The sequence below is a fragment of the Pipra filicauda genome, unplaced genomic scaffold (genome assembly GCF_003945595.2).
Source record: "Pipra filicauda isolate LSUMZ 115617 unplaced genomic scaffold, ASM394559v2 scaffold265_size1292809_pilon, whole genome shotgun sequence".
NCBI lineage: Eukaryota > Metazoa > Chordata > Aves > Passeriformes > Pipridae > Pipra > Pipra filicauda.
Genome location: NW_024104382.1, coordinates 331,729 through 392,676, shown reverse-complemented (window position 1 = coordinate 392,676; position 60,948 = coordinate 331,729). Strand labels below are relative to the sequence as shown.

The 60,948-nt window shown below is 44.3% G+C and overlaps 1 long non-coding RNA gene across 1 annotated transcript; it reads right to left on the bottom strand.

Annotated features, from left to right (window-relative positions):
* Nucleotides 1–1,418: 1,418 nt before the first annotated feature.
* On the bottom strand, nt 1,419–38,423 carry LOC120323448. The gene is made up of 3 exons (XR_005563885.1): nt 38,096–38,423; nt 16,483–16,619; nt 1,419–1,521 (listed from the first exon to the last, which is right to left on the bottom strand). It is a non-coding gene; the product is annotated as an uncharacterized LOC120323448 (long non-coding RNA).
* Nucleotides 38,424–60,948: the final 22,525 nt, after the last annotated feature.

The window sequence follows — 60,948 nt, the reverse complement described above, 5'->3', positions numbered from 1 at the left end:
AAAAGGATGAAAACACCTCAGGAAGAAGTTGCTGCCTTTCCAGAGCAGCTCTGGTGTGATAAAGGAACCACCACCATCCACCCAAGCACTGAGACATCTGAGACATTTGACGTGTCAGGGTCAGGTGAGGGAGCAGAGGAGAGCAGTGAGACACCCAGATGAGACAAACAGAGAAGCTGACCCTTAATCCAACCTCTTACAAAAAAAAAAAAAAATATTGAAGATTCTCTGTTTTTATTTTGGCTTGTATTTATCAGACAGGGGTCAGGGCACCATGCAGCACACATTTGAGTGTGGCAGCACGGACTGGAGAGCAGAAATGCTGCTGCACAGAGATCAGCTGTGTTCCCCCTGAAACACAACTGCCATTTCCTTTTCCATCTCTCACTTCCCTAAATAAAAAGCATTAAACTATCCTTTTTGTTCAACACCTTTATATCAGATATTTATATCAGCTGATTAATGGGAAATATTCAGGTTTTACACTGTTAGTGCCTCAGTAAGTTCATGCAAGGTACCCAGAGACATTTAATCATTGAGTTTGTCTTTATTTAATAGAGGTTGTTTAATAGAGTCTGCAAATCTGCTAAACCCACAGTGGCTCAGCACGTAATAAACCACAAGGGATCTTGGGGGTTTTCATGCCAATTATGCGTCGATAGCCCTGGATTTGGAGATCCTTCACATCTCAAGAGCTTGGTTTTGGCTCTGCTAGTGAGTAATGGCATTAACACACCTCCCTCTGCCTCCCCAGTAAATCAAATGGGGCACAAGCAATCACAGGCTGGTAGAGATCCAAACATTCCCAAATGTCAGCGGTGCTTCTATGCTTGAATTTAATTCAATCCTGCTCTTAACAAGAAAAGAGAGGATATTAACACAGCACTGCTGGATTTGGGCATGATAGCAGGTGGAGAAGGATGGAGACCTTTCTGAGGACAGTAGGAGAAGGTCAAGCACCCGGATTAGGCACGTGCTGATCGCAGAAGATCATTCACTGTGAGGGTGATCCCAGCTCTGCCCCCGGGATGTGGTCAGAGAAGGGATGAACACTCTTGCTGGCAGTGGATGTGGAGTTGTGAATTGTGGGAGTTTGTCAGGCTGTGACCCCCTGCTGAACAGCAAACCTGGAGGCAGGGTCAGGAGTGTGCCCTGTGAGGTGACTTTAGCACTGCCAGCTCTGTCTGCATAGTAAGAGTTCTCATTATAATCATTGTTTACAACCCCCCCAACGCAGCTCACCTGAGGGGCACAGGAAAAAGCTTTGAAAGACAACAATTGCAGCTTATTTGCAGTTGCTCCATTGGCTCGTAGCGCTCTCCAGATGCAGGTTAAAGCAGCAGTAAAGGAAGTAAAAGCGTTTTTAAAATCCACTTTTAGAGCTGTGCGTTGGTGACACGCATTTAAATCATCTGCATGCCATCAAGCATGGGTTCAAATTTAAATGTCACTGCAGAAGCTCTTCCTCTTACCCCTTCACAAAGTCATTTGTCATCTCCCAGTTCGTGGCGGTGAAAGGAACTGAAAAGAAAATTAGGCAAACAAATAAAAATCTATGTTTATAATGCATAATGCAACCCTGGAAACCTCTTACTGTAAGGTTTTTTTAAAATATCATTCAAGAAGAAAGGGGAAGGGAAGGAAAACAAAACTCCTGTTAAAGGAAACAATAGACAAAGAAAAAGTCTTTATCTTTGCTTAAGTGTTAGAAATAATAATCCAATTAAATAATCCTTATGGATGATCATCTGGCTGTCAAAGTGAACATTTACCTTACTGTTTATTACCAACAATGCTGTGATAAATTTAAATAAATATTGGGGGGGGGGGGGCTGGAATTAAGTGGTGGGGTCTTTTTCCCAGTCTTTAATTCTAAACTCATGACAGCACCCTCATTTCCCAGATCACTGAAACGTCTTTCTTCTTCTTTTTTTTTTTTTTAATGGCAATTAGATAAAGTGTCTTACATATTTTTTTCCCAAGAATTTCCAGTTTATGCTTCCCCAAGTTATAGCATTCATCTGAATATGAAAACCTTTATCACTCTAATGATTCTTCAGACCAGCAATCTTATTTCTGTGTTAGACAAAATATCATGAACAAAATCAATGAGTAATATAATATGGTTTCCATAGCTGAAGACACTATTAAACCATTATTTCAGTTTTACACTGCAGTGGAAACTATAGAACAGACACATGAGTACAGATTATATGATATCAATGATAAAAATTATTATCTTCAGTCACAGGGCCAAATGTTTGACTTCTGAGACACAAAACATTGCTCCTGATGCCAGAATGTAACCTGCCTTTTCACCTTTAGGGCAAAAATATTTCAACTCAATTTTAAGATTGGTTGATGGTAGACAAGAGATTTCTCATTACAGTCATTTAATATCCAATATGTGTTTGTTTTATCAGAGTTTTGAATTTTTCCCCAAAAAAGCACAGCTTTCTGCAGTCTTGTGACTGAGATGAGAATCACTATTGTGCTATAAAAATAATCGAGGCTGTAACTTGGACCCAGATGTTAGAGGAAGTGTTTTGAAAATATACATCTCAGGTTATAATACCAAAACAAGCATTAAAAAGACTCGGTGTTCTTTCCAAAAGTCTCATCATTTAATGCCAAATCCAGGCTTTGAGGACAACTTGAGTAATAGAGGTACTCGCAAAATCTATAAACTTCATTAATATTAGTTATGAGATTGAATTCCCCAAGTCTCTCAAACTGGGAGATTTTTCTTTTTCTGTGGACGTTATCAGGCTTTTGCACAAAATAAAGCTTGTGAGTGCATCACCAGAATGAGTCTCAAAGTCAACACCAGTACTGGAAAGGGGACCTGGAGAATCCCCTCTGCCACCCAAATCCTGCCGCTGGCACAAAGGCAGGACCATGAGAGCTGTGAGCTCCCTGGCTTTGCCCCAGTTTCACCAGTTGTGAAGCTTCACCAAACACTTGGGTTTAGTGGAGTTGTGATCCTAATTCAGCCATTCTCGTTAGGATGTGCCAGCAGCTCGACCCAGAGCTGATTATCTCACTGCACAGCCTGCAGGGCTGGGCTGGACCAAGAGCATCTGAGCCCACTGACCTCTGTCCTGCTTTGCTTTGATACTCACAGAATGACAGGAAGATTTGGGTTGGAAGGGACCTTAAAGACCATCTCGTTCCAACCCCTTGCCATGGGCAGGGACACCTTCCACTAGCCCAGGTTGCTCCAAGCCCCATCCAACCTCGCCTTGGACACTTCCAGGGATGGGGCAGCCACAGTTTCTCTGGGCAACCTGTGCCAGGGCCTCCCCACCCTCACAGGGAAGGATTTTTTCCTAATATCTGATGTAAACTTCCTCTCTGTCAGTTTGAAGCCATTCCCCCTTGATCTGTCACTCCAGGCCCTTGTCCAAAGTCTCTCTCCATCTTTTTTTTTGCTCCTTCAGGCACTGGAAGGCCACAATTAGATCACCCCGAAGCTTCTCTTCTCCAGGCTGAACAATCCCAATTTTCTCAGCCTTTCCTCAGAGCAGAGCTGCTCCAGCCCTCACATTATCTTGGTGCCCTCCTCTGGACTCGCTCCAACAAGAAAGGACTTCCAAGGTCAACAAGTCCAACTTTTGACCAAGTACCACCACACCCACTAAACCCTGCAGAGAAGGGCCACATCTACTTGGGTTTTTTTGAAGGCTGCAGTCTGTTCCAATACTTGACCACTCTCTCAGTGAAGAAACCTTCCCCAATATCCAGCCTGAACCTCCCCTGGTGCATCGTGAGACCAATTCCCCTTGTCCTAAAGGGATCAGTAGCTCCAGTGTAGCTGCTACTTTGGGTCCCTTCTATGAGAGGTGGGTCAAAGAGGCACTGTGTCTGTCCCCAGAAATGTCTGCAGAAGTCTATTCAGGTAAATTTCTTTAAAATTTGTTTAATTTGTTCAAGGCAGCTCTCAGGCTTTTAAGTCAATGACTTAACTTTAAACGCTTAAATTAAGAAATCAGTTGTTTAACTTTCAGTTACCCAATTGGCACATCTGTCTTTTACCTTTTTTCAACAGTTAAAGTTAGAAAACTGCAACAGAATAGCAAACAGAACTGAATAGCAAACACAGGGAAATATTTTTCCACAGTTTACAAGTTAAAAAGTCTCCTAAGGAACCCAAATGGTTGTGTAAACATGTTGGTTAGATAAAGAATAAGGGTTTAGGTGTCTGCAATCAGTTGAAATCCTTCAGAGTTAATTTGGCATTCATGGAAGCAGAAGATTGTTTGGTCTTGATGAAAGAATAGTATGAACTGGTCCCATCCAGCATTCCCAACAGAGCTGGAGGAATAATCTGCTCTGTGAATTTGGCCTCTTGTTCTGTTCTCCAGTTATCCTCAGGCAGATGGTGATTTTGTTGTATTATTGGCTATTGGAATTATTTACTGAATAACCTCAGTAAACAATTCTCGCTTGATAGATTGGCAGTGAGCGGCTTCCTTGGGATCTTCAGTGCTTGCTCTGCTTCAATAAGATGGAAAGACCACCTGGAATCACTGTGGTCTCTACTAGGATGAGCAGATTCCTTAAAAACAGGTTTCCAAAGGAAAAAAGACTGTGATTTCAGTTTCAACATTCCCTTTCTAGGAATATTTCCATAAGCTGAGCTGTTTTCCATGGGCATTCCAACACCCAGGATTAGCCCAGGTACACAAATTAGCACCAGATCTCCCAACCCAGCCACAGACCTGGTCCCTCAGGTCTCTTTGTTGACTTCCCTGCCCAGACCTGAGGCTTTCAGCTCTTCCATCACATGACAGACACTCATGAGCACAATGGACAGTCTGGAGGAAATTTAAAGCAGCCTGTGACTGCCTACTCAGTCCTTTAAAATATTTGATCATCCATTAAAATAAAAGCTTTTCAGAGAAAAATGACAATAGAAATAATAATCTAATGCATACAAGCTGGCTTCTCCCCATCCTTCATCTCCTTCAGGCCCTCCCCAGCCTCTCTGGTGACCCCTCATCTCTCCACAGTTCTCCTGCTCCCCCATCTCTTCCTTCTGCTGGGAGAGGCTTTTAGATGCTGAGTATTCCTTTGACTTCCAGGTTCCCCACTCCAGAAAAAAAACATTTGCCACCTATCCCTTAGCAGAATTAAAAGACAGATGCAGGTCCTTGAATGGGGAAGGTTGTCCTTTGTCTGTCAAAGAGATGGATGAATGGATAATACCAGAGGAGCTGTTTAGCTTCATGCTTGAATTCCACAGCATCTGAGCATCACTGAGATATCATAAATACTCTAGTACTCCAAGATAGTCCAAATCAATAAAGGCACAGGGAAATTCCCACTGGGTATCACAGCTCATGTAATAAATGTATTTGTCTAACCAGGCAACTTAAAATATATATATTACATTTCTGGTTTGAGAGATTATTCACCTAAACTAGAACACTTTACTGATCACAAGGATTCTTTAAAAAATGTGCACACCTATTTATAAAACATATTTTGCCGTTTGATTTCATACTGTATAAGTTGCCCAGTGCCTGACAATGACTTGTGAGCCTACTCCACTTTTCCAGATATGGATTTCCACCAGGCAGAAATAAAGTAGGAAATTACTTTTCTTATTTTATGGGCCATGAGAAAAATCACCGATCTCAGGACTTAAATGCTGGCCAGCAAAGCAAATGACCATTCAGAGGAGAATTATAGAAGCATAAGAAATTGCCAATAAATAACACACCGCTGTTGAAGGCACAGGGTGAGCTACCAAGCATATCAGAGGGAAAACCAACATTCTTAATGCTGAGATCCTAAACAACCCTGGCAGCAGCTCCCAAGAGGACAAAACCATATATTCCAGTGACTCTGAAAAGGGCATTGGGTTTTCTTAATGAACAGACTGGAAATCAGCATCTGTACATGAATGCAGAAATATATATATAAAGCCAGGAGCTGAGGCTCGTGACGTGCTGGTTGAGCTTTGAAGTAATGTTGAGCTGAACTAGTTGAATTAGTGAAAATTCAGGGGGTTGTAGCTCAGGGTTCGTAGAATCATAGAATTATTTGGCTTGGAAGGGACCTTAAAGATCATCTTGTTCCCTGGGCAGGGACACCTTCCACTAGCCCAGCTTGCTCAGAGCCCCTCCAGCCTGGCGTTGTGCTGTTTAAATGTGGATGTTAAAACTGAGAAAGACCAAGTTACTTTTTTAGGGAGGCTGGGCTTGGAGCTGCAAAGGCCTGGACATGTGTGGAGACCCACCAGCACGTTTTTATGACCAGGCTGTGCAATGGCTTTTTGAGAATAATGCTGCTGTTGAACAGGAGCTTTTCCCAGCATTACACTCCCCTGCTTTTGCCTGGTGTAACAAGCCACAGAGGAAGCTGGAGTGTATTTATGGAAGAAGGACTTGGGAGTTGAGATCTTCTCTCATTTGGAGGCTACAGGGAAGTGTAGAAAGGCAGGAATTCACACCCAGCAGTCTGAGATGACTAGCTGGTCTAATTTGACTTTCTCTGTAATTAAAGGAGAAGCTCAGCCTGCTCTGAACAGCATTTCAACCAGGAGCCTAATTTAGCTGTTCCAAGTCCCACTCTGGGAGCTCTTCCTGCTCCCCATTGATTACAGAGGGAAGCAGAGAGGATCAGGTATATAAGTGAATTGATTAAATTACCTGTCTGCAATTGTGTGGCACAAATACCCTGCAAAGTGCCCTAGAACAGAAAAATTAGCACAATTTCCAGGGCTATGTAAAAGACCTTCAGCTGTATCTGACAAGAATGGAGCAATCTTTCCAACTGCTTCTGGTTTTTGGTAGCTGCTGCTGCTGCTAAAAATCCACCACACAACGTATTGTTCAGGTGCTCTAGGATGGCTTAACAAAATAAAGCAAAATAAAAAGTCACAATTAACACCAAAATCCTGGATACATCTTTTTTTTTTCCTAGAATTCAAATTGGAGCACAGGTATGACAGAGCAGCACAGCAGATGTGCTGAAAGGGAGAACTTCTCGTGGCAAGTGTAGGTGTTTGCAATGGAAAATCTGGACTTAGGAAAATAATTTTACAACAATATTGGAGGATGAAGTTCTCTTTATGAGATAAAAAAGAAACAAAGAGTAAATAGATATGATTCAAAATAAAAATAAAAACCATAATGATTAAGTTTTCAACTTCTGCCACAGCCTGACAACAGATCTGACAAGTTAACACAGGGGCTGGGGGAAAAAAAATTAAAAAAAATAAATCAAAACCCCCAAAAATGCACAAACACAAAACAATCAAACAAAAAAACCCCTACAAAACCAAAAACAAGCAAAAAAAACCCCAAACAACAGAAAGCACCTTTTATTTTTTTCTATTAAAAAGGGGGTGAAAAACTAGTTTTGAAATCACTGAAAAGTTTCCTGTTGACTTCAGTGCTACTGGCTCATGAAAAGCCTTTGGCTGAGAGGTTTTGGATGTCACTTCATGATCATAAAGTTTATCAGTCCTTCAGGTGATATAAAATGGAAACATAATTTCTGCCATAGATCAGTTTGACTCTTTGTTCTGCAGCACTTTGGTGTAACTACTGCTTAGGAACAGGGTCTGTCCTAAGTTCAGCTTGATGTGTTCCCATAAAGAAAAATCCTAAATTCACATGCATTTAGGGACACACAGAGATTCTTTATACTTGATGTTTTCACTGTTTGGGCTGATTGAGCTCCCCTGGCACTGTGCCCTAGAAAAGCTCTCCCAAGACGGGTTTGCTTTCATGGCTCTTCTGCTCTCCGTGTTTCATCCCTGTAGAGCTGTAGCTTACAGAGGCTCATTTTGTAAAATCTCTCTCTGTTGACTTCTGTGACCACCATGTTGTCCCTGTTCAGTGGAGCAAAAGCATTTTCCTCCCATCTCCCAGTCCTGCAAGTCCTGTTACTGGAAATGAAGTTTCGATGTCTAAGGCACTGGAGCAGCTGCTCCTGCCTATGGAAGATGGAAGCACCAAACTGTTAAATTAACAGCTGCAAACAGCTCATGGAATTGGGCTGAAAGCTGTCTCCAAATCATTCCTTCTGAGCGAAGCAGCCCCCAGGCAGCCCAGGGCAGAGCCACTCAGGGCACAAAGCAAACAGCCTGGCCAGGCTGCAGTTCCACACACCAGCTCCACCTCCGAGACCAATCCGTTGGGATGAAGCAGTCAGAGAGAGCAAAATAATCTTGCAACTGATGGAGAAACCTTAAAAAAACATTGTGGAACGGAGGGTTTTTTTTTTAAACCCCACGTTGCTGCTCAGCTGGCAGTGGTTTTTTTCTGGACTGTTTCACCCATCCCTACATGATGATATAAAAGTCAGCGCTTCATTGAACTTCCTAATAGCCAGGACATATTTCCTTCACAACCCCAGTGCTCCCTCTCGCTAGGAGCTTTCTCCTAAGCAGCATGACACAACATATTGTAAAGGGAAAATGATAATTAGAAGGAACATTCGAGCAGAGGAAGTTGTCTGGAAAAACGCTTTAGTTAAATGAAGCGGTGAAGATTGTTTTTAACTTAATCTGTTAAACACACGGATCTATCCCGGCGCAGGAATGTCTGCTCAGTGCAGGCTTGCTGGCCATGGGTGGAGGACAAACCTGGGCAAGGAGGAGCAGGGAATTCTTGGTTTGATTTTATGGAGGTTACACGAAGGTGCAGAGAGATGAAAAGCACATGAAGTGCTGGGTTCAGAGTGAAGGGCTGCAGGAGGCACCGGTGTGACCCAGCTCTGTCACACTCTGTGGGTGCCCTGGCTGCCCCTTCCCCCAGCTCAGGAACATTACACAGCTTTGCCCCATATTCCCAGGGAAAATCTGCGTCAACACTGGGAACCAAATGCAGTTTGGGTGCTTGAATCTCGCTTTCAACACAGAACCATTCTTCACACAGTGTTGAAACCATTGGTACTTTCAGACAAGTGTGTGTTAGGAATGGATGATAAAGACCTGTCTGACCAAATTACAAACACTGGAGAGAGAAATAAAGAGAAAACATTGTCCTGAGGGACATGGAAAAACAAACAAACAAACAAATGAAAATCCATTGCCCTGAAAGCCAATTTTTGTTTGAGGCTTTGACTAGTGGATGGGGTGGTGGGAGATAATGGCAATGTGAAACATCCAATTTTTTTAATTAACCAGGCCACTGCAGCACTAATATCTCCTCCACTCAGAAATGTTTTGCTTTTGCATAAAAGAGGGAACTATACTTTTATTTTGGACCCAATTAATTTGAGCGTGGAGGAGATGAGAAAAGAATTTCATTTCTGGAAGAATAAAGATCCATTTTCCTTTGGAGAAATTCACTCTTCCAACAGTGATGGATCTCTAAAAGCTACAGGGATACCAAAAGCAGTCCCAAGTGAAAGGGGGTTGCACAGTGCAGGCAAAGGGGTCAAAATTGTTTAATAGAAGTGGTTTGTCAGGTAAATCTCCATCCTGTAATTGTTCTGAAATGACCGAGATGGTTCTCTGTGTGGAGATCTAGGAATGAGATAATGAACTGGGAAGTAGTGGATGATCATGGCATAAGGAAGAAAGCAGGAGATGCTGGAATTGCCATGGGACTATGTGGGAAAGAGGTTTTCCTCCTGCCTGTAGCTCTGCCCAAGCTTGCAGGTGTAGTGCAGAACAAGATCAATCCAGCAGCTCCAAAACTGAGATTTCTTTTCTCTTTTCTGTTAATACAGAAAAGATTTGTGCTCATACAGTAAGGTTTCTTTTCTGGTAACCTTCTACTTTTCTCTTTCAGCCCTTGGTTTCCTTTTGTCTTGAGACACGGGGAGAAGAATTTGAAAGCAGAGCTGGGTGCCAGCTCTTTGCTGGCTGCTCAGGGCAGAGCAGCTCAGCTCATTTGTGCTCAGGCTCCCGGGTCAGGCTGGGACAAGGCAGCTGTGGGGCAGAGTTACAACCATTTTCTCCTCACACTGTTATTCAAAAAGCTTTTAGAGTAACATGACAACTGCCAGCACGGATAAGGATCGGTGACTGTTTCACCAAGTGACTCACCTCAGGAAATGATCAAACGAGACTTCACGGGAAAAATGTGAAAACCTGCCACCCAGAAAAATAATTTAAGAAACCCCCAGTATGATAGAAAAAAAAAATCTAAAGAGGAGCCATGAAACTTAATACATTCAGAAGCTTCCCTCTTGATTAACTATTACAATTTTAGATATTTTAATGGTCCCCTTTGAATCCAGCTAAAAGTGATGTACTTCCATACAGGAGAGGAAATGAATCTGGCACTCCTGGCCAAGCCTCACCCTCTGAATTCTTCCACCCATTGCTCAGATAAATTGCCTTGTCCAAGATGTTGGAGACTGGGTATTGTTAGTGCAATGTCTGCTCTTCATATCTGCATAAATCTCTATTCCTTCCACCCTGGAAAAGAAACCAATTCCTTGTGGCCAAAAGAGAAGACAAGAGGATAATCCAACCCCGTGAAGATGGGCCCTGATTAATTCACCAGTCTTCCTGGATGGAAATACTAGAGGTGATCCTGCATTAGGGGGAAGAGAGTCATGGGAGGTAATATTCTTCAGCAGAATCTCTGTAGCAGAGTATCAGCACAAATGATACATTTCTCCTTGTTGGATTTTATGTTCCCAGTAAATTTTGTGCAGGTGGAAAATGCCACCTTCATAGCCCTGGAGACCCAGACACTGTTGCAGAGGTTATTTCTTTTCCTGACATCACCTATAAACAAGTATGTTTCTCTTTTCTTTTTTTTTCCCCCTATCCTTTTACAAGATTTTCCATCACAATGGGGTCCAAATTCACTCTTTATGCAGGCAAAACATGTTCAGGCATGACAGGGAGAAATACTGCAACTACTCAGTGACGAACTCCCAGTACCTTTAGTCATGCCATAATTTCACAGTTGTGCTCCAAGTGTAGCCACTTCCTTGGGCTTAAGTGTCATAGAACATTAATATCAGAGTTAAAACAAAATAAAAAACTCCCTCCAAATGGAGTATTTGGATGCTGAAGGTTGGTTAACTTTGGTATGGATATAAACTCCTTTGTTTGTCTTTCCAAATTATCATCTGTTCCTAAGGAGAAAGGGTAATTTTTGATCATTCAGGTCTTAAACCCTCAGCTCATGGATAATCTGTCTGTGGAGCTCCTTGTTACAAGACACTCCTGAAGCACATGGAAATTGCTGTTTTGAAATATCTGATGTGAAACAAGACAATTTTTTTGATTTTTATTGTTCTTCTCGTGTTTGAACCTAAAGATCAGAACAACAGTTGACATCCATGTGAATCCTCTGATATCACAAATATTCAAAATTGGCTTTTTTGTTGTTGTTGTTGGTTTTTTTTTTTTTCACTTTTGGACTGGTAAATTGGCTTGTGGCATCCTGATGGTTTCCTGTGGCAGGAAAACATCCATGAAAATGGCAAAAGTGCCAGCAGCAGAGAGTTCAAGCTCTGGCACCTGATTGTGCTTTTGATTTGCAAGTCCCTGCAGCCCATTTCAGAACTATGTACCAGCCAGCTTTTCTTATTTGTTTCTCTGTTCTTGAACTTTACCCACTGCTATCAGTATCACTCTTGAGAGCTCAGAAAATTCAACATATTAGTTTTTTTTCTAGAAGAATCTGTTGCAAGAGGTGCTGTAACAGCACCCCCTGCCCACCCCTCATTTTTAAGGACAGTTCATCAGCCAGGGTGAGTAAAACACAGTCCTGAAAATGCATCTGGCCCTGTGGATACCAGACATTATCTGAAGGCTGAAAAAAGTCCATTTTCTGCATCAATGGCAAAAAAATAGGGCATGGAACGGTCGCTGACTTTAATAGGAGCAGGACAGGCTGAAGCTTAAAAGGAATCTGCTCCAGATGACCAGTCTGAGCTTATGATTTATTATCACTCTTGCCACAGCAGTGTTGTAGTAGATACCACATTTGGGTGAAAGTCTATATGGGCTGTCAGAGCTGTTGCTTGTGTGCTTTCTCTCCTGTAATAGGACTAAACACTCTGACACCTTCTACCCAGGAATATTTACTGCCACAGCCGTGGAGAACTATCAAATTAAATTTTCCAACCAAGGCAAGTTTCCCCCAGTCCTGTTAGAGCATTACAGATTTACTCAGTGACAGGTAAGGAACTCCAGGCCATCAGCATTTGTCGTGAGCTTTGATTTCTGGGTAAAAAAGTTCAAAATAAAATCCAAGTTCAATAACTGCTCCCGTTGCAAAACGTGTGTCACCCACAAAGATCCGTCACATCCAGCCAAGTGCTCTCATTTACAATTTGTCTGCAGGTGGCAAACTAAACCCAGGAAATAAGTACACTGTAACAGAAAAGTTAAATGTTAAACAGAAATTAAAAGCTAAACGAGCATTTTCACATCAGAGGAACTTTGACTGTGCTCCACTGTACAGAAAAACTTCCAGAGCACTTCAGCCCATGCCAAAAAGATCCTTTCCAGCTGATGTAAAATACCATCCTCCCCTTCCAGATGCTTTCCCCCCTACTTTACCTCCACGATTACAGTGTAAGCAACTCTGTCATTGTCTTTATTTCTCCCTCCTACTCCTTGAAAATTGGGAATGGCAGACACAAAACCAATTATTGGTGTGTTGTATCAAGATGTGCTTTCCTGGAGACATTGCTCATCTTTAAATTTAAAGGGCAGTGAGTAATCTCTTCCATTATTTCTCTTTCATTAGGGAAATAATTGTCTGTGCTGGCCAACTTGTGGAAGTATAATACAGCAAAGAGCAAGTAGGAATGTGAACAAATAGGATGAGTCAATATTGCTTTTGTGAAGAAAATTGTAACCAGAAATCTCCTGGAGTTCTTTGAGGGTGTTTATGAGCTTGTAAACAAAAAGGATTGGTCAACATATCATAGTTGTATTTCCAAAAGACTTCCATTAAACTTCTTCACTAAGTGCCTTAAAGAAGAGAGTCCACCATGGGATAAAAGAACTGCTTCTTTTGTGGATTAACAATAGGTTATAATATAAGGAACAAAAGGTAAGGGTGGTTTTTATTGGTTTTCAACAAGGTTGTAAAAGGATGTCTCTTAGAACTGCTTATATTCAATAGCCCTACATAACCTGAAAATGGGGGTGAACATGGAAAATTGCTGAGGATAGAAATGTGTTTGCAATAAACAAACTGGAAACTTCTTTCAAAGAAGTGTAAAAAGCTTCCAGGACATCTAAAAATGGTAGAAGAAATACATTGGGAGAGAATTTGTGACTGGATACATTATAGGAGTTAAGTAGATGGTGATGATTCAACAATGGTGGATGAAGAAGGGCAAAAGGTGAGATAAACCTATGAAATTATGAGCTGCTCGGAGAAGATGAACATGGAGAGATTATTCAGTTTCTTTCAATATAAAGACAAAGATGTATATAATGAAAAAAGTTGGCAACAGGGTTAAAACAAATTAAAAAAATATATATTTTTTTTCAGCTCAAAATAAAGAATTGGTTTGAGGAGCTCATTGCCCCAGGATATTTCAGTGGCTGAAACTGTGAACAGACTGGAAAAAGATGCATTGAGATAAGTTGCTGTTGCTGCACAAAGCTAATACATGAATTACACCTGATCAAGCCCAGGAAGCTCTGAACTCCAGAAGCTGGGAAAATCAGCAATTTATAATTACCTTTTCTCTTGTGGATGCCATCCCGGTGAACCTGCTACCAGCTACTGTCAGGAACAAGACAGGGAGTTACCTGAGTCTTTGATCCAGCATAGTACAGCAGTTCTTTCATTTCTATGGGAGTAATTCCATGGCAGGACCACCACCTGCACCTGCTTGGAGTGCCTGGAGGGGAGCTGGATCTGCATACGGGCAGGAGGCTACAATAATTCTGGATTTTATAGCCATTTATGCCTCCAATTGCTTGCATTTTGTCTTCAATATACCTTGCTCAGTATCAGAATGGCATTACCTGTTTGCAGTGATGTGACATAACACCATACAAAAATGATATAATGTATAAAACCAAGTTTTGCTCATCTTAATACAGCCATTGGAGCGAGCTGATGGCTGTTCTTGGCTGAAAGGACATGGCCATGGTGGAGCCAAACTCAGGGTGGGAAATCAGGGATGCTTATCAGCATGGGGGCTAAAAACTGTGATGAAGAAAGAGTTGATGCACTGTGACCACGAGCCTCAAATCTGCCCTCTTTTCCTTTGCTGATAGAGTAAGAGGATTAGGAGTTTTTTGGAAGGTGCCTGGCCGTGAAGGACGTCCAGAAAACATCCTGCTCCTGCTCCTGTTCAAAGACCACGGGAGTCAAAGGGGCCCTTTCCTGCAGCATTTTGTGTTTGAGATTCAGTTCCTGAAAAGATTATCCACGGCAGACAAGTGGCAGGGGAGCAGTGCTTCCTCAGCCACTGATGGCAGATCCAAATCAGCTGCTCAGACAGCAAAGACAAGAACAGTTTGCCAATCTCTAGGCCTGGCTCAGCTCAGTGTGCCCAGAGACGTGTCCTGCCCTCCTCCCCATCGCCCCTCAGAGCTGCTGAACTGACCAAACTCAGTCCCGTTCCTCAAAGCTTCCCTGTGAGTGTGGTATCTGCTGCAAACCAATCCCCTGAGAGTTGTCACTTGCACATTATTAACAACCAGAGATACCACCTCTGTGTGTGTTAACTCTCAGCTCCGTCCCATAAGAGGCTGCTTTTCCAGTTATTTGGGAGTGTGTGGGTTGCCTTGTCACGTTGGTTGGGTAATGAAAGGGTACAGAAAACAGCCTGAGACCTGGTGCCAGAGACATGTAATTATTGCTGATTTCAAGAGAGCTTGTAAGCTGGGGTTTCTTTATTATTATTTGTGCTATGACAATTGTATCTGAATGTTTACCTTTTAGCCTTATCCCTGATTTAACAAGCTAAAAAGATGGATGCACCAGCAGGGTTTCCAAGGGGAAAAGAGTGTAATAGAGCTTTTAATCCTCTTTGCTGCTGTGTGAATGTTTCTGAAAGCACGGCCTACAGGTGCTTGCATTTTACCTGAGAGACTGTTTAGGATTGTTTCTGTCCTGTATTTTTTACCAGGGCTTAATATCACGTAATAAACACATCATGGCACAAGGCTATGTGGTGACACGGCCCCTTTCACACCCCAGATCAAATTCCATGTTAATGGATAACACTGCTAATGCAGTAACACACACCTTTACATTCCAAACATATCTCCACTTTCATTTAGCTTTAGCAAAACACGGGGTCAGATAATTCTGCAGCCAGCCAGGAGCATTCCAAGTATCAGAGGCCATGTGTTTTCTACCAGAGAATTGACATCCTTATGGTGGGTTGGAGTGAGAGCCAACTTCTCTGCCAGGAATTATTAGAAACAAGATGCCAGTGTTGCTCTACATTGGAACATTAAAAATCACAGCAATTTCTACAACACAGAGAATACTCTGTGCATCTACTTAGAGGGGAGAGCACTAAGTGAAGTTTTGAGCTTCATCCCTTCATCCCCATCAGCCTGACAGTGGATTTGCAAGGCTCACATCAAACATTCCCGGAGTCCTGCCAACATCCATCACCTCAGGTTAGAGCAGAATGAAACCCAAAGATGAACCTGTGACTTCCTTTTTCTTTTGTGAATCTCCTGTATCCTGAGGCACAACAAATTATCAAACACACAAAAATACCTGGGCACAATTCAGCCTGATTTCAGTCCTCCTCAGCAGCAAGCACTGCTTTGTTGGGCCATGGTTTGGGTGCATGTGCAGCATCTGAGGTGAGGTGATATTTTAGCTACCTCATTTCAGATTAACAGAACTTGGAGGCACAATTCAATCCTTTGTGACAGTTTCAATGCAAGATTCTCCCCACTCCTCCCTCTCCCCATAACACACTCTGGTGAGTTGTTGGTAAGGGACTATAGTCAGATAAAATGTTGATGTTTAGATGAGTTTACTCACTTTTCCTCCATTGTTTTTAGGAAAAAACCCAACCAAACCAAAACAAAATCATAAGCAAGGGAACAACACCAACACACACACACACTTTTTTTTTTTTTCTACTTTTTTTTACGCACCTGGTACCAGGAAATTTCTAGGATAAAGTTAACTTCCACTACCTGAAAATCTACAGAAATTCTGGGGGAAGCACTGCGTGTTTTTGCATTCAGCCATCACTTGAATGGACTGTAGTGCACCTGTAAATTGTTGCTAGTTTCTAGGGATGGATTCCAGGTACACACTTGGTTATCTACAACTGCATTGAGGAAGGGTGTGTTGAAAAGCCAGCCACCGTGCTTATAAACTGAAGATGGATTGTGGAGGCACAGCACATATTTAATTTGCAGGAAAATACATGTGAGCAAAGATCTGAGCGCTCAGGTTTTGTCTCTGAAAAGCAGAGGCTGCTGCAATCACCGTTCGGTTGGGAACAAAGTGGGGAAGAAGTTGAGAGAAAAAAAGCAGATTCCGTGACTAAACTACGGTGCAAATGAGCTGTGAACCATCGGGAGTGAGAATCTGGCACTTGCCTCACCTTTTCCGTGCTGCTTCCTCTCCTGCTGCTTGAAGATAGCCAAGAGCTTCCTTTTTAATCAAGGACCATTGGAAAGTACCAGCGGGCTCCCACTCACGGCGCTTTGATTGGCTGCCAACCGCAGTGACAATTGCATCCTGTAATCAAAATAGCAATCATTAATAGCACAATTATCCCCCCCTCTCACACGCACATGCCCTCCCGTGCCGGGAGGGACGGCTCTGAAATGCAGACTGCAAACAATGCACCCTGCAAACAATGCACCCTGCAAATAATGCAGTCTGTAAACAATGCACATTGCAAACAATGCACATTGCAAACAATGCACCCTGCAAACAACACACCCTGCAAACAACACACTCTGCACACACCCGGCTGGGGGGCAGGTGCCCATTCCAGCTCGCTCTGGGTGAATCCTTTTTCAGAGGCTCCAGGAAGAAAGGTGTTGGTGGCAGAGTCTGAGTTCAAGGGACTGACTGGAAATCCAAAAGAATTGAGATGGGAACCCAGGTTGGTGCAACTGTCATTTTTTCTCAGTGCCCCTTCCCCCTCACCCCATCCCTGCCCCTTGAACAGCCTATGAGAAATAAAAATACTTTTTTTATATAAATAGGCATATCGTGAAGTTGTAAGATATCCAAGTTCCAAGACCTGAACTTGGGTATCAGGGTGTCTTTCACCGAGATAAGGGAAATGAGAAAATTCTTAAAAATTAAATCTTTTAGGGTCATTTTGTACATGAGGTTCCTTTTCTCTTTGGGCTAAGAACAAAGGAAGATCCATCACCTCTGACAGGAGATGGCTTGCAGCCAACTGGGAAAATGGAAAAGCCCCTTTTCAGAGAAAATAAACCTTTTTAGGTAAAGCTGAATACATTAAAACTTATCTGAAAAGGGTGGGATTTTGTGAAACTATAAAATGTATGGCATTTAAACCAAAGGTGTCTTTTTCCCCGGAAACTCGGTGAGAGAAAGACCCAATGTGTTGAATAAATTCTTCCTTGTTGCTTTGTTCCCTAAGTTTATGCTGTCTTTCTAAATTTAAAGAGGGGCATATTTCCCACAATCCCCCACCAGGTTCTGTCTGAGCTGTTTGCATCCAGCTGGGAATTTCCTTGCCTCAGGTTCCCTTCCCCATCACTGACCGTGTGCTGTGGCCATGGGGGAAGATGGATTTTGGGGGGGGTCTGACCTTCTGACTCTTGGAGCACAGCTGGGGCAGTTTATTCTGAAGACACCCAACCCTGCTGCCAGATTTCCTTATGTTTTCCCATCCTCACTTGCTTTCAGGTCCCTTGTAGATGTCTCATTACTGCACAGGCTCTTCCCTATCCACACCCAGCACATGGACAGGGTCTCTTCTCCCACTCTGGGCCCTGTGCTGTCTCCTTTGGACATCCACCTTCATCAGTGGCTCAGAATATTCTGTAGCACATCTGCCTTTTCCCTTTCTTTTGAGTGTGAAATAAATCTCCACAGAAACATATCCGGATGAAAGATGAATTCTTTTGAACCTTAACACTTGCAAATCAGGAAAAAAAATATAGATGCTGAAGCTAAATGCCATCTTCAAACTCGATTTCTTGTTAGAGCTGGGTGGACAATGAACTTCACAGAAGACAGGAGAACAAAACTAAAAGTGATGTGAAATCTCTATGTACTTTAAGTTGTGTTTGATGAAATAAAAATGAAAACTTCTCTTTACCAGACAGTATCTGGTATTCCTTTAGAAATTTGGTTTCATTTCACTCCCTGGTTATTCAAAAAATATTCACGACGGAGGTTAATTTTTAAAGGTTGCTATTTTAGAACAGAGAGGTTGCAAAGTGGTGTTCTGAAATGCCAAAAAAAAAAAAGGTAATGGCAGTCTCAAAATCCACACTTTATTCCTTCCCACCAAAAGTATGCACTGAGTTAAAGACTATTTTGTGTATAATTTTCATCTCTCTAATTTTCGGTTTGTTTATTTTTTCATATTTACTCCTTGCAAACAACCATCCATTCCTTATACTTACACTGTCTTTTCTGCCTTTATAAACACCCTTAACCATCCTTGAGGGAATCAAAATCTGGAGGACTCCAGCTTAGAACAATTGACATATCTCTCTGTAATTTGAGATCAGAGCTGTTTATGGAGTAGTGAAGATCCAGCTAGCAAATGATGCCTATTTCCAGCATGGATAATGTGCAAGGTTCTTTCTTTCCCTTCTCACTTGATTTCCAGGTTTTTACAGGTGAAAGAAACTCTTCCATAAGTAATCAGTATGAGATAGAAAAACAAGCCCCTCACATTGGGAAAAGTATTTCCTTGTCAGCCTGCATCAGACTGACTTATTAGCAAGTCATTAGCAACAAGTAAATCTCCAGAGTTTGGAATTTCTCTCCATTCATTCCAGATAAATATTTAAATGTGTTTGTCTTTATTACATTTCTCTGGGCTTATTCTAATGTATTTGGCCTGGAAATCAGACTGAGGGTTTTGGAGTCTGGAACAGCTTGACAGAGCCCACAGCTGAAAGCAGAATAAATTAGTGGTGCCTGGTGATTGTACTGGATAGCTTGACAAGGCATGGTGTTGGAAAAATCCATCAGATTTAGGACCTACTGTGGAAGAAAGTAGAAATGTAGACTCTTAGAACCACTGAATAGAAGGGACATTAAAGCCCATCTCGTTCCACCCCCTGCCATGGGCAGGGACACCTTCCACCAGCCCAGGTTGTTCCAAGACCCATCCAACCTGGCCTTGGACACTTCCAGGGATGGGGCAGCCACAGCTTCTCTGGGCAACTTGTGAGGCCTCCCCACCCTCACAGGGAAGAATTCCTTCCTAATATCTCATGTAAACTCTCTCTCTGTCAGTTTGAAGCCATTCCCACTTGTCCTGTCACTCCAGGCCCTTGTCTTAAGTCCCTCTCCAACTTTCTTGTAGAAGGATAAGAGCTCATTTGTACTGACAGGAACTGCACAGACACACATTTTGTCCAATTACTGGTTTCCTCAAGGCTCACTTGCACCCCACAGCCATTTAAAGCCACGTCCAGGGTTGTTTGTATGGCCAGGCAGAGGTACAGCAGTGACATGAAGAATCACACACCTGAACCACAACAGCCAGGCTGGTCCTGTGCTGTGGGACCTGCACCCCTCCTGCTGCTCCTCTAGGCAGCCCTTTCATCCAGGTGATGGTGCTTGTGCTTCAAGTGAGAGCAAGGGCAGGAAAATCTAACCCAACTTTTCAAGCCTAGTAAATAGTTCAGGCCACTTTTGAGAGTCTCTTTTGTTACAGCTTGTTCAGCTGCCTCTAGAGCCCTGCAGCAGAAAGGAGGACTTACGGCTTAAGAAGAGAAAAGGTCTTTCCCTGCTTGATTCTATTAATAAGTGCATCTATTTCCAGGCAGACACACTTTTTATTGGTAACAACTCGTTCTGACCTATATCAGGGACTTCAGCCAAGGATGGCTATCAACCAGGATGCATACCAACCCTCAAAGAGCAAAACAGCTCCCTAAGCCACAATTTTCCAGCAGCTGGACTGTTGGAAGGAAGGCCAAGATCTTCACAAAAGCAAATACTGCCTTACAGAAGCTTTGCCTTGAGGGGAAACTTGCACTGCTGCGAGCCACTCCAGCCACTGGGCTCAAGGCAATTCCCAGTGGAAGGAAAAAAAAAGATAAATAAAAATTGGCTGGCTCCCGTGCTACACAAAGAGACACAAAAGCACAAACATGTGCAGCACCGCCTGTTCTAAAAGTGCATTATTATTAAGTGGAAACAGCAGCCAGATCCATCATGTTCAGCATGCCCCACATCACTGCTCCACTAAACACCACAGATTATTTCCCTGTAATTGCCTTCCTGAGCTGTCTAGCAGCCTCGATTCATTTCCATTAAGGCTCGGGAGGATGAGATCATTTAGTATTTCCACATCCCCCCTTTTCTTTTTTCCCCCCCTGTTTTTGTAAATTCGGCAATTACGTGCTCGCTGCCACCCCCTCAGTCGCTGAAGGTAAAATTTAGCACCTGGGATCGCAGGGGAGCAGCTGAAACAATAGTGAAGTAACGACTGCAATTTTCACCATGTCTGCTTTCCTCCTTAACTTGAGAGGGAAAGATATTTATGCCCCGCAAAATTCGACAGACAACAGCTTCCCTTCAGTCCCACCCCTTCACTTTGCACAGAAGGACTCGGTGGAGCAGACACCAAAAGTGAAAAGAAAGCAGAAGAAAGCCCTGTGGCCTGGTACCATCCAAGAGCTGACACCAAACTGATAAGTCATCTGCTGATTTTTCACCTTTGGTAGCTGCAGAGTGTTAATTAAAACTATTCTGGATGTAGATTAAGTTTCTGCACTCGGAAGTTATCATCAACGCCTCACCTGCCTTGAATGAGAACTGCACATCCTGTGACAAATGGAGTGAAGGTTTTGCCTGGTTTCACTAAGTGTCTGCAGCTTCCTTTGGAGGATTTATTCCTCAGCAAAGTCTGTGTCATCTCCTGTGCTGCCACTGAGCACAGAGTGGGGTCTCCTCCAGTGTGGCACAGCCTCCACCTGCTCACAGCAACAGAAACACTCGGGCGGGTTCGGGCGAGATGGGATTTGATGCCAGGATCATCTCCTCACAGAAAAATACATATTAAGTGAACAATCCTTCCATCAGACACATTCAAATCCTTGAACTTCTGCCAGTCTGAAAGGACTGCTAATGTCTCTATTACAGTTTCAGAGCTGGCTTTGTCTCACCCATGCTCTGCTTTTGAGGGCAGGATCCAAAATGCCGTGTTGCCGCTTCAGTTCTTTTTCCTAATTTTCTGCACGAGTTTTTTAATTCTAATTTTTTTTCCCCTTCTGATTACTGGTAATCTTATAAGGAGCTATCAGATATTTCAAATCTTTCCTGTTCTGGTAATTACTACACTTTGATGCAGGAATCTTTTGATGTTGCTACAACCTCATTTTTTCCATTAATTTCCCGTGTCACTGCTGTCAGAGTCTGACCTGATCTGACCCCGTGTTCCCCCAAAACGGGGGAACACGCCGTGTTCTGACTTCCAGACAGGAGCCCAGGAAGGTTTAGACAAGGCTTTTCATCCTCATTCCATGGCTCAGCTATGTAAGTTCCAGGTAAAACTTGGACCCACACAGCCTGTGCTGTGCCACACCGTTTACCAGCTGATCAGATTGAGAAGTGAAAGCTCACTTAGAAGGCCTGCTGAGGCAGCTCAGAGAACTTTGCATAATTCAGAGAATCCCAGTCAGTGCAGAAATGTGTATTTCACATTGACAGCTCCACGGGGACACGGAAAGCAAGGATTTATACACTACTGGTGTGTAAAACAGCACAGAATAGGAAATATGGTTAGCAAGGGGGACACCTCGTGAAGTATAGTGATCCTGTGTTATCTTCCCAGTCCTGATCTCCTAAAGCAGCTCTGGGGCTTTTTTGTGGCATTTAGTGCAACACTACTGGGCTGCCCCTCAGCCCTGCTGGGCCACAGAGGTTGTGAGCATCACCCAGGGCCCTGCTCTTCCCCTGCCTGCACTGACAGCAGCTCATCCCAGAGAGGGAAAAGCAGGTGAAACAGGGAGCAAGGGGGATCCTAAGAACAGGAAAGGATTCTTCACAATTTGCTTCCAAAAATAATTGAGTAAAAATAAATGGCCTAACACAGACTTATGCAACACTTGGCCAGCTCCTAATTTTGACTCCAGTGGCATGTAATGATTTACACCAGTTGGGTGTCTATCACTACATACATATATTAAGATCTGACAGACTTACCAGCTTGTCAGTGCTAAAATACTCTGGGCATGAGGAGGAATTCAGATATAATAAAACATTGAATTAAGCTGCCTCAAACTGCCTCTCTGAACCTCCTGAGTGGAAAGCCACGTTCCAAGCACAGAGCTGCACATTATTTGGGGAGCAGCACAAGATGTCCTTGTGGTCAGATCACTAGTAATGGTGTGAGGGATTTATTTAATCCAGGTCTTTTTATTGAGGAGAAAGGGACTACCTTCTCTCCTGAGGGAGAGGCATCATCCTCTGAACTCAAGGAAGAAAGGAAAGGAAAGAAGGGACATCATTTCCCATGGACAGGCACGAAGGAGACAGCAAGACAGAGACAGGAGAAGGCACATTGATGTTAATCCAGACATCCACTAACGAGAGAAAAGCAAGAATTGCTTCATATAGGGTTAAACAGACTCAGGAGCTGCAGGAGACTAAAAAGCTGGAAAGGGTTGCCTGTGCCTCAAGCCCCATGGACACGAGGGAGAGTTTAAACGTGACCAGCAAGTCTCTGAGCCAGCAGTGCTGCTCAGGGTCAGCCAAAGAGCTCCAAGAGCCACAAATGAGCTTCCTCCCCCTGGGGAACCTGAGGGCTTGTGAAGTTACTTCAAATGTTTGGCTGCAGATAGCTCCTGTCAGCACAGGCTGAGGTGGGAATATCAGCTTAAATGTCTTCCCTGCCCAGGTCAGAACACAGAGTCGTCCAGGCCTAAGGATGGAAATGGGAGCAGAAGAAGGGGAAAGTGCACCCTGCTTCCCTGAGCCTCTCAGCCACACAGTCTCTCACTCCTCCAGGGCACTGGGTGTTGGCACCCTTGTCTGACCCTCCAAACTATTCCATCCACCCTTCCCCACAGCTCATGAAATTCTGGGATGTGCTCCTGGAGGGAGCTTCTCTGCAGCCCTCTGCCTTGGTGCTGCACCACGGCTCCCACAGGACCACAGTCCCAAACTCGGTGTCAGTCTGACTCATCCCATGACTAACAAGAAGGATGCATTTCCACTGCAAAAACCTTTTATTTATTTTTTTTTTTAAGGCAATCAATAAGCCCCTGATTACAATGTTCCCTTCCTTGCCCTTGTTCAGATCCGTGTCAGCCCAATAACGTCACCGAGCGGAACAGCTGAAAGTTTTACTAGTCCTTCAGGGCTATTATGCCAAATGAGGAATTGCTACATATCCACTCACAAACATCTGCTAATGTTTAATTTTTTATGTAAAATGCTCTGGAAATAAAGATGCAATACGCTGAGCAGCTGTTAATGCTCTGGTTTGCCTGTGCACTGGCTGCAGTGTGGAGGGCAATGCTTGTCTCCAGCATCACCACTGCCACTCTGGACTGAGCACAGCAGCACGGGCTGAGGGCTCAATTAAAGCCTTGTTCGTATCAGCTCAGGGTCCTGGAGCTTGGGCTCCCATTGCAGAGAAAATTCAAACTAGAATCTGCAGTCAAAAAGAAGGAAAAAACCCCTCACTTCTGAGCAGGGAATGCTTTCCCCCCCCCTTCTTTTGTTTCTGCACATCAAAAAAAGTTGGAGTTTGTTGCCCATATCACAGGAAGCCAAAGTGGTTTTTCTGCTTACCCACACGATGTCTGATTTCTTCTGGTTCACTTCACAGCTTTTTAGGTGGGGGTCAAGGGCTGAATGAAGCTGGACCTTGCCAGTGGTCTCCAGGCACAGTGGATTTTCACCTATTCCTCCAACAGCACATGTGAAATCAAACCATCAAAGGGATGAGAAGCAAACTACAGGCCTCAAGAGGTTAGAGAAGTGGAATTAGTCCCCCTTTGAAACATGGAGGCCGTAGCAAATGAGAATAGATGGGGTTTGATGTCAGGAGGAGAAGCTGGCAGTCGAGCTCAGGCTCTGATAGCTCCTTCTCCGAACCTGGCTCAGCCTGGCTTTCATCTCCCAGGGTCTGGAACAGCTCTGTGCTTCAAAAAAAGCCTTTGAGGGATCTCTCTGTTGAAAAGGGAAAGGAAAGAGAGAAATTCGCATCAACAAGTCCAGCAGTGCTCAGCCTGTGAACTGATACCACCCAAAACCTGCCATGTTTGCTCAGGGAATCCATGTATTAGAGCTGGAATCAGGAAACTCAGACTCGAGAAAAGGCTGCTGATGCCCTTTCACTGAGAAGTGACTCCTCTTACTCTTCTCTTGACACTATTTGAGCATACCCAATCTCAAAGTACTTGGCAAACAGATTAATTAAGCCTCCAGTAAATAAACCTGTAGGGAAGGTTTATCAAACCAGGGCACAGAGCCATGAAGTGATTTATGCAAGGCTGTGGCTGAGGCTGGTCCCCAAATCCGTTCCCTGTGCACCACTAGACAGTGCTTTTCTTCACAAGCACTGCCACCACATCTTCCTTTTGTACCACAAAGCTCAGCCAGCCCATAAAACCGAATAAAACAGGTCACTTAACACACAAGCACTCTGGACAACTTCCTGCTGGGTTTCTTCAGCTAAGAGAGCAGAGTTTGGCTTTGATGCCTCAGGGCAAATGTCTTTGAGCTTGTGCATGTGCGTGTGCGTGACACCGGATAAATGTGATCAGATTTGGTGCGACAAAACTATCAGGGGAACATTTGCATTGCCATTTCTGCAGGAGGCTGCACGATGGAAAGCAGAGGGAGAACATGTTCGGGGTGTCAGGCAGCAGCATGGTGCATTAATAGGAAGAGACATGTGAGCCAGAGAGTAATCATGTTCATTAACAGAGACATCCCAAACTAACGGGGACAGGGCCTTCTCACCAAGGGCAACTCGTGTGTCTGGAGCTCCTCCACTGCTGTGGTGAGGCTTGGGGCAGCTGGGACGTCGTGGATTTGTCCTGACATCCTCCCTTTCCTGTGCAGTGCCCTCATCTCTGCCTCACCAAGCACCAAGGTACTGCTGCCACAGAGAGCCAGCCTGGGTGCAGGAGGCTGCAGGACACCACAGTGCGTCATGGAAAACCTTTTCCTTCCCTGTGCCCACTCTGGACCAGGACAGCAGCAAAGGATCTGCAGCCTCTTTATTCCCTGAGCAGTTCAAAATGCACCTGGAAGTCAGAAAAAGAGATTTAAGCCCCTTGTGAACAGACACTCGCTGAGATCAAGGGTGATTATTTTAGGATGTGATATGCTTTAATGGTTCTAGAAAATTTTAAGTGTATTGCCTTTTTCCTTCCCCTTTTGCACCCAATTATCTGACTGGGGAGAGTGGCTGATATTATACCCGAGAGACTTTCTGAATGGAGAGAAAAGCTGGAGAATTAATTCATTCTGCACATCTGTACACTGGCTAGTTCGTGGTGTAAGGGCTCTCTTTAAGGCAAAACTGTCAGACCTTGAAACCTGAGCATTTTGTATAAGCATGTGTTAGAGGCTTCTTCATCTTCAACCAGCTTTTCCTTTTTATTTATTCCTGTAAATGCAGTGGGCTTTGGCAGGGAGAACTGCACGGGTGGGACTGAGTAACGGCTCTCAGGGTTTCTGTAAATTAAGAACACCCAACTTGACAATGCACACGTCGTCTTTATCAATCCCTCCCCCAGCCCGTGCCAAGCGCTCCCGCAATAAACTTCCTCCCCGTTTCACACCTAATCATGTGTAGCATAAATCCCCCAGATCAGAGGCTGCTCACAGGGCTGAGGAAGGATCAGCCCGGGGTGTTTATCCTCGCATGTGATCAAGCTGAGACAACTATTCTCCCCTGCTCCACCGCACCAAAGGAACTTCTAGGAGGTGAATAATCGGGGCTTGGCTTATTTTCTAATTCAGATGCAAAGCGCCTGGCCATCCCCATTTGCTATGCTGCCCACCACCTCTCCTCTTTCTGCTTCCCTTGTAAACAAGCTGCAGGTGAATAGTGCCGCTCAGCACTTTTCACACTTTATCCCGCTATTTTTAAGTACAGCACAAATGTGATTAGCACATCAGCCTGATTATCTCCAAAAGGATTCCAGAAGAAGACCGCCAGACAGCTTCGAGTCTTCGGAAATCCTATTAAGGTTAAAGAAAGCGTTCACAGGAGCGAGTGGTGATGCTGTAGTTGAGGAGAGGTGTGGAAAGGGAAAGGCTGCACCATCACACTCTGCCTCTTCGTGTCACCCCAACAGCACAAGTTATCACAGGGAATTGTTAAATCTGCCCTTTCCTGGATGACAAAGGTAAATATTGTACTAGAAACTCACCGAAGTGCCCCCTCTTGGCCTCTTGTGCCACATTTTGTCCTTTGCTCATAAATTACATTTTTCACATGTTGCTGACTTCCTTTCTGCTCTTGTGGATGCTTATCCAGCTTTTCAGACAGGTGATTGCCCAGGCAGAGCCAGTGCTCTCAGGCAGGCTGGACAAATGGGCAGGCACACGTGTGTCTTGTGAGAGCACACTAATGCTTTCAGAGGCATTTGGGTTTGTAGAGGCCTCTTTTTTTTTGGATTTAGTGGGCTGGCTCTGCAAACACAGCACAGCATCTGCATTTCCATCTGGGAAACAGGGAAGAAATCTGGACAGACATACGGCAGTCACTGTTTTTTAGGTTTCCAACATTGATGGATAAGCATCTGAATTTTCAGCAGTGGTCCTCTTAGCTCAAAGAGTCAACTGAGTTTGCTCTTTGTTCAGTAAAAGAAGTATTTCAGACCAATACCCCACTGATGAAGAGTCAGAGCTCCTGTATGTGTGGAAGAGCTGCACTCCCTGTTGGGGGGCCACACACTGCTCGTGAGACTCACTGGGCTGCCTTGATTCAGCTGTGTAAGATCCTGGGGCAAGACATTCAGCATGAAAACTATGAGTGCTTTAGTCATGCTTGGGGCTGAAAAACCAGCCCCAAGTGCTGGCAGAGGTGTGAAAATAAGGATGTTCCCTGTACTACATAACCAAGATCTATTTTCAAACCAGTTCCCCTTTGCAGACCTTAAAAAAAGTGTGTTGCTTGTCCTTTTCTTGCTCCATCTGCTTTTCATATGCCTTTTCTTCATAAGACAAGGTTAATCCATCTTGCTGTTAGCCAAGCATGGCTATATAGACACATATATATCTGTAGAGACACCTACATATACACACACATCTATATCTGTGCACCCTCGTGCAGTTTTTTCACATCCTTGCAATCTCCTGGAAAATTCCCCATCAGACATTAAAAGGCAGAAATCTCCTGGAAGGCTAATAAATCATTTTAAGGATGATGTTTGTAGGGGAAGACATTTTGGAGATGATAAAAAGAAGCCCATTTTCAAAATGTCAATGAACCCACAGAAATGGTGAGTGGCTTTTCAGGTGTCTGCCCACTTATTAGAGATGTGCAAAGTCAGGTACCTAAAATATTCAGCTAGAAAAAGTTAGAGTATAAATGACTGTAGCCTTTCCAAGCCTATAAAAAGGGAAGTAAGGATCAGAAATTACTTGGGGGGGGGGGAAGGAAATGAGTCTCCCACGAGCCTATTTTTCAGAAACCAGAGTTCAGCTTGTTCCTGAGAAAGGCAGGAGAGGTAAATTGCTAATGAGAAATTCTCTTTGAATACACAGGACAATGTTACTGGGCAGGTAGACAACAGGAGGAGCAAACACCAGCTCTGTGTGCTGCTCAGGAAGGTGTTTGTATCAATTTCTGCATATCCATATATTTCTGTCACATGAACTAATACTTGGGAGGAAAGTCACCCAAATCAAGGGCTCAGTGTGTCTGTTGGGACTTGCCAAATCCCAACATCTCTCATATGCTTGTGCATGGGGGACATGAGAAATGCTGAGTGTAAACACAAATGTAATATTTAATTGCAGAAATGAGATGAGATGATTAGTGTAGTGGACAATACATTCATTATATTCCTGCTTTTCAGTAGCACAGGGAATAGGATGCCCATTTCCCTCCTCACCCTCACAATCACTGGGCATTTTACAATAACATCCTACCTCATTGGGGTTTTTTTGTGACTGGCAGAGTAACCATTTGGAAGTGAAACTCCTGCAATCTCTCATTAAAGAAGATGGGAACCCCAGAAGGTAGTGGTATATATGGCATTTTAATGAAACCTTAGACACAAAGTGATAGCCACACTATTGTGTATTAGAAAGCTCTGAAGGATGCTCAGCCAACTTGATGCCTCGATGGCATGAGCATTCAAATACTTTTTATGGGGAAGGAGATGTGGGCTAATGGAAGAGCTAACAGGCCATGTTGCTGGGAGCTGAGGGATTGATTTTTAAAGCAGAGTGGTGTCTGATAGTTTTAGTTCCTAAAAACGTGGCTTAGTTCTGTAAGACAATTGAAATATTCCCAGTTATTTTCCAATATGCCCAGGACCTGATTCTTCTCCCACGTGCAGTATTGCTTTCAGTGAGTTTATGCCTCATATCAATGCAAATGAAGAGAAATACCAGCTGCATATTTCTGTATACGAGCCTCCCTTCCACAAAGTGTTTAAGAACAATTTAAAATCAATCCCCATTCAGCAAAGACTGATGCGGATCTTGGGCTTTCAGTAAAGAAACATGCTTAAAAGCTTTGCTTAATAAGAATAAACTACAAGTCAGGGCTTTAGGTTAGAGCCTGCACCTTTCCTGGTGAACCTTGCTACAGAGGAAAGTCATTATTTCAGAAAGAAGGTATCAGTGGTGTGAAGCCAGGCTTATCTTGAGCCTGCAGGGAAGTTTATTACTTGGCTGCAGCATCTCAGCCGGAAAATATTTGATATTGATACCCATCCACCAAATGCAAAAAGAAAGAATAAAAAAAAAAGAAGGAAAGCTGACAACAGAAAAACTAAACACCTAAATGGACTAAATGGCCTTTTAATGTCCTTTTTAACACAAACTGTTTATGATTCCATAATTCTGTGAGTATTAGGTTGGATTTTCAGCATTTCCCTACTTATATCTGTAAAATCTGAAGGTTTGTCTGTTCTCTGAGGGGCCAGAAGGAGTGCACTCATATAGTGCACCACAGGCAGAGTGAGCTCCTCCAGTAACCCCCCCTACAAGCACACCCAGTTTTTGAACAGCCAAAATATTCTGGTGAGTTTTACAGATGCAGTTCAAAAAGCCAGCTGGAAACCCTTTTTCACCGTGTTTCCCATTAGGTGCGTGTTGACTGTCATTAAAATAATTTATATTTTGCAAGGGCAGTTTGCACAGCTCTTCCTTCCACGCGGGGCCACGAACTGCAGCAGCAATTAGTGAGAGAGATGAGTGATAGAAGTTATGGTTTCCGAAGGTCAGAGACAGGTTTTCTTGCTCACAGCAGCTGCATAAAGTTAGAATGAGAGAGAAAGTTGGGGCTGTTCAACCTGCAGAAGAAAAGGTTGTGTGGAGACCTCATAGGAGCCTTCCAGGACCTGAAGGGGCCTACAAGGAATCTAGAACAGTAGTGACAGGACAAGGGGGAATGGATTTAAACTGACAGAGAGGAGATTTTTATTGGATATTGGGAAGAAATCCTTCCCAGTGAGGGTGGGGAGGCCCTGGCACAGGTTGCCCAGAGAAGCTGTGGCTGCCCCTGGGTCCCTGGAAGTGTCCAAGGCCAGGTTGGACAGGGCTTGGAGCAACCTGTCCTGGTGGGAGGTGTCCCTGCCTGTGGCTGGGGGCTGAAAAGAAGTGGTCTTTAAGGTCCCTTCCAACCCAAGCCATTCTATGTTTCTATGAATAAATCCACCCCCTGATATGTTATCTTAGCCTGATGTGAGTGTAGCAGCAAAAAAGCTCTGCTACTGTACTCCTCTCCCCCTTGTTCTGCAGCAGAGAAAATCGGTGCAAAAAAAAGTCTCCGGCTTTTCTCGTGTTCTCATTTATTTTTATTTGGACCGAAGTTTTCCCCATTTAAATCTCAATTTCCTCTCTCCTCCTGCAATTGGGGTCACCACGGCGGGGGTGAAGGCAGCGTGTATCTGCTCACACACACCAGCCACCAGCCCAGCAGAAATAAAAGCAAGCACTCCCCGCACAACTGTAATTGTTAGTGCCGAAATGCACCGACCTAAATGGATTTTCACCTTGGGAGTTTGGGCTGAATTGAGCCTAAACAGAGGTGAAATTCCCCAGGCATATGGCGAGTCCCCTGGCTGGCGTAGTCGGAGCCCTGCAGCACTTCATCAGGCCTCGGGAGCCTCCCATTAGCTCCACAGAGAGCCGGGATCAGGGAGAGGAGAACAGCTGTAAGTGTCTCTTAATGCCAGTGGGGAGCTGGAGAGGCTGAACTGCTGCATGTATAATAGAACAGCAACAGGAACACAGCTCCGCTGAATTAGTTCAGACCACCGAGCTCTGTTTGTTTCAATTATCCCTGGTACAGTCAAGTCCCCTGAAAGACTCCATTAGCTCCCAACTTGTTCTTTTACACACAGGCACCTTTTCTAATACCTTTTGCTTTAATGAAGCTGCTTTTTTTTATAGCTCACACCGGAGCAGATACCAAAAAAGAGAGTGGGAGCACTTAAAAATAAATGGGTCAAATGTGTCCCTGGTGTAACGCAATGGGATGTATTGATGGTTTGTTTAGATCTAAGCTGCTTGGGAAAGTGAAACAGTGGAAAAAAAGGGAAAAGAACAAAGATCTGAAACTAAATAAAGACGTGCCTTGTCTCTCTCTCTTCCCCTGGTTTCCTTTCAACAGGTCAGTACATGGTGTTTCCACTTTGTAGTGAGGCTTTGTGGATAACTAGTCACATCTATCATTTACTACCTGCTAATGTTATTTACAAAACCCCTTCCAGGGAAATGGTAAAATTCCTGCCTGGTGCCTCCATTCATGCCTACACTTAAGTAGTTGGGGAAAAAAACTAGTCTCCAAAGGGGAGCATAGTTTTCTGTTTCTTTTCCATGGCTGTTGCTATCACATAGAGAGAAGTTTGAACTCGTTTAAAATGCCCAGGATTGCAGCTCAATTAAAGTTAAAAAAAACATCAAATAATGGCTCCGAGGCAGAGTTCAAATGTTCTGGCCCCTTTGTGCTTTTGGTTGTTTGCCCTGGGGAGGATGGACCTCTGAGAGGAGCCCATAGAGCAGCAGAACAGGGATGGTGCTGCGGGACTGTGGCTCAGGGACTCTGAAGGCAGCACCAGCATCCCAGCAATCTTGGCTCCTGCCAGCACTAACAGGCAAGAAAGAGAGGGTTCTCACTGAAATTGGATGGGAGTTCTTTTCTTTTAAGGTCCTGCATCTCATTATACACAATCTGCTTGCAAGCCCACTGCCAGCTCTGCTCGCTGATTTTCTGCTCAGAAATGCTCTCGTATTTTTCTCCACGCTCATTTTCCAGCCCTCTTGTTAGGCTCTATTTTGCAAGGTCAAAAGGCCCTTGGCTCTCAAGAGTCCTCTCCATGTAGACATTCTTAAAATCAATGATAAAATCTCCTCTCCTTCTTTTAATAAGATAATGAATGGAGTTCTCAGTGCTTCAGGTCATGTAACTCGTTTCCCATCCCCTGAGTCATTTCCATTGCCTTCCTTTGAGGTCTGTGTAAGATCGTCTCACCACTCCTGAAGAGGCAGTATCAGAAGTGGGTGCAAGTCTCCAGCATCCATCACTCAGTCCTGAGGACAGAGGTGACGTTATTCCCCTAATTCCACTTGATTCTTCCCATGTACACACAGGGTTGTCTTTCTTCTGCAGAGCTGAGAGTTCCCTTTGTGACTGTTGCCACAAGTCCATCCCAGAGTTGTCAAGTTCCAAGACAAAATCTCCCATTCTGTGTCATTAGCAATTTTCTGTTCCCTCAGCAATTTTCCTTCCTGAGTGCACCAGCTGACTGTATTCGATTACAAGTGTTGTGACTGTCCCTCTTCCCTCGGTGCTGGTGAGGTCACACCTCACATCCTGGGCTCAGTTTTGGGCCACTCACTGCAAGAAAGACATTGAAGTTCTGGAGTGTGTCCAGAGAAGGGAAGGGAGCTGGGGAAGGGTCTGGAGCACAGGTCTGATGAGGAGCAGCTGAGAGAGCTGGAGTGGCTCAGCCTGGAGAAAAGGAGGCTCAGAGGGGACCTTCTCACTCTCTACAATCACCTGAAAGGCCAGATGGGGATCGGCCTCTTCTCCCAGGTAACAAGCAACAAGACCAGGGGAAATGGCCTCAGGTTGCACCAGAGGAAGTTTAGATTGGATATGAGGGAAAATTTCTTGACAGAAAGACTTGTCAAGCACTGGAAAACACTGCCCAGGACAATAGTGGAATCACAGTCTCTGGCGATTTTTAGAAGACGTGTAGATGTGGCACCTGGGGGCATGGGTTAGTGGTGGCCTTGGCAGTGCTGGGTTAATGGTTGGACAGGGCTTTTCCAGCCTAAATGGTTCTGTGATTCTAGGACTTTACAACCCATGTGAATGCCACTGCTTTGCCAGGGAGACGTTTTGCTGCCCTCGGGGCTCTCCCTGCACCACATCGAGCCTGTGGGCAGCAGGTGATGAACCACCACAGTTTAGAGCTCAGACTGTTTAGGAAAACCAGAATTGTTAGCAAGTTTTCTCCCCACAGATTGTTACTGCACAAACAGCTGAGACCTTCCCAGGAACCAGCAGCCTGGGAAAGGTGTGAGCAGCTGGAGCTGTCACAGGTATCTCACACCAAGCCTTCCCTGCTGCTCATCCAGCACAAGGGGCACGAGTTTTCCAGAGGCTCTGAAGGCAGAGCAAAGAGCAGCTCAGTGTTAGGGGTGGGTGTGCATGAAAGCTGAAAGCAGAGAGCTCATGGCTATTATTGATCTCTCCTTTCTGACTCAAAGGTGAGGAGCCTTTAGTGCACAGGGCCCTCAGTGGCTCGAGGGCTGGAGGAAGGGGAAAGTGCACCATAACCCAATACAAACACACATACAGCAAGTCTGAAGGGGATTTTAGCAAACATTTCCCTTTCTCAGAGATCTTTTTTAAAGAGAATTGAAGAATAATCTTGTCCTTCAGTGGAGATCTATTCCACTGAATAGACTATTTTTTACAATAGCCGATGCCCCTGCCAGCCCACAGGAAATCAAACTGACTGATTAGAAGAGTCTAAAAACTGTTACTGGAAGTGAAAAAGGACGTGGAGCAAGGACAGCTATTTTTAAGCTGTGCAGCAGTGGTGCCTGCTGATTCAACAGCACCAAAGTTATAATTTCTTGTTGAACATACAGTTACTTTTTTTTCCTCTTTTCAAACCCGTAGCCAAACTTGCAATCCGTGCCCTGTGATTCATTACAGTGGCTACCAAAGGGACAGAAGGGACCAGTTTAAGACAAAATTCAAATATTGGACTCCTTGAGACTTGCACCGGAGTGCAAATTCCATTTGCAGATCTTAATGATGAATGAAAGGAAGCCCCAGATGAGTTTGTCAGAAAAGACCAGATGATTTTGGGTTTACCAGGTATCTGGAGAAGGGGCAAATAAATATGTGAGCACTAGTTATTGGCAATGCATGCCAGGCATCCCATGGATGGCAGAGCCAAGAGTTTCTGGTTTTATCACCCCAGATCCTCCAGCCAAGTGCAGTGGCCAGGGAAGAACCTGAAAACAGGTTTCAGGAGATGATAGAAGTTTAAAAGGAGGGGGAGGCAAGAGAAGATATATCCATTGGTGCTAAATGGAATAAAGAATTATATACAAACAGCACAAGCCTGCAGCAGCTGCAGCCAAGAAAACAAATCAACCATTTATTACTTCTCCTTCAGTGTTTTTAAATATTTATGGAGTGCCATCAATAACCAAGTTAATTGTGAATGGCTGATGGTGTATTTGCAAAGCCTTCTTTCACCTGCAAGTACCTGAACTGCCATGAAAGGGACTTTTCATCAATGACAATAATTATTTGGCCCTTTAGCAGCATTCTGTGTGCCTTATGGCATAATCCTGGGCAGCCACTCCCACGGGGCTTTGCGTGGTGTTATTGCTGAGTGGAGTTGAGGAATACCAAGGGAACGGGAAGCACTCAGTTCTATGTGTGTGTTCACACAGCCTGAGAGCCCTCTTGGAGAAAGAAAGCAGCCCCATTTTGCCAGGCAGACGCTCCACAGCTGAGCAAACAAAAATGCTCGACAGTCCCTGCCGTTTACCAAGGTAGAAATTAATCCAGAGTGACCTCATTGGTGCCTGTAGCACTTGCTTAACTCAGTGTTTAAATAAAAATAAACAAAGAACCAAACCCAGCTTGTGCAGTGACCCGGTGTCAGAACTGAAGAATTTGTCTCCAGACTGATTTAATCATATCAGAAAGATGGATGCCAGGATTCATTACTGTGACAAAATGTTTATATTGTTTAATCACATTATCCACCAGCTTTCAGCCAGGCTGAGACAGGCTTATGTGACACCAACCACAGTGGGGATCACACGAGCTGCCTCCCACCTGCTGCTGCCTCACACACTTGGTTTTAGGAGGTTTCTGCAGTCCCCATGAGAGGCTGAGCACCCAAAAGTTGCCCCACACACCTCCCTTTACTGCTGCTTTTACCTATTTCTTTCCTTCCAGTTCCCTGGCCTGTGTGAACAAGGCCTTTTCACCCAGATGGGTAGAAACAGGGCTTCATCTGACAGATACCACATGAGGAAGGGTTTCTGATCCCTCTCCAGATGCACATTTTTAGGTGAAATTCCATTACTTCCTGAAGGTGAAATCCAAAGTAGTTTTTATTTTTACCGACTCACAGCTTTTCCAGGTTAACCCCCAGTGAGGTTTGCCAGACTTCCTTCAGTCAAAATAAAAGCTCTTAAAAAAAAAAAAAATCTGCTTAAGGTGTTTCTGAAACATTTTCAGTTTTGGTGCCATTCAACAGATTTTCGTGTTCTGCTCAGCTCTGATGAGAAATACAGTGAACAAAGCAAGCTCAGCTGTTTTCACTCTGGGTAGCACATTCTAAGAATCATGGGATCATGGAATGGTTCAGGTTGGAAGGGACCTTAAAGCTCATCCAGTTCCAACCCCCTGCCATGGGCAGGGACACCTTCCACCAGCCCAGGTTGCTCCAAGCCCTGTCCAACCTGGCCTTGGACACTTCCAGGGATGGGGCAGCCACAGCTTCTCTGGGCAACCTGTGCCAGGGCCCCACCACCCTCACAGGGAAGGATATTCTTCCTAAGAATATTCCAGAGAAGTGGGAAAGTGTTGGGTCCTGCTCCCAGCCAGCAGGAGAGCTGCTGTAATTCCTACAGCTGGTGTGCAGAAGAGGGATAACTCTCCCACAGACCCCACTGGACAAAGCTGTAAATACACAACATGTCCTACGAGCACAGCCTCAAACTGGTAACTGCTGTTGGAGCCACACACATCTTTCACAAAGACATTTCACCTCAAGCTAAGGACCTCAAACCATGGAGAAGCCACCTTGCCCTTGGGTAATTTATTTCAGTGGTTAATTACTCCCTGCTAAAAATGTGCACCGTATTTCGAGCCCGGATTTCTCCAGGAACTGCTCTAGTGCAAGTTTGAAAATGAGTTCAAATGCATGCTGGAACAGGATTTGGGGAGTTAATTAATACTGTTTGGATAGCCAGGCGGTAGAGATGTTCAATAAAGCTGACATTTATGTATCACTGCTTCACAAAGATGAAACACACCGAATTCACTTGCAATGCAACAAGCTTGTAGGTTTTTGGACATCTTAGTAGAATTTCAATAAAGTCATAATGAATAATCTACTTAATTTCCACCAAAACCTGCTCTCTGTATCGTAAGGGTAGGGCACTTTTATTTCTCATAACTTAGGGGAAGATATTCACTCCATAGTCCCTTGCAAGCCTGAGCTGAAAAACGTTTATCTTACCATTTTAATTTTTTTTCTCCATGATTTGTAAAAGCTTCTCTTTCCCCAGAGATGGGCACGAGGTTTGGATTGCTGACATTGATTGATTCAAGGGGGAAAAGGATGTAACATCTGATCTGACAAGGCAAGCACAAGCAATCCTTGGACAGATGTTCCAGTGAGAGGAGTAATATTTTGAGCCCTGAAAAGAGTTCTGTTCAGATGTTATCTGAGTTCAGATTCTGCAGGAAATTGTTGTGAATATGCAAAGAGAAATAACATACTGGGAGGAAGAAGTCTTCCCAAATACTGAACAAACTGAATAGCTCTGGTCAGCTCATTTATTGCGATTCTTGATATTCACAACTCACCTAAAGTGAGTGGACAAGGCTTTTGTGTGGCTTCCAAACCACTCAGACCAGCAAATCCAGGGCATGTCCTGCAAAGTGCTAAGACAGGCAAACTTTTCTGCTGTCTCTGCAAAGACAAGTCTCTTCTTCCTCCCCTTACCAACACTCAGCCATCAGAAAAAAAAAAGGTTTAAAGAGATTTCACACTTCCAGAAAAAATAACTCACAAATCACTCCTGCTGGCTGCCAAACTGAGGTGACCACTAAGAAGGGCCAGGAACTGATTTTTCCTATCCCATGAAGAATGATGGGAGATATCAGCATTATGGTCAACATAAAGCTTCAAACTCAAAGCAGTTTTGAAAATCTGAGACCTTCAACTTTCTTGATTTGGGTCTTTTCAACCACTTCAGTTCAATTTAGTTGGAATTAGCTCAGTTCACTCTGTTCCTCTGGTTTGTTTTGCTTTTTTTAACCATAATATTATTACATTTAATGAATAAAACCAAGTTATTTTATGCTGGGAAAAAAGGTGATAACCATAGCCTAGAAATTTACACTTGGATTATTAAAAGAAAAATGAATCTCAACACCAATTTTTGCTGTGGATGACTTCATTCACTTTTCATGAGCTGAGGCATTCCAAATGAAATGGAATTTAGTTCAAAAAATTCCCAACCAGCCCCAGCAAGTTCTTGTGTTTGTAAATCCTTCTTGTCTCCCTCCACAAGTACCTGTTGTGCTTCAATGAGAACCTCCTATCTTACCCAATAAATTCAATATACCTATTTCCAAATGTGGGAAAGCTGCAGCATAGCAACATGTATCCAAGTAAAAATGACTTCAGCAAGCATTTCTCCTCTGTTTTACCGAGAGCAACCTGGCAAGCCTTCCAAGGAACTGACCCTGAAGCAAAACAGATGCACAGAGCCTTGCAACACCTACATCTTCATTTCCAATGTTTTGCTTTCAGAAGAAGTGTAGTTGGCTAATGGAGCTTGGGAAAGCCACATTTTCCTTCAGCTACACCCTCAAAGTAAATCAAGAGTGTCGAGTAAGGAGGAACTAATTCTATTTTGCTTGCTTTCAATAAGAAGGAGAATTGTCTCTCCTCCCCTTCTTGCCCCAAGCAACGGTCTTGGCAGCAAAGAATATTTTTTCATAAAGCCTAATGCAGAAGCAGCTCTCATTCACTCCAGCAAATCCCGTTTAATCCCTGGATTTGTATCGTTTGCTGACTAGACTGAGAAATTTGGCTGCATCTAATCCTTGGGCTTGTGAAGAAAAATGGCTTATTTAAATATTTAGCTGCACTTTGTCAATAGCAGCAGGACGGGGGTGATGGATGACAGCAATTATGCTGGGAGCATCTCCATTAACATGCCACTTTTCCCAGGTATGGAGTCTGCCTCTTGTATGGTTTGTTTAATGATCAGGACTGAGAAGGAATTTTAATGACCCCCGAGCAGCTCGTGCTCACTTGAGGTTGGATATTATTTAGTGGCGTAGGAGTAGCTGGTGAGTTGGGATGATCAGAGCAGTGGATTAGGCACATACTGTGCAAACAAGTTTTCTAACACTTCATGACACCCTAAACCACATCAGCCAAAAAAACACACCAGGAGACAACCAGAGGTCCAGCCCTAAAAGCTTAAGTAGCTCCCAGTGCAATACTGCAAGCTTCTCACCAAATATCTGTCAGCCATATATCTCTCTCACAAAGTATTTTTATGTGTCTACAGAGAGACAGAGAGAATAAAGGCAGAGATACCTCACTCACCTGTACCAGTAGATGCCTTCAGCAGCCCAGGTTTGGGCACAGCAGTGATGTGCTGGTGACACCAGGCAGGGTTTTGCTGGGTTCACAGGACTGTCCAGGATGTCTTCATACACGCCACATTCTCCTGGATTTCCAGATGATGATGGAAGGACCTTCACAGTCCAGTGTGGAGCTGCAGACCTGGCCCATGGCTGTGTGACAGGCACCAAGCTGGGCAGGTACACTGCTGGTGATGAGGGCAAACAGCCCTGAGTCCTCTGGGTGTCAGAAAAAGTCAGTCAAGAATAAATCTGAAGTCATCCACTGCTTTTCATCCTTGGCATGACCATCATTTACAATAGAGTGGATCCAGTTAAATCTCACTGGCCACTGTAAAGCAGATACAACAGGGGCCAGATTCACCACCAAAACTGGAGTTTGACCTTCAGTGCTTCACCCCCAGGCCCAAATCTCTTCTCCTTCTGTCTGGGCCTGGGGTCCTGTTCCTGCTACCATTCTCTATATACTATCCATAAGGTTTCTGCATGCAGAGTGAATTTATTTGAGTGCTACTTTTAATGCTTTTTTTTTGCCTTTTCCCATGGACCTGTGCATACACAGGCTTCACATGAACCATTTCCCCCTTGGTCAGAGGAGTACATAAGAAAGAAATATTTGTTCTTGATGGACTGTTGCAAGTTAATATTGCTGCGATACATGTGAGGTAAGGTGTGATATTCTGGTAAACCCCAGATACTTTCTGAGTTTCATCTGCATGTGGTGTAAATCTTGAGGACTCAACAGGATGCCCAGAGGACAGATAAAGTGTAATTTCATTCTCAGGTAACAGACACCCTTTAAAAAACATAACATGCACTATAAACTATATTATTAAACTGAAGTACTGAGGGCAGTTCTGACTACTAACAGGGCAGTAACAAGGGACACCTACAGTAGTGATTTTCTCTCCATCCTTGGTGCATGTAGGATTTGGAGTCACAAGAGGCAGCTCAGTGTTTCTGCTGTATTTTGGAAAGAGAAAAAACCTGCTCTTCCCCTCTATCCACCAAAAAAATTTTAAAAAATATAGAAGGTCCATTTGAAATCTGCTTCCTCATAAATACAAGCTGGACCAGCACAGTTTTTCTATCTATTTATTCATTCTGCTATGATGTATTACTTACCTTTTGTGTTACAGAAGGTGTGATGAGCAGGTTTAATCAGTCAGTCCACAGAGCTGACCTCCATCCTCCACCTCAGCTTTCACTGCAAAGAAATATGCAGAGGCCACCTTAAAAAATAATTAAAGGCAGGCCACACAAGGGATGCAAACAGCACTGCCATCTATTAATGGAAGTGATGGATGCTCTGTATTAACCTCCCTGCAGTTGCAGCCCTACATCCAGGGAAGGAAGCAGCTGTGAGTGATTCAGTGAGGTTACCTCTTGCAAATTGTATTAATAACTCACTTGTCTGTGTGAACAAATCCCTCCCTCCCAGGCCGAAGGGTTGCACTAATTTAATGGTGCAGGGTTCAGATATCCATATGCTCCTCCAGACAAAGCTGAAGCAGAAAACCTGGAGGTTTGCAGCCACCCTTCCCTGGGCTTTGTGCAACGTCCTGGTGCTGCCCAACCTTTCTTGTGGCATGTGGTGACAGGACAAGGGGGAATGGCTTCAAACTGACAGAGAGGAGATTTAGATTGGGTATTAGGGAAAAACTCTTCCCTGTGAGGGTGGGGAGGCCCTGGTACAGGTTGCCCAGAGAAGCTGTGGCTGCCCCATCCCTGGAAGTGTCCAAGGCCACATTGGATGGGGCTTCGGAGGTTGCCACCATGCTCTTTTAAGCATTTGTGCTCACCTGTTGAATGTCACCAACCTTTTTTCATGGCAATCTGTGAAGTGTAAAATTCCCTTGCCTTTTACCTGCCTACACAGTCCAGTTTGGAGTTACCTGCTAACAGCAATTTAATACTCTGCAGAGATTTCATCCCGTTTTCACTTGTGGAGCAGCCAGCTGACAGCATGTGAGGTGGGAGCCGAGCACAGCTGAGACTGAGAAATCCGGCTGTCCACGTTAAATGTGGGTGGCAGAAGCAGGGAGTATGGAAAGATCCTAGAGAAGGTGGTAATTACCCCAGAGCAGAGATAATTGAAGCAGATGAGCCTCACATGAACCCATGCAATTACATTTTCTTGTCATACACAGTGTGACTGCCCCAACTAGGGGCACACAGTTGCTTTAAAGCCCGGATTTGGGGGTTTAACTGTGAAGACAAAAAACATTGTGGCTTTAACTGGGAAGGGCTTAACATGACTGGAAACTGTAAATGTTATGGCTTCCCAGCAGTACTGCAACCATCACTGTGAACACAGAGCTGTGATACCAGCTGTGAGTGCCTGTGCTGGATGTAATTGCTTTTTTAACTCCTGGTGTTCTTCATCAACCACCCAACCAACATATGAAGCAGAGGAATTCACCATATGAGAGAGGAAATCTCACACAAGATTTGCTCCAGTTTCTCTCAGTGGTGATCTGCTACAAAGAGAAATAGCAACAACAGATTACAGGAGGCACAAGTAAGAAAGGACTGTTTGAAATCCTGACTGAATGAAAGTCACGGGGAAAAAGCTCCGTGAGCCATTTGCCATTTTCCCTAAGGAGCCCTGAGTCTGCTACACCTTGAGGAGTGCTGCCACCAGTTTGGGAACACAGGGACCAACATCTGGATCCAGCTCCAAAGGAGTGGTGACAGCTGGGTTTACAGCTGCTGGCTGCCTGGGCCTGGTGCAGACCTTTCCACCTCTGTCCCTTCAACTCCTGCTGCAGCTCCTTGGGCTTGTAGCTCCCCACTGACCCCCCAGTTCTGCTGCCTTCCACTTCCACCCTCCCCTCTTTTGTACATTCCTGTCTATAGGTACCTCTTTGCTCTATTCCCCACATTCAATCTTTGCCAGGATTCGGCTCCCACTCTGCTCTTAGAACTGTGACTTTAACAACTCAAATTTAAGACAGGGCTACACAGCACAAACAGGAACCAAACCCAGTGAAATCCATGCCCTTCCTACAGCACATAAAGCAGGCAATGACAGATCATAGAATCATAGACCATCCAGAGTTGGAAGGGCCCCACAAAGATCATCCAGTGCAGCTCCTGGCCCTGCACAGACACCTCAACAATCCCACCCTGTCCCTCAGAGCATTGTCCAAACCCTCCTGGAGCTCTGGCAGCCTTGGGGCTGTGCCCACTGCCCTGGGGAGCCTGGTCAGTGCCAACCACCCTCTGGGGGAAGAACCTTTCCCTGAGATCCAACTTAATCCTCCCCAGCAGATGATTTTCCTAAGCTACCCAGCATCAGGCAGGGGTTTTTCCTTCCCTCTATGGGTTTGAATGACTCAGGGAGTGAAGACAGGAACCTGAATGTTTCTGTTTATATAGTAAGGTAAATGTCAAAGCAGTGGAGGAAATTTTCACAGTCGATAGACCCTGAGGACAGAAATACAGAAAGCTGCCAAGTAATGTGTTTCTTGTTTCTAGACACCACCTTTCCCAGGCTGGTGTCTGGACCTGCCTGAGGAGTCCTTCCCCCCCACCTCCTGGATGAATCTGTGGCAGCAGAATTCTGAAATTCTTTACTTATTTTTGCCCAGTTTTTGTTTACAGATCGAATTTGCATTGAAATACAAATACTGTGGGCTTGGGAATCTACTTTCTACAGCTGATTATTTGAGGGAAACTATACTTTCTTTCACCTTAATTCCAGTAAAAGGGTTTTCTTGAAGGGGGGAAATTACATGGCCATCCATTGCAGATTTGCTATTCAGCAAACAGTCCAATTCAGAGTGTCAGCTTCCCTGTTGGTTTGCAATATAGGTTGTGAAACACTGTCATCCTGGAACCATTTACTTTGCACAGTTTCACTGCAGAGAGCTCCTGACCCTACTGAATTTGGCTCAGGAGTTCCCATGTGAAAGAAAGTATAAGGCAGTGGCTTAAAAGGGAACTTGAAAACTGCCAGCTCATTATTCATTTGTTCAGATAAAAATACTAATGATTCTTTTTCCCAGAAAGCCTGATGGTTACTCACAGGTACACTTAAAAGAGAGGGAGAGGTGTTAAAAACAGAAGGACCTATTATCTCCTTGACAGTAGAAGGAAAATAACAACAAGTAAAAATGCCTGAAGCTCCTCAGCCCCAACACTTTCAGGAAAAAGCATTAACATTACAAACACTGCAGTGAGGACAGAAGAAGGATCTCACAGATGTGGTATTTGTAATTTCAATTGTGGTGTGAGTGTTGTTTATGAAGACTTCAACAAATACATGCCAGAACTCTAATTTGGACCTTTCATTTTCATGTGGAAATAATAAAAAATAAAAGTGTTTGTTCTCTCTCTGGCTTCTTCCAGGTATCTTTTGAGCCAGTCAGTTATTTTTAATAAACAAACAGTACTTTTTGTTACAAGAAGCTCTAAATGAAGCCCCATTCAGAATGACAAATAGGCATGAACATCATCTTCTGGAATAATCAGCAGAAAACTTTAGCTGCTCTGATTTCCAGCATTTTTAACAGCAAGAGTAACCTTTGCAGCTCAGGGTTGAATTCCTGGAGGCAGAAAGAGGTAACTTTATTTCAGAGCTACTCATCTGATAGAAACAAACACCAGAGTCAGAAATCATGGGGCTCCTTGCCCCCGATCCTGTAATGAATGTAAAATCTCATCCTCCCTCACTGCTTTAACCCTTCCCAAGCACTGTTGAAGGTAAAGCTCTGCCCTCCACACACACCTCTGTTTTTCTCTGCCCTCTGGGTCGTGATGCTGGCTTTCCAAAACATTACAGAACACAACAGCAATGGAGCTGTAAGGAAAGCAAACCTTGGGACAAAAGGAAGTGTCCAAGGCTGGATGGAGCTCTGAGCAGCCTGGTCTGGTGGAAGGTGTCCCTGCCCATGGCAGGGGGGTGGAACAAGATGAGCTTTAAGGTCCCTTCCAATCCAAATCATTCTGTGATTCTATGAAAAGAAGAGGAAGAATAACCAAGAAAGAAAAAGGCAAATAGTGATTTTCCCTGTGGGGAAAGGCCAGTGCAGCCTTGAGGGACTGATGACGTACTGACTGGGTAGACAACCCTTGGGGAGGACCAATTTAGGGCCTGATTGTTACAGAAAGTCACTGTTGAGGAAAAGAATAATTTGGGTTTATATCATGTCTTTCAGACCCGAGCTATGGCAAAATAACTTGAGAGATGAGGTGCAGCTTAATTTATGACTGAAGCATAAGGGAGGTTTTACGTGCACAGCAGTGCCTTGCAGCCTGCCTTTGGCTGCAGGAGTATTCTGCTGAGCAGGAGGACACTGGATCTAAGAGCAGGAGCAAGGCAATTTGTTCTACTATCTTTGCCAAGGATGCTCCTCACAATCTGTCTTATCCTCCCTTAGGACTAAAGCATGACCAGAGGTAACAAGTCGCGCCTCGGGGCCAACACAGCCAAAGGGATGGAAGAATCCCAGTCTAGGTCCTGTCCAAAGCCTAAGTGTCCCCCTGGGCAAGCATGTTTAACCCATGAGAGTGCCCAGCACCCCCCACAGGAGCACTGGGAGTTGCTGTCACATCTGGATGGCTCTACTTGAAGTGACAGTGGAATCCTTTCCATGAATGCTCTTTCCCGGGTGGGATGGCTGCAGGCAGAATCACTTGTCTACATTTTTAGGGAGAAGCTACACATTCCCCCCAGCAGCAGACCTGCACGACCTCCAGCCAACCTGCAATCCCAAATAACTGTGCTGGAAGCGAATCTTGTCCACAAACTCGGGGCTGAGCTGCCCGAAGCAGAGCTACATATGAATAAAACAAGCCAATTTGTTACCTCGGGTTAAACCCGTGGTGATTTCAGCAGAGCTTGACTTGATAGGGGGTTTCATCAGCCCCAAAGTTCAGGGCAAATACGGCAGAAATACGTGCAAGGAAGCCTGCAAGTCAGGATGATTGGCTCTGTCTGGGATGAGGAGGAACACACAGCCTGTGCTCTGCGGAGGAAGGGATGTAAATTATTGTAAGCACAACCTAGCAGCTTGTTTACAGTACCTGGTACCTAAATTATGTCAATGTTTCCTCTCATTTTTTTTTCCTCAAGCCCTCCTTCAAATGCAAACAAATCCCTTTCCCACCCCTCAGCTTTCAAAAAAAAATCAAGCATCCACAGATGCCAGTCAATCACAGGTTTCAAAACGTAAGGAGCAACAGAAGATATCTCTTTTTTTGCTATTGAAAAGAACACAAAATAAAAACCCTGTAACATCAGACTATCATTAGTGAGCATTTCATCAGAAACAACAGAGTGAAGGTTGGCCTTCACTCCTCACTAATGATACTTCTCTGCTGCAAAGTCTGACTGTGCAGGTGAGTGCAGGGGAGCTCTCACAGCCTAACACACACAGGGGTTAATTAATACTTTCTGTGATCTGGGATTACATTTTTCCTAGAGGGCCACAGTATCTGGCATGTCCAGGGCCATTTTTTATGTCCCCTCCTGAAAGGGAACAAAATTACAGTGGATACCTTTCCCTGCTTCAGTAAGGGAAAGCCAGTAATGAAGGGAGTTGGGTTTTGCTACACAATCAGGAGGAACAGCAATAACTCTTCCCAGCAGCCAGAAAGTTCTGGAGGTATATTGTTTTCTCCAGCCATCTGAAATAAATCCCAGGGGGTAATTACAGAACAGAGGAACAAGACATAAATCCTGTTTAATTGACAACACCAAGAAAAAAGAAACACAATAGAGTTTCATCCCTCCCCCTGCACTCCCCATGTTCTTTTAATGTCTTTGGGACATCTGGAAATCAGGGAGGGTCAGACCCAGAAATCTCAACACGGATGAGGAATCTGCCTTAATGTAAAGCTCTTATGGGAAAGCATCCATCTCAATCCTTGGTAATGGGTTTACAAGGAAAACCAACAGAGCAGAAAACTGATATCAGCCTAGATTATCTCACTCCAGGACTTCTGACCCTGCAGGAACAGATTCATATGAGATTTCAGAGCTCAGAATTCAGCTTCCACAACACAGGGGGAGCAGGGAATGTTGATGGTTCATGTTGCCAGACACAGGAAAAGGGAGAGCTGGAATCCTCATTCCCACCTGTACTAACCTGCTGTGCTCCTCAGCCCACAGCACCATGGTCCAGACTCCCAAGTTCTTCAGCTCTGTGCTCCAAGCCATGAAGGGCATGAAAGGAAAGGGCAAGAATCTGTGTCATTTTGCTGTCCTGTGATCAGCATTTGAAGGTGAACTCCTTGGGAAAAGCTGGGTGCAGTCTCCCTTCATCTATCAGTTTATAGGTAATCCTGTGCTGGAAGGGGCAGCATATCCTGGGAGCAGGACAACCAACTCTACTCTCACTGGTGCCACCAAGTCCTACATTCTCACCTTTAGGGGAAATAAAAAAAAGAGAATGAAAGGGGCTGGAAATGCTCCCTGAGCTGGCTGAGAGGTCTGAAGGTGGGCTCAGTGTCTGACAGCAGACAGAGCATCTGTCCCCTGGCACTGGTGTTTGAAAGGCAGTGCTGGGTGCTCTCCCACTGCTCCTGGCACAGCAGACACAGAGCAGGGGGAGGCACCAAGTTAAGGATGCAAGGCCAGGGCATCTGCCCATGAACCTCACTGCTACACTGGCTGCCAGCTCTGAAAGCAGGACAAGAAAGATGGAGAGGGACTTTTTACAAGAACACGTAGTGACAGGACAAGGGGGAATGGCTTCAAATTGAGAGAGAGTAGGCTTAGATGAGATATTAGGAAAAAAAACCTTTACTGTGCAGGTAGGGAGGCCCTGGCACAGGTTGCCCAGAGAAGCTGTGGCTGCCCCTGGATCCCTGGAAGTGTCCAAGGCCAGGTTGGATGGGGCTTGGAGCAACCTGGGCTAGTGGGAGGTGGCCCTGCACATGGCAGGGGGTGGAATGAGATGAGCTTTAAGCTCCCTTATAACCCAGGCCATTCTATGGTTCTATGATCCTTGAGGAGCCCAGGATGGATGACAGCAGGGACTAAGTCTATGTCCCTCACCACCAGTAAATGTGTTTTCATCCTGAGCTACCTAAGTTGCTCTCAATAACTGGGTTGTAGTCTTTGAGCTGAAGAAAATGGGGTTGCATTTATTAAGCCAGTATAAACCATTAAGAGGAATTTGACACTAACCTGGCACAGGAAAGCAGCAAGAGGGCACCAGGGCTCCTGCAAAGGCATTAAGCACTTGGGTTATCTCCTTTTGATTTGAGGGAGCAGAATTGGTCCAACTGGGAGGCACAGACACCCAGTAAGGTCCCAGGGCTCAGCTGCTGTGGCTTTTGGCAGTTCCTGTCATGTTTGGTGGTGGTGATGGCTCTGTCAGGCCTCTTCATAGAGGCATCTTTGAGCAACTCCCTGCTGGATTGCACAGAGAGGTGTTCAGGCCATCTTCATCCTCATGATCTGAATCTGATCCTTTTGCTCACTGCTGTTTCTCTGAGGCATAGCTCTGCTGGCCATGAGAACCCACTGTCCTGCCTTGTCCTGCTGTCTGAGGACAGAGCAAGGGCAGGCTGAGGAGAGACCTGGCTGCTCTTTCTACCTGCAGGGAACAGGATTTCCCCACTCGTTGCTCTGGCTCTTCCTTCTCCCATTTAGTATAAGAAGAGCAGTAAGGCACAAGACAGAAACACATATTTCCATTACTCACAGACAAACGGCTTTTACAGACATACAGAGCAGAAAATGTCCTTAAAATACTTCAAAATGGAAACAGAGACACAACTCAAAAATCTGCTGCTGCCAGCATGGATCTTTAGCCACGAGCTCTCTGCTCAACCTGCAGTGCCCCATGGAATCCATCCAGGTTCAAATGGCAGTCTCATTGTCACCAGACTCACACCAACGTGTTTCATACCAGCCTGGCCCCACAGACAGTTTATTACAGAATAAACTTCACAATGTCATTTACACTTCCCTGAGTTCCAGGGATCCAGCAGCACACGCTGCAATCCAACCTTTTTTTGCTGCTGCAGTGCAGCTCCGTGGAGCTGTGGAGCAGAATGTCACCCCTCACCACGATGCCACACACAGCTTGAGATTGTCTCTGCCTCTGCCTCCCTGTCCCAGCTGGCAGAGACAGCCCTTTCCCTCAAAGAGATGTAACCCAAGTATCAGTAAATCAGGATGTCACCACTGATACCCCACAGACCTGTGAGCAGACGCCTTCCTCCAGGGCTGTGCAGGGAGGTGTTGGCAGCAGCTGCCACTTGTTTTTGTTGCTTTACAGTAGAAGATTAACTCGTGGTGCCTGGGAAGAGCAGAAACCAAATGGTAGGAGGAAGGAAACATCTGGAGCAGAAATTAGAGTGTGTCTCCCTTCTTTCTCTCCTACATACTTCTTGCTCACACATACTTTTTTTTTTTTTTTTTAATTATTATTATTATTTGATAACTGGTTTCGAAACCACAAGGTAAAAGTGAAATTTTGCATCATTTTCACCGAAGTTGGTGGGATGACACAGGAGCTTTAGAGCTTCATGGAACAGGAACAAGAGCTCCAGCAATGCCTTAGGGCAAACAGGGCTGCTTCCTCCCTCTCTGTTTCTCCTTTACACAGTGATACAGTGAAATGAGAATATTACAGTGAGAATATTGCCAATTAAGGGTGATGATACCAGGGCTCTCCTGCCATTCCTGTGAAAATCCCAGTGCACTTATAGTCACATGGACTCATTCTGGATTTCTGGGAGGGCAAGATAGGGTGGGGGGTCTTGATTATTTTTCTTCACATTTACATTTCAGACCTGGCATGAGCCACAAGATTAAAAAGAGTATCAGGTTCCCAATGCAGCCAAGGTTCATAATGTTCAACTCAGGGACAAGGCTTTCTGCCTGTGAACACTGGAGGGACATCCTTTCCATCTCACTCAGCCTCAGATTTGGAACAGGATGAGCCTTGGGATTTTCATTCCAAACCACTGTCAGCTTAAAGCCGTTTCCTCACACCCTCATTTTTCTTTAAATATTGCTGCATTCAGGCTGCACCAATGTAATTCTTTCTTCTTTTGTGACCAAACACAAGTTTAATCTTCTGCTGATTCTTGTAGCATCCTCTTCCCCTCTCACTTTGCTCTGTCTTCCCTTTCATCTCATCTTTATTCCATTTCCTATTCCCTTTTCACTGTGCTTTCCTCTAGTTTGTGTATTGTATGCAGCTTCCTCAGTTCTGAAAGTTCTGAAAGCCAGGTTGGATGCCATGGACTCTGGGAAATTGCACTGGATTCTTTTGGTAGTGCCAATGGCAATGCTTTTAAAGAGGCAGCTTCTCTCTTACAAAGCAATTTGCACTGTGTTATCCACATCTGCACTGCAACACTCTTATCTTGATCCTAAAGCATAGGTGTGTGTGGCAGCAGATCAACAGTGTGTTTGTAAGTAGTTTAAAATACAGCAATCCCAAAAATCCCAGCAGATTTGGGAAATAGTCTTGCTGGCTTTCTCTGCCTGGGCTCTGCACTGCTCTGCACACAGGGAGTACCAAACTGTTTGGGATAATGGAACAAACCATTTAAAAGAGCTGTCACAGTGGTGGATCGGATGGTTTCCAGTGAATTAAGCAGAGTCACTTACATTTGATTATCCCTCTTTCAGTTAGTGCATCTAAAAGGGTTGGGAAAAAAATTATCCGGCATCCAAATCCTTCCATTAAACCATTTTGTGAATCCAGCTTTCAAACATCATTGACAAAATTAAACCTTTTATTACTACCCCTATACACCCTTCCTTCATCCCTGGGACATCCAGAATGGAGCTTACAATGTCCATTACCTGGTTTAGGTGTTTGCATTCATGTGTAACAACCAAAGCCTTTGAAAAGAACAACAGCAGCAACAAAGGAGAGCAAGGCCAATTATCATTCCTCTGATTTTGTACAAGCCAGAAGAGAAAATTATGTCTAAACTTAAACCCACCCTCAGCACCCCAGTCAAGCTGTAATTCTTTTTGAGCATCCTCTGAAAATGCATCTGGAAGTTCTGGACACACAAACGGGTTCAACAACCCCCCTTTGCCATCCTGTGCGTTAGAGACACACCGATGGGAGCAATGTCTGGTGTGAGTATACACACACACAGACCCACACTGGAAAGTACTGTGGGATCAGCAGCTGAAAAGAGAAGAAGGAAAAGCAGAGAGTTGGAGCATAACCAATTTCAAACGGAGATGGATGGTGCTCTCTGCTTGTGCAAGACGCAGGGAAAGAATATCAGAGATTAATTTGTGAAGGCCCAGCAGGAACTGTGCATGCTGGGGACTGTGGAGGAAATAAAGTATATAAAAATACAGCTTTGCTGTGACGTGAGAAAGCCAATAAATCAGAGCCCATTAGCAAATATCAGCTGTATGAATAAACTGGCAGAGCCATCCTGTTGTACCAGTGTCATGTAGCTGAATGCAGATCGAGCCGAGGCCATTTCTGCCTGGGAATTGCTGGTCACAAAGTTTAAGTCACACAGGTTTTCCTGAGGGAAAAAAAAACCAACCCAGCTTTCATGCCTTATCCAGCTGATTGACTAAAATGTGATTGTTTATTTGATATTATATAAACCTAGATAATAACTCCTACTCCAGAGTCCCTTCTGCTTTCAGGTTCAGTGCATGAAAATATCCTCCTGGGGTCTCGGTCTGGCCTTTTCCCCACTGCCCCAAGGTGCCCTCAGGAGAGCACAGACCCATCCCAGTGTTGCTTGTGAGCTGTTGAGATACAGGAATAAGTGAGCAGGAGAAGCTGGAGGCAGGGAGAGAGGAAATGACTGAAATTCATCTTCCTGCTGGATACAGTGAGAAATATCCAGGTGCTGCAGCCAGGGGAGACCACAGCACGTCCCCAGAGCAGGAGGGGACAGGGGGATGCTCACACAGTCTGCCCAGGGGAGTGGTGGAATCCCCATCCCTGGACTGTTAATAAAACATGCAGATGTGACATTCAGGGACGTGGTTTAATGGTGGGCCTGGCAGTGCTGGGTTACAAGTTGGACTCAATGACCTTAGAAGTCTTTTCCAACCTTAATGATCCTGTGATTCCTTAGGACAGTGCACATCTGATGCTCCTAACCAAGGCTGCACGAGACAAAACTAGGTTTCATTCCATTTTCTGTTGAATGCTCTAAACTATTATAGTTGTGTGGCACTCAAGTGGAGAAGGAGTGCTTTAAAGAATCTTTTTTCTACAAATACTACAGACATACTACAGAGGCAACAAAAATAAAGCTCTCAGAAGCCTCTGTCCTGCCTTTTCATATTATTGTTTGCATGAGGTTGATTTTTTTTTCCAGGACTGCTGACTCTCCTCTGGGAGTTCTTTTATTATGCTTATAATATTATTTCAGTAGGAGCATTATCATTCCTATACTACAAAATTACTTGATCAAAAAGACTTGTTTTAAATCTCCATAGGCTCCAGCATTAAAGAGTAGATGTTCCATCCATGCCCTCTCCAACCTGGATGCAAGACAGGAGGAGTGAAAAACAAGTGAAGTCCCCAGCTGGCTTCTTGATAATGATTTTAGCAATGATAATGAAGAGGAACTTGTGGAAAAGGGAGTGTTCTGTCCTCTGGGGGAGGAGAAAGGTTTAGGTTTGCTCCTTTTTGGAATTGTTTCATAAACTCCAAGGTTCAAAAATTGGTATCACTTCTGAAAATCTTAGCTCTGGCTTCCAGCCAAAGCACTTCCAAGAGGAGCTCTCTGTGAGCAGAATGAGGAGTATTGTGAAGTCTCACTAGTTTATTAGGAACTGTGCAGTGCTGTAAAGCCTTGTCCCAAAGCAGGAGGGAGGCTCAGTGGTTAGGGAACTACACTGGGACTTGAGACTGATCTCCAGCTCTCTCAGAATCCTCATATAACTTGAGAGAAGGCATTCAGTGCCTCAGTTTGCCTTTGCAGAGGCATCCCAGGGATAGCTAAGTTAATGAGCTGTTCAAATGAAATATTGATAGAGACCATCCAAGAAGTGAATCAGAGCATCCCTACAGCTCAGTGTGCTGGTGCTATCACAGAACACCAGGGGAGCTCGAAATTAGAAAGAGAAAGAAACAACTTTCCTTCTTCTTAGAGCATCACTCGTGGATATTTCTGGACCTTCTTCTACAGCATGAACTAGCACCCAGAGACAGACTCAGCTGGCACATTCAGAAGTGGAGGCAATGTTCCATAACATCACAATTACTAAAGAAACACCAGGATTTCAACCCACAGTTTTAGGGATAATAGGGAAGTAATTTTTTCCCCAATACACAAAACGCAGATTGTTATTGTCAGCAAAAGGAAGCTGTGAACCTTTCATACCAGGATGTTATCTTTATTTTCTGAGGGCCTGGCTAAAATCCCAGCAAAGCCATCAAGAGCTCTCCAAGGCAGAGTAGTTCTCACATAACATTTGCCACTTAAAGCAGTTGGCTTAAGTCACTCCAGCTCCTCCAGCAATTTGTGGAGAGGGACAAACACACCTACCTGGACATGCCCGTGTTCTCTCAGCATCAGAGAACTGGTTTGAAGCAGGTGCCAGACCAGGGGCCCACCTGGGGTTTGGAGACATCACTCATGCAGGCCCTGGAGGTCAAGACTTCTTTCCCATTCTGAGTCATTCCTGGGACAAAAAATGAGAAAATAAGAGCTCTGAGCAAGAATATAACCAATTCACCTTTCCCAGCTCTGTGAAATACATGGGAGGCTGAGTTGCCTGGAGCAAGCCAGTTTGATTTGATACCCACTGAACACAGGTTTGTTCAGGGAAAACAACAGTTCCATATATTTATGACTGACCATTTCTTTTAACGCTGACATTCAGCACAGAAAGAGATCAAACACTTTATTGTGCCCTGAAACAAATTTTGGCAGAATTTACATGTAACTATTTCCTGAGAGCAAGTTCAGTTTGTATTTAATACTAACTCTAAGTTGAATCTGTTTCAAAGGATGCTTTTGCAGCCCCTTTGGTTCCCAAACCATTTGTAAGAACCCACCTCTGAACAGTGAGAACACATCTGACACAAAGCAGTGCAGTGCCAGAGGTTCATGAATTACTCAGCCCTTAATTCATGAAGAACCATCACATCTCAAGTGTGAACAACTCATTAGAGCCTCTTTCTTCTGCTCATATTTACTGTTTGCCCTGTGCCATTAACTAGCTGGCAGTGAGAAATGACCCTTCATACTCTGACTGGAGTCTTCTCCTCGGGGATCAATAAACAGCAAGTGGGAAGACACAGACTTAGACCAAACCCCTGTTAGATCCGAGGCAAATCTTTCCCCAGGAGGGCTGAGTGCAGCCAGACCTCATCCAGGAGCTCTCATCCAGCCATTCCAAGGCCACTTTTATTACAATAGCTGGTAGCACCGAGCCATAAGGACTCTGTCACACATCAGCAGGGCTTGTAAGTGCTCCCTTGGGAAGGCAACTTGCACAACAGCCCTGGTTTATTGCTGCTTCCTCATCCTTGTTTTATTTCCCTCTAAAGCAGCACTTCAGCCTTTAGAACAAACGAGTATATTTTTAAAACAGCCAGAGCACTTTGCCCTCACCCACTGGCCCTCACGTGTTGTGCTGTGAACCCTGCAGATCGTTACTAATTTCCTCAGAGAAGATGCAACAGCCACTTCTCAAATCTTTTCTCTTCCTTTGCTGGATTTACGGCTGCCTGGACAAAACTGCTTCAAGACCTGGGGCCTTGCAGCAAAAGTGGGGTTTGGGCAGAGATGGAGAAGCTGTTCAGGTGCAAAGGGTTGCCAAGCACACAAGATAAGCCTGACATTCTTCCCTGTGTTATTTTGGATGGAGCCAATGACCTTTTCATGGGTAGAACACATGCTTTGCCCACTGCAGTTTAAGGAGATGTGTCAGGTGCTCTCGATTCCTCCAGCCATACCCTCCCCCTGCCACCACCACAGGCAGATGTGCTTTGCTCAGCCTGTTCCATTTTGCATCTGAATTTTAATTTCCTGCCACTAACCTGAGTGAGTCCCACCCACCTGAGCACCAGGGAGCCTGGCCTTGGGTTGTCTTCTTCTCATACATGGCATGATGCTGTTTTGACTGCTCTCTCTGAGGACACACAAAGTGATTCCATGTGGGGTTATCACAGCCCAGCTCAGCAGGTGGTGCTTATCCAGCAACAAAACCCAGCTCTCTGCAGGGCAGGGGCAGATCCAGCCCTGGTGGCCCTGAAAGATCAGAGTCCTTAATTATTAACAGCAAAAATACAGCTTTTCTCACGTGCTAAACTGAGCTTATGGCTGAATACAACTCTCCAGGGCAAATGTTGCCCAAAACAAAACCTGCACGAGTGAGAAAATGCAGGATCTTCCCACAGGAACGTTGTTACCCTGATTTCCCTTAGCAGCTCTATCCATTACCAATGCTTTTTGCCATCCACCAACCATCTCTGTCAGACTGCCTACATTTCCACGTTTAGAAAACCAAACCACCACGTGGCAGAACTGAGGTGATGCTGGAGATAATTTGGAGACCAGCTGGAGCCCCTGAGGTCCTCAGGGGAACCCTGTTCATGAAGTGCCCAAGGTTCAGAGGGCAAAAAAAAGCCCTGGCTCTAAACCTCAGCACTGATGTGTTGTCTCCCTTGACTATAAACCCTTCTCTCTTCTTTTTTGTGCCTCAGTCACAGCTGAGTTGGTAGAAACGGAAGGAATTAGTTTCTCCTGGCTCTGAAGGTCAAACATCAAACCAGGGGAACTTAAATACTTAAAAAGTATTTCCACGTTACAGAAACAATTAGGGATATATGTTTTTTATCACTGTTTTTTAAGAATTAAAAATAAAAAGTGTTTCTAATCAAAATGAAAATGTTACATCAGGAAGCCTGAAAATGTAAACAACATAGAGGAGAAATTAGGTTTGCCCTCATGCTCTGGTTTTAGCTGAATGCTGTTTGCACTGCACCACTTAGAAGATCAAGTGGGAGAAGAAAAGAACATCACTTTAAAGGAAAGTTCAAAATAGTAAAACATTTTTAAACGTCCTAATATTCTGATTTCTCTTCTAATGAACAATTCTTCGTGGATTGAATGGTCTGGCACAGATTTTTAAAGCATCAGCTTTTGCAAAAATGGAAATCTGCTTTTTTTAAGTGTTTTGATAAAAAAACCCTGTTCCTTTGCCAGCTGAGGACACTGTTCTGAGTTCTCAGAACTGCAACATGTACTGCCTTCTTTAGAGGACACTGATCTCTTTACTACACATGTTAGACCATGCACACTCCATGGGTTGATGAAAACACTGTAATATTGGTTTCAAACACTGACCCCAGGGAATCATGTTTTGCTAGAAAGGAACTTGATAAATTCCAAACCCCATGAAAGCATTTCCCACACAGGGAGGGACAATCACAGTGAAACCCCACAAATACAAGATGATGAGTGTGAGCAACCAAACTGATACTCCTGGTCTGTCTCAAAAGTGCCTTCTCTCCATGGAATATTGACTCAAGATTGAGCACTGCTTAGTAAGAGGTGCTTTGGCCAAAAAAAAAGAAGCCACAGCTCCCAACCAAAATCCAGTTGTGGTTTGTAATATTCTGCTTTTCTATAGCACTCGCTTTTCTCTTAAGCAAAAAACCCTAATTTTTATTCTCTGTCTTCAATGGCTTTTTATGCCTCTGAGTGATCCTGGATTGCTGTTGCTCCTCTAAGCTCTGGTCCAGAGGGAAGATAACCAATCCTTGTGTATTTTCAGTGTAACTCAAGAGCAATCCCCCTGAAGTCATGACTGCATAAAAGCAGAGTGAGAAGACAATTAAGTCCTGCTGTTTACAAAGTGCTTTGGAATCTCTGGGAATAGAAAGGTGCTACCTAAATCTAAGATATCATTATATTATTTATTAGTTTGTAATAAATCTGTGTGGCACAGTAATGCGTGTACAAACTAAATACTAGACAGAGGTCAGTAGGTTCTTTGTGTGCCTGTTTTCCCCCTGGAAAGCTGCACCTTGTATAACAAGGAATGAGTAGCAAAATAAAAATGTGTAAGGCCAACAAAAACAAGCTGTTTTTTAGCCCTTATAACTGAACAGTTTGTTTCCTTGACATCTTCACTTAATACTTCAATTTTTTTTTCTTGCTTTGCAAGTCCACAGAGTAATGACAGGCTATAACAGAAAGCTTCAGTGCTAATTTCAGAATCCCTGAGTCAGCCACTTATCTTCATTTATTCTCTTCTGCTGGAATCTTGTTAAAAACAACCAAAACAAACCAACTGCAATTTCATAAGCCTAAAATAAATGGACACAGACACTCCTTCCCCTTATGTTTTGCTGAAAATTAAACTTTCTTATGCTATTCTCCTGCAGTTTCTTATTATTCCCTTTTTCCCCAGCTCAGTTTAGTACCACTACTCATATTGATCTTAACATTAAAGCAGTAAGAGCTCCCATTTATTGTTTAAATTATGCTTTATTTTAGTATTTTAGAATACTAAAGCCAACACACCTTTCCTTTCACAGTACCTTGCAGCTTCTTGCCTGTCCCTGTGGTGTCAAGCCTTAGTTTCCAGTGGGGAGGTCTATATATTAATTCTGCTTTCTTAAATAATAATAATAATAATAATAATAATAATAATAATAATAATAATAATAATAATAATAATAATAATAATAATAATAATTATTCAGCTCAGGACTTCCTAAATGCTCTTTAATTAACAGCAGACACTGTGGGTATGTCTGTCTGTCATTGCCCTGAGGTGCCTGTAACTCTCCCATCGTGGTACCTGGATGGATTTGGGGAATGAAGATCTTCCAGCTCAAACCCACGAATTATAGACTCACAGAATGATTTAGGTTGAAAAAGCCCTCTAAGACCATCGAGTCCAACCATTCCCCCAGCACTGCCAAGCCCACCACCAAACCATGTCCCCAAGAGCCACATCCACACGTCCTCTGAGCGCTTCCAGGGATGGTGGGTGCAAATGTTATAGGAGCAGCCACCAGGCCTGAGAGAATGAGCTCTTTTAAGACAGGAACCACACTTCAGCCTGGCCTCAGGCACTGCCTGGGGGTGGTGATCACAGCTGCAGGCAGTGGCCCTGCCGTGGGTGCTCAGGGTGCTGGGTGACCCTGGGGTGGTGGCTGTCACCTCCCCCTGGGTGGCACCATCAGGGCGTTGGTGGCTCCTTTGCTGTGAGGACACTGAGGGTTCAGTTGGCACAGAAGCTCCAATCTCTGCTCTGCAGGTGCTCTCACATTTGCCAGGTGACCTGGGAAAAGCAGCATTGGGTGCTGGTGGCTTAAGGTAGTTCCAGGCTTGGCTGACAGGAATGTGGTGGCTTAGGATGAGAAAACAACCCTTCCTTCTCTAGAACAGGTTACCAGCAGAGCTGCAGCAGCTTTTCTGGACTTGGTGTGTATTGTTCAGGACAGTGGGGTGGCAAAAATTCAGCCACTGCCAGGCACTGCTTTATCTGTCAGCACCTGGGCTGGAAGGGAGCTCTGGAATTCCCAGCTCAAAGCAAATCACAGCTGTTGGGCAGGGACTCCTTGAGATGTGAATATCTCCAGAGACAAAGACTTCAAAACTTCCTCACTGCCCTGGTGTCCTTTGCAGGACTCACACCACTGCACCAGTTCTGTTCCCATTGATCTTCCCATGGTCCTCCCACCCCAGAGAACAAAAGATAATTTACACAAATGATCTTTGTCATTCAAACAGCCACAAATGGCCGCGTGAGTGCCAGAGACTCTGATGCAGGGACAGAGCAGTGCAGGATGCCCAGCTTTCCAAGAGATGAAGGCACTAAACCAGGCAAATGTAGAAGTAACACTGACATGTGAGGACTGCAAGACATACAAATGACTCACCTCATCTGACTGAATGTTCAGAATTTGCCTCCTTGTTCAGAGCAGTCTGGACTTGACGAATATTTGAGCTGCCACACTGTATTCAGGAGAGTCAAATGACTGCTGGGATATTTTTTCCCTCTGCCCTGCGCTTCTGCTTGTCTTAATATTCACTGTGCTTTCTGAAAATTGCTTCCATCCTGTATTCTGTTCAGATAAGAGCAGAGCAGAGCAGACATATGCTGTGCTGACAGGAGAGAGATTGTTGGAGTTTTCTGAAAGCTGGCAAAGAACATCACAGCAGCAGGAGACAAATATCTTTCCCTTACAGGAGCTGGCCCCCTCAGAGCACAAACAGCTCTGTACCAGTCTGGGGCAGGGTTTGTTCCTCATTTTGAACCAAGCATAGATTTTATGGTCCTGCCCATCACTACCAGCACATCCCCCATCCCTCAACAGTGGTGTCTCCAGTGGGGCTCTTTACAATCTGAATCTGTCCAGGCTGGTGCAGCTCTGGATGTTTTGTGGGTTAATAAAAAGCCTCTCAATGTCTACCCCATTCTGTACCAGTTTCTGATGTCTCCTGTGTGAGGAGGGGCATTTTCTGAACAAGAATGGGTTTATTCCTTTCTCCGCTCTCTCTGCTACTGCTTTGAGTTCTGTTAAAAAGCAGACACTGGGATCTCAGTAATTCTGGCCTGAACCTATGATCAAGTGTGATATTAAAGTGAGGCTTAACTACAACACTGGCAAATGGTCATTGCAGCCTTCCTAGCAAGGAATTCTGTGCTCCAGATGCCTTGAATGTTGTGTAAGAGGAACCTGGAAACAAGATAAAGTATTGATCACTCGAGTCTCCAAAATTTGAAGTGATGAGTGTTGAAATTACAAAGTGAATCACACTGGCATTAACTGAAATGAATTCAAAGGGGGTGGAATCAGGCCCAAGGTGAACTCTATAATATTTCCAGCTCTAAAGGTGACCTCTCTAAGTTTCTTCTTGTTTTGTGCTTGTTATTATCAGAGCACAAACGTTGCTGGATTCCAAAAAGCTGCTGCATCAGGTTTGGCTGGCAACGAGGAAAAGGGGGATTGAAATTTGAAGTGTTTTAAATATCACCTTTTATGATAGATGGCCTCCAACAACACATTGTCTTTCCATGGAGTCTTCTGTGCGTGGTCCTTAAATCCCTTTCCGTAAATAAAACCATCTGTCTCCTTTGAACTACAGCAGCTCTAATTTATAAAGTCAGTATTTGCCAAAGTCTACAACTCATTAGCTCCAAAGCTGTGAAAAACTTCCCTGTGTGGTGCATCATTCAGTGGGCTCTGGCAATCACTGTGTTTTAAAAATTATGCCTGTGTGTTGTAAACATCCATTTTCGTGAAAGATATGTTTTGCTCTGGATATCAGGTGGTTTGAAAGGTAAGAGTGAGATTAAGAGCAAAAGCCAAGCACTCAACTGACAGAAAAACCTCACTTGGGGATTTACCTGGACAAAAGTGATGAAATAGATAAACTTGTCACTTCACTCCCATGTATGTGGTTATCACAATAACAAAGAGAAAGGGACACATAACATCATTTCAAAGGAAAAAAAAAAGGAGTAAATTCTGAGTAGAGTTTACAGCAAGTTTTATGGGCCATCCTCTGTAATATAAAGAGAGGACTGTGGATGAGCTGGGTTGCTCTCAGCAGGAAGACTGGCAGAGGGAGGACAGAGGAAAAATATCCACTTGGAACACTTTTTTCCCCATTGAGACGTAATTTTGACGATACCTTCACAAATCCTTCGTGGCACTTGATTGCCAAGATCAAAATATGCAAGTACATTTTGGTGACAGAAATATTGTCTGGTGCAAAATGTTTTCTGAGGTGCTGCAGCACGACAGGGAGGTTGGATCTGGGTGGTCTTTAAGGTTCTTTACAACCCATTCTGTGATTCTAAGAGATGACTGAAAATGATGCCAAAAGCACATGATTTTAGGATACTACAGATAGGGGAAAGCCCTTCTAGATATGGATTCCAGCTCTTTGTGACACAAGTTCTTGCATGTTTACTATTTAAAACCTCTAGTAAATGTGTTGAGAACAAAAATAAACCCAGCCCTTTGCCTTGGGTGAGTAGGAGCCAGGAGGTCTCTGTTTTGGCTGCAATTCTGCAAAACATGAAGTGGATTCCCCGTGAGACTCACGAGATTTAAACATATTCATGAGCAGTTTGTTGAACTGGTCTTTGCCACTGGAGTTTTTAGAAAAATCACTTGCCACTTTTTAACTCCTTAAAGATCTCTAACATGGAAGTGATGGTGATATGTGATAGTATCATACCTCCCAGGCAGAGGTCTGAGCTGTAAACACCATTTTAACCTTTCCTGAGAATCTTCAGAGGAATTTCCTGAGAAGCAAACAGGCTCTAAAATAAGGATAAACCCCACAGGAAAGGCCACTGAAGCCAAAGAAAGGCCCACCTGGTTTTCAAAGGACTCTGAATGATCCCAAGACGTGCTTTTGAAGGGTCTCTGAAGAAATGGAGCATCATGAAAGTGCCCACATCGGGGTGTGAAGGAAGGAGATTAGTTATCAGCTCCATCTAAATAGACTGGGCTTAAATCATTCCTTAACTGTGGCATGGAGGTGCAGCTGGGCTGGCAGAGCCCTTCCTGCCTGGGACACAGTTTTTAGCAGAAGGAAATGACAGTCAAAATACTGTCATTTACTCATTACTCTCTGTTTTCCCATTCTCTCTCTCTAACACTTTTTTTTCCTTCTCTCACCAGGAAATCAAGTTGTTTCTTAAGAAATTCAGGATAAGAAAAGCCAAAGAGGTTTCTCAATGAACCATCCTGAGGCACCACTAGGGGAGTGTCAGGGCTGCCTCAGTGTTTGCTGTCCAGATGAGTGAGGACTGGCAGTGCACAGAATGAGACACTTCTCAAACAGGAATGAGAGGCACTGCAAAAGCTTACAGACCTTAACGTGGCACTTAAATTCTTGTCTGGACCCTGTAAATCTTGGATAACCAACCCTCCTTTCCTGTTTAACATCATAGAATCATAGAATTACAGAATGGTTTGCATTGGAAAGGACCTCAAAGATCATCTCCTTCCAGCTCCCTGCCATGGGTAAGGACACCTTCCAAGTGAGTTGAGTTCAACCTGCTTGAAACCAGACTGTACACCCTGATTTAAGCCAGTTGTAGTGAAACTGCAGCTGAGTGAGGCTCCTGCTGAAGCTGGGGAATGTGACCTGGAGAATGTCCTTCATGTTGCAGCAGGGTTATGGATCCTGACTGCTGGGATTGCAGCTTGCTGGAGTGCTTAAAAGCAAAATGCGGGAAAGCAAGGAAACATCTGAGAGAGCCACAAAAACACTGCCAGAGTGAGACCTCAAAGAATCCAAGAGTCTACTACAGCAGGGACCCTATTAACTGTCAGGTACAATTGTGATCAATGTGATTATTGCAAATAAAAGAACAAGGCCCAGCTTGTTACAAGCTAACTGCCTCCAAGTTAAAAAGGAGGGAACCTAGTTTGTAAAAAATAAATATTTGTTTCCCTAGGTTTGGTAAAGTCTTTCGTCTGGAACTGCTTTTAGCAAGGGAAAAGACAAGGTGTGGGTGAGCCCACTGGCTGCTGAACCCACAAGTCCAGGAGAGATAAGTGAAGTGTTGCTTATTCATCACTTAAAGCTCACCAGCAAGGAGGAGGGAGGCTCAGTTTGTCTGCCAGTGCCGTGCCTCTTCCCTCTGAACAGGGATTTCCACCTCTAGGGCTGTTAATACAGCACCTTTTAGAGACAGTGAATTCTCTTTAGAAACAGGAGATAATGAGGCCATTTCCACTCAACACCACATTTAGATAGAAAAACAAAACAAATAATGCTGTCAAGATTTACAGCAAATACATTATAAAGGACACTAGAACATTTGTATGAAGAACTAAAATGGACCTGCAGTGGAAAACACACTTTACTTTTATGACTTTAACTTCAGGGCATGGAAGGCACCTCATTAATGAT